This window comes from Aedes albopictus, chromosome 2 (assembly GCF_035046485.1).
Source record: "Aedes albopictus strain Foshan chromosome 2, AalbF5, whole genome shotgun sequence".
NCBI lineage: Eukaryota > Metazoa > Arthropoda > Insecta > Diptera > Culicidae > Aedes > Aedes albopictus.
Genome location: NC_085137.1, coordinates 290,378,689 through 290,450,777, shown reverse-complemented (window position 1 = coordinate 290,450,777; position 72,089 = coordinate 290,378,689). Strand labels below are relative to the sequence as shown.

General features: G+C 40.2%; 2 protein-coding genes across 2 annotated transcripts; one reads left to right on the top strand and one right to left on the bottom strand.

Moving 5' to 3' along the window:
- Positions 1-17,502: 17,502 nt before the first annotated feature.
- LOC115266539 (acetylcholinesterase-like) lies at positions 17,503-37,358 on the top strand. The gene is made up of 5 exons (XM_062852061.1): positions 17,503-19,117; positions 19,174-19,301; positions 19,359-19,495; positions 36,342-36,939; positions 36,996-37,358. The coding sequence occupies exons 1-5, from the start codon at positions 18,530-18,532 to the stop codon at positions 37,282-37,284; spliced, it is 1,740 nt and encodes a 579-aa protein (XP_062708045.1). The 5' UTR covers positions 17,503-18,529; the 3' UTR covers positions 37,285-37,358.
- Positions 37,359-57,025: 19,667 nt separating this feature from the next.
- LOC109411169 (juvenile hormone esterase) lies at positions 57,026-67,655 on the bottom strand. The gene is made up of 4 exons (XM_019684646.3): positions 66,899-67,655; positions 66,702-66,829; positions 66,502-66,638; positions 57,026-58,218 (listed from the first exon to the last, which is right to left on the bottom strand). The coding sequence occupies exons 1-4, from the start codon at positions 67,472-67,474 to the stop codon at positions 57,344-57,346; spliced, it is 1,716 nt and encodes a 571-aa protein (XP_019540191.3). The 5' UTR covers positions 67,475-67,655; the 3' UTR covers positions 57,026-57,343.
- Positions 67,656-72,089: the final 4,434 nt, after the last annotated feature.

Below are 72,089 nucleotides of genomic sequence, written 5' to 3'. Positions count from 1 at the left end.
TCGATAATATTTAGGTTCCTGGTATGCGTGAACTGGTACAGAGTACCTTTGATTGGCACACATCTTAATAAAGTAATATAAACTCATTTTCTACAATTTCCTTTAGCTTCTATAACTTTTGTGTAAATAGTTTTCCTAAGGTAGCGCCATGACTGGTACAGACACCCTACTTCGATAGTATTTTGTTCTCTGTTACTAGTTTCAATGATGGAACAATTCTAGGGAAGTCTTGCACTATAAGGAAACTAGATGGATTATTAATTGATGTGACTCAGTTCGATTTACCGACAACTAAGCTTGAACTGCACGCCACATCAGATTCAATTGTTGGGTAACTAGCTGAACACAAAGATGGAAGCTGATAACTACCTATCAGCTACGCGATCGGATGCTGTGACAACAAATAGTGCGGTGGGCATTACTAGATTAGCAGATGTTATCATATTCGAGAAGTAGGCAGCCTATGTGTGAATGACGCTACTTTACTCTAATTTGTGACCTAGCTCTAACGGGTTTGAGAGTTACCTAGTGGCACCACATACAGAGGATGGCCAAAATGTTTGGGATAGGCAACTTTTCTTTCTCTCACAAAAAAATCATCATGCTGTATCTTTTCATAGAGTGCATCAAAAATTCTCAAATTTTAAATGTTTGTAAACCTATTATATGTGCATCCTTGGTACAAATTTGAGCTCGATTGGTTAATCTTTCGTAAAGCTAGAACCGTTCTCGTAAAACACTATTTTTTCGACAACTAATTTTAAGACTGTTATATCTTGAACATCAGTGGACCGAATTGAATGAAATTGAAAACGTTTATCAACAACATATTAAAAAGTAAAAAGAAAATCGTGTTAAGTACTGTTCCTTTGAATTCCACTAAGAATTTGCATCCTTTGACAGATACGTATTTCGACATCAACTGTAAGGTCGTCTTCAGTATCTTGTACTTGACTCGACTAACAAGCCCAGGTTAATCATCAACAAATTATTGCTTGAAAAGTCTTTAAAACGTAGGTACTTTTTGAACGTTGAAAAAAGGAATGATGGGTTGACACTTTTTGGATCTTTCTCGAAAAAATGTAATTTTGCTACATCAATGTCATTAAATTTTAGTTTTGATATTCAAAGATTTTCTACTGCTGTTCTCAAGATATCTATATCAAGATATATTAGAGCCTATTTGGATTAAAGGAAGAACACATCTAGTATGTTTTGTGTGATATTCAGTCATTCCATAGAGAAACGGTATAGTGCAACTCCGATTCAAGGTTGCAACCATTCATTTGCAAAGATTTACATTCATTTGCCATTATCTCAGTTCAGAAGCATGCTACCGAAAAACAATGTATGGATGAATTTAACATTGTAGTTTTATCTGAAAGTTTGCCGAATAACATTGGGGTCGCAAACGTATACCAAAGTCGTGAGCGAGCTGTGAAGGCAACTCTCCACGCGGTGAATGTAAATTTCATTCACGCTGTGGAAAGTTGCCTTCACAGCTCGCTCACGACTTTGGAATGCATGTGGGACCCCAATGTTATTCGGCAAACTTTCAGATAAAACTACAAGGTTAAATTCATCCATACATTGTTTTTTGATAGCTTGCTTCTGAACTGAGATAATAGCAAATGAATGTAAATCTTTGCAAATGAATGGTTGCAACCTTGCTCCGATTGTCGTGAAACTTGGTGGGTTTGTAGTTCATCGAAAAAATGAGAGCCGTATTTCTTTTATTTCGTCATACTTGTATATTTTTTGCACCTAAACACAATTTGGTCTCTTTATTTTTTTTTTCAAAACTACAATTCAATAGCTTTCAAACAAAAAAAAAAGAAATTTTAAATCGGTCAACTGGTTCAAAAATAATGATTTTTTGAAATATTTTAGTTTTTAAAAACCTTGATTTTTAGAACCATCCTATCGGTAAATTGGATAGTCCAGTGGTGCTCAGGTTGGAGGATATACCGCGGGCCAAATTGGCGATTCGGGATCAACCTGTGGGCCGCATAAAACATCGATGCACAAATACAACAAAAAGGACAATTCTAAAGCATATTTATTAAAAATCTGAACTGTTCAGAACTTGTATATGGGCCAAACTTTATGATTTATTGCCCTTCGTGGAGTTCAATTTAGATTCATAAGCTTGGTTGAGAAAAACGTTTGAGCTTCAAATTGAAATTCAAACAAACAATTTAGAAGTTGCCCCTAGAATTGCCTTGAAGCCACTTCAAGAACTGGTCAAGCAGCTTTTACAATAATTTCTTTTGAATCGCTCCAAAAAGGTTTGCTGGATTTTCTCCTGAAATTTCTTGTTGAGTTGCTCCAGAAGGTTTTCGAGAAATTCCGTGAAGTTTATTTTAGTTTTTCTAGAATTCTCTTGAAACACCTCCAAGAACTCATCTTAGATTTACCTTACTAAGTTACTTAAGGAATTCCTCATTAATCGTTTCCAAGAATTTCTCCTAGAATAGCTTCCGGATTTTTCCGAAAATTTTCCAGGATTTGAAGATTTTAATAAATTCTTTCCACAAGTCTCTTCTAAAGTTGATGAAGTACTTCATCATTAAATTTCTTCAAAAATTAGATTTTTAACAATTGTTTCCGGAAGTTTCTTTAACATTATCTTCTAAAGTTGCATAAGTTGCTTCAAATTTATTGTTCAAATTTTCTTCAGGCGTTCTAAGCATCTTTTGTATTTTGATGCAGTTGGTCATGGAATCTTGTTTGTAGTTACTCCTGAAAATTCTCTTTTTGTTGCTCGGGGAATTTATTCTAAAGTTGTTTAAGAAATTTCTGTTAGAGTGGCACCAGAACATTTTTCTAGGTGATGCTTCTATAACAGTATCGCCACAAATTTCTCATTGAGTTTCTTCAGGTTTATTTTCTCCAGGATGATTTGAGTTTCTCCATATATTTCGCTTAGAGTTACTTAAATTTTTTCTCCAATAATGTTTCCTGGAGTTTCTGCAGAAATATATCCAAAAGTTTCTCCAAAAGGGCACAGGAGACGCTTTATGAATCTCACCTGAGATTATTTTCTACAAGTTCGTTCAGGAGTTTTACTTAAACAATTCAAATTGGATTCGTAAGTTTTGTTTCGAAAAATGTGTGAGTCTTGTACAGTAGACGCTCGGTGCAAACGCTTTAACTGCAATGCTTTATAACTGCAAGTCCGCTAAGCGCAACAATTTTGCAGTTATCGCACCGCAATCTGTCAAAATGAAATGTCAACAGCGATGCGATGTTTTTCGCAAGCACTATTGTTGCAATGCGATGTTTTTCGTATGCACATTGGTTGGATTCTGCAGCAACTGACAGCTCTTTGACGCCTGTCAGTTGTTGCAGTTATCGAGTTTCATTTGGTAAGTGAACATGTTGCACTTATCGAACGTCTACTGTAATAGAAATTCAAACAAGCAGTGAAAATTAAACAATATTGGCAACCAAGTTGAGATTTGTTGAGAATTTTGTCAAAAACTTCGTGCTATGTGTTTTTATGTACTTCGGAAAGGCGAAATGTGAAATATTTGCTCAGCGTTGCATTGATTGCGCTTTAAAACTGAAACTATTTTTTAAATGATAAAAGATTACATTTTTAACAAACTTTCATTTGATTCGTACCAGTTATAAATAACTATAAGCTGGTTTCGTGACTTAGCTGAAATGCCGAAATATTTGAGAGTTGCGATTTCGAATCTTACCAGAACGGATTGTTCTTTCTGTTCCTTATTTTTAATTGAGCGATAATATAGCTGCCTCATTTAATTTGTGTTCAATACTATGAAAACTGATCAGATTTTTTTTTTTTTTGAGTTAATAATTTAATAAATAAATTAATAAATAAATTTAACGAGTTATTTCAAATAATCGTTCAAAAATTTCGATTCTCTACTCCGAAGTACTCCGCGGGCCGCATCTTAAGGCTTGTGGGGCCGCATGCGGTCGGCGGGCCGCAGGATGAGCACCACTGGGTTAGCCTAATGACAAAATAAAAAAAAAAAATACGGGTCTAATTATTTTCGATAAACTACAAACCCACCAGGTTTCACGACAGTCGGAGTTGCACTATATCGTTTTTCTATGGAATGGCTGGTTGTAAATTTGACATGTTTTTCTACGGGTCTAATTATTTTCGATAAACTACAAACCCACCAGGTTTCACGACAGTCGGAGTTGCACTATATCGTTTTTCTATGGAATGGCTGGTTGTAAATTTGACATGTTTTTCTCTATATGGGTGAAAATGTCAAACCGGTATATTCGTCGGGAGAAAATATTATATCTAATTACGTCGTATCAAATATCAATATCTTGTTGATAAACGTTCAAAATTTCATTTAATTCGGTTTACTGGTTTCCGAGATATGACAGTTCAAAAATTAGTTGTCTAAAAAATAGTGCTATACGAGAACGATTTTAGCTTCACGACGGATTATTCAATCGAGCTCAAATATGTACCAATGATGCACAATAATAGATTGACGAATAGTCAAAATCTGAGAAATTTTGACGCACTTTATAAAAAGTTACAGCATGTTAAACTTTTTTGTGAGAGGAAAAACATTACCTATCCCAAACAATTTAGCCACCCCTTGTATATGAACCGACAATGGAATCGAGCATCACAAACGTGTTCGAGTACAAAAAGACTGCGGCACTAGCGTCAAAACGATCACGCTGCAAAAGGTCAAGACATTGTACATTTCAAATTTTGAAAAAAAAAAACGCTTAAGAACGGCAAATGAAGTAATAAAAAATAATTGTATAAAGCCTAGAAAATATGGGGCACGTTAAAATTTATAGAAAATACAGGGTGTTAGGTTCATGAATGCAAAATTTTTAAAAGGTGACAGAGGACCATAAATGGTGAAAAAACTTGTTCTACGCATATGGTCAAATCTCAACCGTTACGTAGTTATTGAGCTCCCCATATTTTTGACTCATATTGCCTTAACTGGCTATAACTTTAAAATGGTCAAACTTATCGCAGTTTTTTTACTCTTATTCGAAAGATTATTGAATTTTCTATCAAATGGCATCTTTGAATCGATTGGTTTAGTTAAATAACTTAGTTTTCTCGAACGAAATAGCTAAAAATAGTGTGTTTTTATTTGTTTATGCCAATTATCTTTGAAACATGCGTAATAAATTAAAATTCTTTATTTGGCAAAGTTGTGGCCTCTGTTCCACTCTACAATTTGTTCTTTGACGCCAAACTTCTAACTCTTATCGTTTTCTTTCTATTTTGATTTAAATGTGCGGCACAGTGCGCAAAAAAGTGCTTACCATGACGATTGCAAATTTATGATATGAAATGCGTCGTTTAAATCGCAATTGCAAGAAAACGATAAGAGATAGAAGTTTGATGTCAAAGAACGAATTGTAGAGTGGAACAGGGGCCACAACTTTGCGAAAGAAAGAATTTGAAATTATTACGCATTTTTCAACGGTAATTGACAAAAAAAAATTAAAACACACAACTTTTAAGCTATTTGCTCTAGAAAACTTAGTTATTTAACTAAACCAATCGGTTCAAAGATGACATTTGATAGAAAATTCAACAATCTTTCGAATAAGGGTGAAAAAACCGCGATAAGTTTGACCATTTTAAAGTTATAGCCAGTTAAGGCAATAGGAGTCAAAAACATGGGGAGTTCAATAACTACGTAACGGTTGAGATTTGACCAGTTGCGTAGAACATTTTTTTTCACCACTTATGGTCCTCTATCACCCTTTAAAAAAATTGCACTCAGGAACCTAAAATCCTGTATATTGTTCCTTGAAATTCGGATGCTACCGTTATCATTCCAGCTTGCTGAATGAGTTGTGTTATGCATTGTCTGTAAAAGGTTGATTGAGCTTTATGCTCCATAACTATGAGTGACTCATTCAGATTTTCTATTTTTATTTTATTTTATGCTTTTCTCCAATACATTCATAGCAATAAAGCACCATACAAAAGATTGAAGCACTGTTTGTTTTGTTTCTCATTTTTGTATTTTTTGTTGGAAGTGAGCACCCATTAAAACAAAAAGAACGGAATCAATTGGTGCCGTAGTCACTGGTTTTCGAATAGGATAAATATGGGAGCGTGTGATTACTGATGGCACTCGTACCCTATCACAGTGTTATTCGACATCAAATTTGTGATGGCATTTTTCTGATTGTCTTTTTCCAAGAAATTTATTTAGAACAATCAATAAAATTTTTAAATTTATCATCAGATAAAATGACCTCGAAATGCATCATTACAATGAAATATTATTCATCTGGGCGTTCCATTTGATCCCATTGATAAACTTACCTCCTGTTTTTGGTACCATAGCGTTGTCGGTGATTGTTCACTGTTATCTGCTTATCGAATCTTTAGCACTTCAACTTCACATTCAAAAGTAAACAAAACGTATTGTTACACGTTTCACCAGTTCAAATGTTGTTCCATTCAGATTAGAATAGTTGGAATTGCTGCTTCGTCGTCGTCGCAATAAGTGAATGTAACTAATTGTTCGCATGATGCTTGATAGAATGTAGCTTGTAAGGAATAGTTATTCAGGAAATAATAGCTTAATTAATTTGTGCATTGAATTTTCAAAGCTGCTACAACTAGCCTAGAAAACATTTGTTAATAAACTAATAGCCGTTTTCGATTCCATCCAAACAGAATGTCTCAACAAAAACACATTTAACCTTTCAGCGCGCGCGCCGTTGTAAAAAGTACAACACTACCAAAAAACCTCGTTTGTCGTATACAGCGCGAGCGCGGTGCAGTTTCAGCTACTTGACGCACAGTGGCCGGAAGCCGGACAAAACCTCAAAAATCGACTTCAATTTTTTATATTTCTAATATTTTTCTTCCATTATAGATACTTCAACTAAGAAAACCTTAAATTTTCAAGTCATTTGGTAAAAAATTGAGTCTTGTAGATTTTTTCAAAGTTGAGGTTTTGTGTGGTACTTTACTAGTGTTATTTGTCTTTATTTTATGAGCTTTCTTCATGAGCTCGATGTAAAACTCAGGAAGATTTGGATAATGTGACAATATAATTGGTGTTTTTGGGTATAAATAACCATTACATTTCAGGGTTTGTTTGGAATCTAATCACAAAACTATTATGTTTTTACAACATGCAAAAATATTGACTTTAATGAAATTTTTAAGAAAAACTTCGTATTAAAGAGATCCAGTACTTGTTTAGGAAACATCAGAAAACGACGCCGTATCCCGGATCTGACGTGCAATTTTGTCTAGTTTTTGGCTATATAGGTCACTGTTTGCGCATTTTTGCGCTAAGCTCGAAAAAATATTTTTTTTCTATCAGGTCACAATGGAGCCGCATGGTTGCGGAGGAAGTGATATTGTTTGAAGTTTATATTTTATCTTCACATAATTCAAATTGACTTCAGGTAATCCTCATTCTAGTATTCTAGTAAGAGGCCTTCACTAAGGCACATGGTGATAGGGGGAGGGGAGCGAAATATGGGGGGGGGGGGGTTTGATTTATAACGTGATGGTCACAGTCTGGCATTTTTTATTATATTTTTTTTCAATATTATTTTATTTTTTGACAGAAAATCGCAACAAGATGGGTGTTTCAGTTAAAAAACATTGAGCTAGAGGAGAGGGGATTGATGACTAAGAATGATTGAGCCTACATTTACTCAGACACTATCTACATCTCGATTGTTAAAGATGGTGTTGCTTTACCAAATACAACTAACTCTTTTAGCCATATAAATAAAGACAAAAAAAATAATTCTGAAAAACTCTCAAACTGGTCGTTTCTTCGATTCATCTGAATCGTTTGAATTGCTCAAAAAGCTTGGAAGCAATCTATTCACGAATTTTTATCGTAGTTTCAATATATAGTGACATAAATTCATCGACATCTACGCGTTTCGCATTTACACGCACATCGCTACAGTTCAAAGCAACTGTCATCTATAAAATATAAAAAGAATTCACTGAACGGCGTAAATCGCCACGTTAAATATTTTTCGCGGTAACAACACGATAACCAAGGCAATCTTTGGTTATTTTAATCGCAATTTTATGAAACGAACATTTTACGCTCTTGAGTGAAACCCCTTATATATTTTTTCAAAAACTTATGTTTTGTTGTATGTTATTCATGTGATTTCGAAGACCACATTTCTACTTAACGACACACAGAGTTATAAAAGATGATTTCCTATCTCTGATGATCGTTTTCAACAACTCCATTCAATATTGCGAATATGTATTGCCATTCCTTTATAGATAGGATTGTTTTGGTTGCTTCGACAAGTGACGAGCATATATGAAGTCGTTGAAACGAGATTGATAAAAAGAAGTTCGAATTTTACGCAGTTCACTATATGAGATTATCTGACCCTATTTGGAATCGTTACCTCACCGCTGTGTACCCATCGTAAAACGTCACGTGATCTATGGACGGTCCCTGAGAATAGACCACCTCTTGTCAGCCAACATTGGTGTGTATCTGAATTGATCCATTGAAAGAAAACGTAGGCAATTGAATTTTTCTAATGATTTATGTAGTTAAAAAGATTTTGGACCACCCTAACAGCAATTATAGTTAACTTCAATACCAGTGCATGATTTCAGAACTCCCAAATTAAAAAAATTAATCAAAATCTACGTTCAAAAAACACATCGTGATAGCTTATTATCGATTACTTTTTACATGTTTCCATAATCAGCAGATTTAAAAATTTTGAACCACCCTAGTATAGTAAAATCAAAACGTATGAAAAGTTCCATATCAGAAATAGATTTAGGGCACTGAAATCATCAAAACCTGTGAATTTAAGCCATTTTGGTTAGCATTTGAGGTTTTGTCCGACCTTTGTATGAAGGCCCGCCACTGTGTGACGGCGCGCGTCCTGAAAGGTTAAAAAAGTTTCTCCTGAAAATCGACGCTTTATATCATTGATTACTTGAGAATTAAGCCAGAGTCAATGCTAGTTTCACATGTTTTGCTCACGCATTTACTCTTACTTACCTTACCGGTCAGACTAAGGCCTGAGTGGCCTCTGCTGTACGTATAGTCGTCTCCGTTCTACTCGGTCCATGGCTGTGTATGTCCATTTCCATACTCTGCGAACTTCGCAGTGCGAAGTGTCCGCAGATCGTCCTCCACTTCATCGACCCACCTAGCTCGTTGCGCATCACGTCTTCTTGTAGGTAGGATGACTCTCGTGAACCATTTTAGTCGGGTTGCTATCCGACATCCTGATGACGTGACCTGACTACCGTAGCCCCCCGATTTTCACGGTGTGGACGATGGTTGGTTCTTGGTTATCTCAGCAGCTGATGCAGTTCGTGGTTCATTCGCCTTCTCCACTTCTCGTCTTCCATCTGCACTTCCAAAACTCCAAGGGCACGTTGGTCATCGTAGAACGTCATTAATCGTAGAACGCTTATCTCTCGTCATCAGGTCGCACTCGTTGTGGGCAGTGCATCTTGATGATGCTGTACTGCCGTTCATCTGCAAAGTGACGTTGGCACCATTTCAAATTTCGACGTCTTTTGGTATATATCTGGTGAAACAATACCACTGTGGTATGTCTGCTATATCAGGATGCAAGATCTAGTGCTAATCTTGCATCTATGGAAGTAAACATAGTGAACGATCAAGAGTTTGATGAATAATAACCAAAAATGGTCAATGTCGCTCACGTCACTTTGCAGAACAACGGCAGTGTAATTGAAGAAACGGCCCTTAATTCTCAACATGCACATCCTTGGGTTGATCGGCTACCCCCCGATCACATGTTGTCGACCATTTCACAACACTATAAGTCCTGTTCCCAGTTCATTGGTGGTGCCACAGCTTTTGTAGAAGGTAGCCGCTCGATGCCCGCTATTCCATAATTTCTGTCTAGTCCAACAAAGTTCTTGACGAGACATATTTTCTCCTATGTTATTGGAATTTTTACGGGTGGCTTATTGGGCCTACGCCAGCACTCCTGTCTCGCCGGAGGGCCATCGTGACAGTTTTGTTTAACGTCCCAACTAACACTGGGACGACTGATGGGTCTACCTTGGATAAGATCCAAGGCTGGGCGTGGTGCAACATTTCTTACTCAGCCGCTGGATGCTAGAACAGACGCTGTTTGAGCCGCACCTCCTTGGTGAACAGACGCTCGGGTCGAACCTCTTAAATAAAGATGAAGCTACACTAGCAGCTAAGCACACTACTCTTAGCTGGTGGTCTTTGTCATCGCTTGATCCTTGGAAGCATGAGGTAGGAACTTGTGAGGACCAGAGCTATGTTGGACGCTCTCCTTATCGATTCACCGTTTTGCGGCCCAACGTATTTTATCTTGGTAATGTTTAATTAGTAATTGTCATGCACATCCTAGTGCACATTCCAGATCTCTAAGATCTGTACGGTTCCTGCTAATAACAAGATTAAAATGTTGGATAGTTGGAATATTCACAATTTTCTAATGTGAAGGGCCAAAAGGGAGTGTTGACTCATAAGTACTTTGACAACTGCGCCATCCACTTCAAGGGAAGATAATCTTCTTCCAACAAAATGTTCCTTATTACAGACTTATTACAGACTGTTGGAAGACATCATCTACTATAACCAATATTCAAGACTATTGACCATAGAGCGATCACCTACGTAACTTGACGCCACCATGCGCCACGACTCCCATATCCAATCTGCAATAAGATGAATCCCTGTTCCCCCTAATTGAAATAAAAAAACCCTAATTAATCCACCTAGCGGTGATGGTGCCTTTCTCGTGCTTTAAAATATCCTTTCAACAAAACTCGAGCGACATGTTGATGACATTGACATAAATACAAATTGAAAACTGCTTGCTAAATCTACTCATTATGGATACATTTAACCCTAAAAGGGATACCTGGGATCCATTGGACCCCAGGCGCCTTCCAGAGCTCGTCTTTGATGGAACACACTCAGCAAAGTGACGAAACTGAGGCCATGAAGGTATCCCTTTTAGGGTTAATATTAGCATAACACCCAATATTCAGAAAATATAAGACAACGATCCAAAACTCAAACCAAACAAGTGTCATGAAGCCGCAAAATTTTGAAACGTCATTTTAGATTTTCCGGTCATCATTTTATGACTCCGAATATCTACCCCAACTAAACTAACCGCCATCTTGAACATTGAGACACCATCTTGGATGTTCTGGTATTCATTTTTGGACTCTGCACCTAAAATTATATAAAATAGTCGCCGTATTGAATTTTGGCATGTCGTTTATGATTTTCTGGTTACCAGTTTTGGACGAAGAACGGAATTCTTCCCCATTCAAACTATAGTCATATTGCAGACTTTGTGAAACAGCGCACAGCTTGGGTATTCTGATTACAAATTTTGAATTCTGGACATATTTTCATACAAAATATGCCCATAATGCAAGAATTAAAAATTCTATAAAATAGGCACTAACTTGAATACTGGGCCATTATCTTGGACTTTGGACCGCTATTTTTGATACTCTGGTGGACTCCAAACAAATTTCCCATACCAAATACACTTATTTTATATAGTTTTAGAGCTCAAAATTCCTTAAAACAGACACCATCTTCTGTTTACGCGATCAAATTCTTATTTTTACATTCAACGTTGACCAATTTTGCTATAACTTTACACCTTAGGAATCTGAAATGGTACGATTTGATGAGATCGCTTTAGTTTTGTCTATATTTTGTTCTCATATATGAGAACTTAGACCTATTCGTCACTGTTGTTCATACCTAATGTTTATCAGGCCATTAAACAAAGCCACGATTTAATTTTTCACATGAACGTTGGTTCTGCTACACAACAGCTAGTCTCTAATGTGATCTAAGGCTATTTTCTTGCTAACCGTTTATTATATTATCAAAAAATCTGCGATCTGATGTGTCGTATCTATGGGTTTGGTACATTTTTATACTTGGTTATTTCCGGTGGGATAGCCGGATCTGATTCCATGAGTCATGGACCATGACACTACCGGTTGTCCTAATTATGGTCTGACAATATTTTATTGCTATTCACCTTTACCTAATCACCGCGATTTGATATATCGCATGAATGGGTTTACTTCACTTTTACTTCTAGCCACTTTCGAAGCCACAGCTGAACCCGCAACACTACCGGGAATCTAATGTGGTCTGACCCTATTTTTCCATCAGGTTGTCGATAAGTCGTGATCAGTCTTCGTTCTACTGCTCGTGTTGTGTGTAGGTAAGAGGTAATGATAGCGCACGAATGTAACAAAGCCGACTGACACCCGACTGCGGCAACGAAATGAAGGTAGTAAAAAGTGTCGAATGTTTACAAGACTCGTCGTGATTTGATGTACCGCATCCATGGGTTTGGTTAAGTTTTACATTTAACTACCCGGATCTGATTCCGGGTAACTACCGGCTGAACCAAATATGGTCTAACATTATTGTCTTGTTAACTGCTCATTGGTTAACCAAAAACGCCGCAAATTGAAGGTGTCACATGCAGGGTTTGACAATTTCGACGGGACTCTCGGAACCAATTCCGGACCACTACCAGTGACGTAAGGCTATTTTCTAGCTAACTGTTCATCAGGTTATCGCAAAAGCCACGATTTTGATGTGGCACATGCCTGAATTCGGTTCACCTTTACATTTGGCCACTCAAAACCGATTCCGAAACATTTGCTGACCGTTCATTAGGTAATCTAAAAAGCCGCTATTTGATGTGACGCATGTACGGGTTTGTTTCTCTTTCAGATTTACCCACTTCGGCGGGAACCCCGGGACGGGTTCCGGAACACTACTGGTTCAGATATGGTCTGAGATGGTTTTCCTGCTCATTGTCCATCAGGTCATCGAAAATGCCGTGGTTTGATGTGTCGCATGTATGGGTTTGGTTCTATTGTATATTTGGCCACTTCCAGCGGGACGCCTAGAACTGGTTCCGGAACACTACCGGTTCAGGTGTGGTCTGAGATGATTTTCCTGGTCATTATCCATCAGGTCATCGAAAATGCCGTGGTTTGATGTGCCGCATGCATGGGTTTGGTTCAATTGTATATTTGGCCACTTCCAGCGGGACGCCTAGAACCGGTTCCGGAACACTACCGGTTCAGATATGGTCTTAGACTATTTTTCTGCTTACCGCTCATCAGGTTATTGAAAATGCCGTGGTTTGATGTGTCGCACGCATAGGTTTGATGCATTTTCATATCTGGTCCCTTCCTGGGGTACCGTTCCGGAACACCTAAATGGCCATATCTCCGGAACGGCTGAACCAATCCGAACCATTTTCAATAGGAAACAATGGGACCAGATTCCGCGTCGAATGAAACGTCGGTCATTGAAATCGGATGAAGTTTACTGCCAAAAAGTGATGTGAGTTTTTTTGTACACACACATACACACACACAGACATCACCTCAATTCGTCGAGCTGAGTCGATTGGTATATAAGACTTGACCCCTCCGGAGGCTCTATCAAATTTTCGTTTTTGGAGTGAACATATAGCCTTTCGGTACACCTTGGTGTACGAGAAAGGCAAAACTTCTGAAAGACTCTAATTTCCCTTTGAAATTGATAAATCTATTGGTTTATTTATTTGTGCTTTTCTTCAAGATGTTGAATCCCGACCAAAATTTCCAAGGGGGGACCCCTCTGGACTTAAGAGAAAATCAAATTTTGTGTCAGCCATATTCAGAAAAGCAAGAATTTTATCAAAGCCATAATTGAATTTGGAAACTTATTGATGGCTCATATTCCGACGCTATGTTAAACATATAGGCCGAGCTGAAAAATATCAAATCTCTCAGTTGACTGCTTGACCACCTTCACTAGCACTGGATGCCGATCATTATCAAGACATTTCGGCAATTTTTTTTTCTGCGCACTTTAGCCTATATTTTATTATCATTAGTTATAAGATTCATGTAAAATTGGACAAAAAAAAGTGCAAGCAATCGAAATTTCCCCCATTAAAGCCCATTCAAATTTCACCCGTGTTACAGAGCGCGAGGACTCAACCAGTTGCATCAAAATTGTTCGCTGTAATTTTAGACGCAGAAGGGGATTGGTGCAATAAAATTTAAATTTTTCCATACAACGTTGATCCATCCTACTGTAAAATGACGCCTCAGGAATCTAAAATGATGTAATTTGACAAGATCGCTTAAATTATTTTCAAGATTTTGTTCTTTTACACATATTAATCGCTTGCATCGATTTTGTTCACCTGCGTAATTTCAGCAATGGATCCAACCCTGATTCTGCAACACTGCCGGTAATCTTAAGTGTGGACAGAGACTATTTTCTTGCTGCCCGTATATCTGGTTAACGAACATTTTTGATGGTTTGATGTTTCGCACGCATGGGTTTGGTTTTGTTTTTTAATTGGTCACTTCCGACGGGACACCTGGAACCGGTTACGGAACACAACCGATTTAGTTGCGGTATGAAACTGTTTTCTTGCTTACCGTTCATCTGGTTATCGAAAAACCCCGCTCTTCCATGTGTCACATGCATGGGCTTGGCTCACTTTTTTAATTGACCACTTCCAGCGGGACAGCTGGAACCGGTTCCGGAACACAACCGGTTCAGATATAGTCTGAAACTATTTTCCTGCTTACCGTTCATCTGGTTATCGAAAAGGCCGCTCTTTGATGTGTCGCATGCCTGGGTTTGGATCACTTTTTTAATTGGCCACTTCCGGCAGGACATCCGGAACCGGTTCCGGAATACTACCGGTTCAAACATGGTCTGAAACTATTTTCCTGCTTACCGTTCATTTGGTTATCGAAAAAGCCGCTGTTTGATGCGTTGCATGCCTGGGTTTGGTTCACTTTTTTAATTTCCCAATTCTGGCAGGACATCCGGAACCGGTTCCGGAACACTACCGATTCAAACGAGGTTTGAAACTATTTTCCTGCTTACCGTTCATCTGGTTATCGAAAAAGCCGCTCTTTGATGTGTCGCATGCCTGGGTTTGGTACACATTTTTAATTGGCCACTTCCGGCAGGACATCCAGAACCGGTTCCGGAATACTACCGGTTCAAACATGGTCTGAAACTATTTTCCTGCTTACCATTCAACAGGTTATCGAAAAATCCGCTATTTGACGTGTCGCATGCATGGGTTATGTTCACTTTCTTATTTGGCCACTTCCGGCGGGACACCCGGAACCGGTTCTGGAACACTACCGGTTCAGATATAGTCAGAGACTATTTTCCTTCATCCCGTTCATCAGATAATCTAAAATGCCGTGGTTTGATGGGTCGCATGCATGGGTTTGTTGCATTTTCATATCTGGCCCCTTCCTGGGGTACCGGTCCGAAACACCTAAATGGCCATAACTCCGGAACGGCTGGACCGATCTGAACCATTTTCAATAGGAAACAATGGGACAATGTACCCCGTCGAATGAACCATCGGTCGTTGAAATCGGTTTATATTTACTATCTAAAAATGAGGTGACCTTTTTGTACACACACACACATACACACGCACACACATACATACACACACACATACATACACACAGACATCATCTCAACTCGTCGAGCTGAGTCGATTGGTATATAACACTTGACCCCTCCGGGGGCTCTATCAAATTTTCGTTTTTGGAGTGAACATATAGCCTTTCGGTACACCTTGGTGTACGAGAAAGGCAAAACGTGACAATATTAAATGTGTCAACGTGTTTATTTTCTTACCATACCATCCTGTCTATCTCTAGCCAGCAGTATGCAGTTTGCCGGGGCCCGTGGCGCAATTGGTCACACGTTTGCTTCATAAGCAGATGGTTATTGATTCGATCCCAGTCCCGGCACTTTCGTCAGTTGCTCTTTTTCCCTGCGAGCAGCTGACACTGATCCTCTTCTAAGCCCATGGCTCAAATGGACCCGGATACTTGGATATCGGCGAACGGCAACCCATAATGGACTCCCAATCGGACTGGAAACAGGAACAACCAACAGCCACACATCAACATCCACGTGCTCGTCATTCTACCATGATAGGCTGAAAGCAGCGCAACGGCAACCAGTTGCAAACTCTCAGTTAGCAACATTAAGCATTACCAGAACTAGGCCCTAACCGTGGAATAATTTATTTTTTGTTATAAGTATGCAGTTATCCACTCTTTATAATTGGGACAACTTGAACAAGTACAATTTCATGCGTAAACTCTTTTATTTTCCTGTCTAGCCTTATTTCAAGCATGTATTCGTTCATTGGTTCATTTACATTTCAGTTTACAGTCTCATCTATTCCATCTATGTCTGTTTATTCATACTTTAACTAATAATACCGATTATCTTTTTAATTGTCAAAATTCAAAATTTGGCTTTTATGGCATATTTTTGTTTTATAACCAAACAATAATAATTTATCAGACAGTGCTGTCTGCTCAGCATTCAAAAAATCAAACAAATCGACAAAAAATAAAAACTGGATAATTGTCATATCTCTACAAATTTACAAAATAAAACAAAAGCCGTGAACTTCTGTCAACGACCAAAATTTAAAGTTGATTTCGAAACAGACCTTCAAAAAATTTTAAGTAGAACAGTCTTCGAGTCTTAGCTCAATATCGAGTTTTACTTTACAACTTTTTAATATATGATATTTACTTAAATTCAAATATCTTGCGTTTTGTTCAACCAGTTTTTAATCTTTTTTTTCTAAAAATTTAAAGCTGAATGTAATACCATTCGATCATCACCTGCATTCAGGGTTGGCGTCAGATTGATGAAATACAAGATATTGGCAAGTTTTAGGGAATTTTAGGAAAATCTCCAAAAATATATGAAGAAATGTTTTTTTTTTTTTCAATAAGAAAAAAAAAACAATTTAAAAATTCTTTCTCACTGTTTATTTGGCATTTCATATGTAGCTCAATGGGAGCATTGATTACGGAGAATGAGATGTTTGAAGTGAGCGACATTGCTTAAAAATAGAACAAATATCAATTTCAAATCATCAACCTTGTATGGAAAGTCGAAAAAAATTTCGTTCTACTGTAATTTTTTTCTTTCGCATTTTCGAATTCTACACCAAAAATGATCATCAGCTTACCGAGCTCAAAAATACTGTAAACTAGTGTAATTAAGCAAGTGATATCATAAAATATTCACATGGGAAAGTAAGAGAAAGGATAAATAAATAAATAAACAAATAAATAAAATGATCGATTTAATAACTCATGAGCATGAGCATGATTGACCGCCCGCAGTTGCTCCTCTGTTATTGCAAGGACAACTGCATTTAGAAAATGATCGATTTAATAATTCAATCAAAAAAGTAAAAATAAATCATATTAACAAATAAATCATTTCATATTTCCATTTACTCTATTTTATCCTATGTCATCTGTACTTAATTTTTATCTTTTCCTTTAAATTATCATCCTCCTCATCATTTGAAAATTTACTTTTCTTCTGTTTGTAAATATCTTCTGCTTTTTTTTTACATTTAATTTCATATGCTTGTCCTTGGCTAGAGACTTCCATAATCCAATATTTATATGTTGGTACCTGCTTAAATCTTGATTTAACGAAACATTCCACGTGTAGTTGGGCCTTCCCTCTTTTTTGTTGGTTTTGTTGACATCTTTGTTAAAGTTTTACCATTGTTTAAAGTTTACCATTGAACGCTTTCCTTATATTCAGCTCAATCCTTTTTTTCTTGTCCACAGTCCAAAGACTTTGACTATCATTTTTTTTTCATATTTTGCCAATTGATTTCTGCTTCTTTTATTAAGCGTTGAAACTTTTATACCCTATAATATAGCCGGTGCAATTACAGTATTATAGGTATGTATATCAGTTAACCTATTTACCAAGAAGGTTTAAATTGTTTGCAAACATTAACTGCAATTTTTGATACTTTAACTACGTTAACACATCTTTGTTTCACTGTCACAAGGCTATTCAAAGATTCCGTTAGGATTATTCTCAAACATTTGAGCGTTCCCCCTGCCTAGAGAACTAAGTTTCACGTCATTCATAAAATAAGCACTTTTTCTTGGAGTCAAGCCATTTCGTTGACCCAAAATGATAAGCCAATTGATTAAAATGTGTTTCGGCTTTTGCGCGCAAAATATTGACCCTGCTAAAAAAAGTTAGTCGCAAACTTGAATTCACCTACTCGCCACCGCCCTTTTTCCATAAAAGCCCTAAAGATCACGTTTCCTCTCTATGGTGCCGTCATAAATAGTCACTCTGTAAGTTTTACACTTCACCGCACATCAGTTAGACGGAGCCCGACATCAGCTTATGATAGCGCTGGAAACCGTTGCTGGCTGGCTGCCATCGGAGGCGAATGAGACGAGAAGTTAGAAATGTAACCTTGATAATGATGCTTGAACGATCGCCACACGACCCTCACGGTTTCATAGGAATTTGAAACCCACGTTGGGCATCAGTTTATCATCAGCCCTTGCACGTGTGCGGAGTGTTATCTAGTGTTGAATGGTTTTATTGTTAAGTTCATTAATTTAACTTTAATTTTTAGAACATCGTGCAAAAGCTTGTTATTTGAAATGATCGAGTTCATAGTCGGAGTTTATCGATTGGTGATCGGGACAATAAAATACTTTCTGCATAATCGTTTCATCAAAATATTTACTCGTTCGCCGAGACCGACCGTGGAAGTGCGACAAGGAAAACTACGAGGCATATCAACGAGCCTTCCAAATGGATCCACATATCACTATTTCAAAGGGATCCCCTATGCCAAGCCTCCAGTTGGTGACCTCAGATTCAAACCACCTGTGCCGTTGGAGAAATTTGACACGGCTCTCGTTGATTGTGCGGTCGATAGAAGCGAGTTCATTCAACAAAACATGTACATCCCATTCATTATAAAGGGATCGGAAAAGCAACTTCATCTGAATGTGTACACACCGCAGCTTCCAGAGCTTCTCGGTTGGAATCCCAATCTACCGGTGATGGTCTTCATTCATGGCGGTGGTTACGTCCATGGGTCTGCATGGACTTTTTTGCACGACCCGAAACATCTTGTGCAGGAAGGGGTCGTCGTAGTTGTAATCAGTTATCGACTTGGTCCATTAGGATTCCTGAGTTTTCCCAGTATGGGAATTGCTGGCAACGCTGGATTGAAAGATCAGGTTGGAAATCCATCAGACGTACTTCAGTGTAACTATTGAAAATATGTTGATTCCAGGTTATGGCATTCAGATGGGTGAAGGAAAACATTAATCAATTTGGAGGCAATCCAGAAAATGTAACTGTTTTTGGTGAGAGTGCAGGAAGTTGGTCAACATACTTGCATTATCTTTCTCCAAATTCCAGGTATGAGCAATGTACATGTTTCAGTTCCAGCAGATGTTGATCGTATGAGCATTTCAGAAAATATTTCAAAAGAGCTATCTGTCAGAGTGGAGTGGTGTGTACGGATTCCTTCTTTCAAGTTGACCCGGAGAAGAAAGCAAGAAAGTTGGCTAAATTGCTGGGATACAAGGGATGCTCAGACGACGGAGTTTACGGTAAGATCTTCTTCCAGAAAATTTAGTAAAATCTGCGTCTATCTTGTGAGATTATTTTGCACCCAGAGTTCACAGCAATCCAAAAAATAAATGTGAAATGGTCATCAAATCTTTTTAGTTGTACATCAATCGCGTCGTAAAGGTGGTGTACAAATTATAAATTACAAATATTGGAACGAATGAGTACACTGCGCTTCAGATTTTGAGACACACACGATAATTCTCCTCTATGTTGCCGAATTAGAAGGTTGGCGATCTGCTGAAACTGGATCTGCCAATCTTATTTAGGGTACGGGTGCCCTAAATAATTTCACGCTCCCGAATTCAACCTATTCGAAAACAAACGATTACGGCACGGATTGAATCCATTATTTTTGTTTTCATGCGTGCTCACTTTCAACAAAAAATACAACAAATAAAAAACAAAACAAACAGCGCTGCAATTCTTTGTTTTTAGTAGGATTAAAATTGAAAGCCACATGCTTAATAAGGGAATCAATACCCTATGATATGTATGTATGGATTTTTTGTCATCTAACGCTTGCATTTAGTGTTTACATAAATGATGCAGTAATTGTTGAAAAGCGACGTAACACCAAATAAGATAGCATTCATTAATTTAGTGTTGCATCAAATTCAAGATAAAACTGAATTAAGAATAATTCTCCATAATACACGGTTTGTGGCCGCCATTCTCCATCCTCGGTCACGCCCGATGCTCGCCAAGTCACGCTCCACCTGATCTACCCATCGTGCTCTCTGCGCTCCACGTCTTCTTGTGCCAACCGGATCTGTCGCGAACACCAACTTTGCAGGGTTGTTGTCCGGTATTCTTGCAACATGCCCTGCCCATCGTATCCTTCCGGCTTCGGCCGCCTTTTGGATGTCACCGTAAGGTGCAGCGAACTCGTGGTTCATCCTTCTTCGCAGCACACTGTTCTCCTGCACACCGTCGAAGATCGTCCTTAGCACGTGTCGCTCATAAGCTCCGAGTGCTTGCAGATCTTCTTCGAGCATGGTCCATGTCTCGTGTCCGTATAGGACCGCTGGTCTTATTAGCGTTTTGTACATGGTTCATTGTTGTCAGCCGTCAGTAAGCATCCGAGGTAGACGAATTCCTCAACCACCTCAAAAGTATAACCGTCTGTCGTAACATTACTACCTAGACGGATTCGGTCGTGTTCGGTTTCGTCTACCAGCATGTACTTTGTTTTTGAGGCATTCACCACCAGTCCGACCTTTGCTGCTTCGCGTTTCAGGCGGGTGTACAGCTCTGCCACCGTTTCAAATGTTCTGGCGATAATGTCCACGTCGTCCGCAGTGCACACAAATTGTCCGGCTTTTGTGAAAATCGTTCCCCGGCTGTTGAGCCCGGCTCGTCGCATCACACCTTCCACAGCGATGTTGAAGAGTAGGCATGAGAGTCCGTCAACTTGTCGCAGTCCCCGTCGAGATTCGAATGAACTGGATAGTTCACCCGAAACCCTTACGCAGTTTTGCACACCGTCCACCGTTGCTTTAATCAGTCTAGTCAGCTTCCCAGGAAAGCCGTTTTCGTCCATGATTCTCCATAGCTCTGCGCGATCGATACTGTCGTATGCCGCTTTGAAGTCGATGAACAGGTGATGTGTTGGGACCTGGTATTCACGGCATTTCTGAAGGATTTGCCGTACGGTGAAGATCTGGTCCGTTGTCGACCGGCCGTCGATGAAGTCAGATGACGGAAGATGATCTGAGATAGAACTTTGTAGGCAGCATTCGAAATAGTGATCGCTCTGAAGTTCTCACATTCCAAATGGTCGCCTTTCTTTTGAATGGGGCAGATTACCCCTTCCTTCCACTTCTCCGGTAGCTGTTCGGTTTCCCAGATCTAGGCTATCAGCCGGTGCAGACAGGTGGTCAACTTTTCTGGGCCCATCTTGATGAGTTCAGCTGCGATACTATCCTTACCAGCTTCTTCATGGTTTTGAGCTGATGAATGACACCCTTAACTTCCCTCAGCGTGGGAGTTGGATCATTTCCGTCCTCCGCTGCACTGGTATCGTCGTTTCCTCCGTTGCCGTGGTCTCCCGTGCCTACGTTCTCCACGCCATTTAGGTGCTGCTATCACCTTTCGATCACCTCACGTTCGTCCGTCAAGAGGCCTCCGTCCTTATCCCTGCACATTTCGGCTCGCGGCACGAAGCCGTTGCGGGATGCGTTGAAGTTATGATAGAACTTCCGTGTTTCTTGTGACTGGGAAATAGCAGTTCCATTTGTTCGCACTCTGCTTCTTCCAGGCGGCGCTTTTTCTCCCGGAAGAGGCAGGTATGCTGTTTCCGCGTTCTCCTGAGTCCCGTGCCGCAGCATGACCGCCCTTGCTGCGTTCTTATCTTCCAAAATCTCTCTGCACTCGTCATCAAACCAATCGTTCCTCCGGCTCCGTTCCACACACCCAAAGTGGGTATTCATCAAGCTCACCATCGTCCGGCAACGCTGTCTCGAGAATCTGCGCGTGTGCGGTGACGACATCCGATTACTTCAGTCGTTCCAGATCATACCGACCGAGGTGGCCGTCGGTATCGAATGTTGTTAATCACAGAGAGGTTTAAGCGCATTTTTACCATCACCAGACTCGATGTTACAGGGGATGGCCAAAATGTTTAGGATAGGCAACTTTTTTTCTTCCACAAAAAAATTCAGCATGCTGTAAATTTTCATAGAGTGCATCAAAAAATCTCAAATTTTGACGGCTTGTCAACCTATTATATGTGCATCATTGGTACAAATTTGGGCTCGATTGATTAATTTTTCGCGAAGTTAGAACCGTTCGGGTAAAACACTATTATTCAGACAACTAATTTTTGAAGTGTCATATCTCGGAAACCAGTGAACCGAATTGAATGATTTTTTTAACGTTTATCAACAATATATTGGTACTTAATACGACGTTATAAAATGTAATGTTTTCTCACGGCGAATTAAGTTATACCGGGTGGAAATTTTTACCCATAGAGAGGAAAATAAGTAAAATTTACAATATCACACAAAAATTACTAAATGTGTTCTTCCTTCAATCTAAATAGGCTCTAATATATCTGATTACAGATAACTTGAGAACAGAAGTTGAAAATCTTTGGATATCAACACTAAAATGTATTGATATTGTTGTAAAAAAATACGTTTTTTCGAGAAAAATCCAAAAAGTGTCAATCCATGATAACTTTTATCAACGTGTAAAAAGTACCTATGTTTTAATAGTTTGTGAAGCATTTACATATTGTTAGTGTACTTCAAAATTTCATTCAATTCGGTTCACTCGTTTCCGAGATATGATAGCTCTAAAATGAGTTGTCTAAAAAATAGTGTTTTACCTGAACGGTTCTAACTTTACGAAACATTATATCGAGCCCAAATTTGTACCAATGATGCACATATAATAGGTTGACAAGCAGTCAAAATTTGAGATTTTTTGATGCACTCAATGAAAAGTTATATCATGTTGAACATGTTTTTGAGAGAAAAAAATGTTGCCTATCCCAAACATTTTGGCCATCCCCTGTAGGTCCTGACGTCGATAATGCCAGAAAAGTGCCTTCAGGACGTGGTCGATTTGGGATTCTGTCTGCTGTTTTTTTTTTTTTTTTTTTCCTTCTAAACCATAGGGGGATAAATCTGCTCATCAGACACCCTAACAGGAAGGTTAGGGTAGTGTGGGGATGAGGCCGTCTTCTACAATGCCGGTAGAAGCCAGGACTACTCTCTCCTCGACCCACTAAAACACATTCCTATGGTCGCCAAACCCTACGTCTCTCCGGAACCACCAAAAAGGTATTGCTTCAGAGAGGGGCTAGTGCATATCGCACCCTCAAGGTTAGCTGCCGTAGCCTAGCAGCAACGAACATCGATGACTCGCTCTGGAGAGTCCATCACGATAGCATGCTGGCGCTTAGCCAGTTTCCCGAGTGGTCCTCGCCACTCCCTTTGTCCTCGGAAGGCGGGCAGGGTCAACCCCGCCCGCGCCCTACTGCTGAGCGGACATCAAGAACTGATGCCCACGTGCAACCCGATCTGACCTGCCCGCAAAGGAAGGGTATCACTACCCTTCAGGCCCTATCAGATGCACCCGTAGGTTGCAGACAGCAGGGTCTCACCTACCCCGACCCTTGCCGGGGACCCCTTTCCAACCGCGGGCTCAGATCCAACCCAGTAGACCGACGCCACGACAGCACCGCTACCGGGACTTCCTCTCCGCGGCCACTTAATCGCTGTAAGGGTCGATTTCGACCGCAGGGCACCGGTATGACCTACGAAGCCGACTTCGAACCCCTGGACCACCTCTTGTACTGCATCTGGACTAGCCATTCTCCGAGTCCACGCGCCACCTCCTCTGTAGCTCCCAGACGATATGGGTGATTGCCGTTGAAACGGCATTCCAGCTAATCTCATCCCTACACATTCTCTGAACCAAGTTGTCCGGAGTTGTGTCCTCCCCGCATGTGGCAAGCATGCGGTCACGCATTGTGCGAAAACGCGGGCACACGAACAACACGTGTTCCGCCGTTTCCTCTAAACCATTGCACACTGGGCATTCGGGAGAATCCGCATGCCCGAAACGGTGTAGATACTGTCGGAAGCAACCATGACCTGTAAGGACCTGTGTCAGGTGGAATGAAACTTCCCCATGGTGCCTATTAATCCAACTATCTACCCTCGGTATCAACCTATGGGTCCACCTTCCTTTGGTGGAACTGTCCCACGCGCGCTGCCATTTGACCATAGAGGCCATCCTGACAGTTTTGCGTATGCCTCTTGTGCCGCGCATTTCGAAGCACTCCATGTCCTCACTGATAAGAATGCTGATAGGCACCATACCAGTAATGACACAGAGAGCGTCGTGTGACACGGTACGGTACGCGCTTGCAACCCTCAGACACATAAGCCTGTAAGTACTTTCCAGCTTCCGTCGGTAGCATTCAGTACTTAGCGCGGTACCCCACGCCGGGCCGCCATACCTAAGTATGGACGTAGCAACACTAGCCAGAAGCTTGCGCTTACTGGCGTACACCGCTGAGCTATTGGACATCATCCGGGACAGTGCCGCAATAGCTGTGGAGGCTCTTTTACAGGCATAATCGACGTGGCTACCGAAGGTAAGCTTATCGTCGATCATCACGCCCAAGTGCTTGACAGAGCGCTTCGACAGGATAGTGCATTCTCCTACACTGATCTCCGTCTGCTGCGCCGATTGCATGTTGTTAACAACCGTCACCTCTGTCTTGTGGTGAGCCAGCTCCAGTTTTCTGGACCGCATCCACGCCTCCACAACCTTGATCGAGTGGTCGGTAGTCAACTTCACCTCCTCGATCGTTTCACCGTAGACTTCGAGCGTAATATCGTCGGCAAATCCGACAATCACCACTCCCACTGGGTACTCTAACCTCAACACCTCGTCGTACATGACATTCCATAACACCGGACCCAGGATGGAACCTTGCGGGACTCCTGAGGTTATGTGAAAGCACTTCCGACCCACCTCCGTGTCGTATACTAGTACGCGATTCTGGAAGTAGCTTCCGAGAATCTTGTACAAGTACTCCGGTATCCCCAGACGCAAGAGCGCATCGGCAATAGCAGCCCAACTGGCGCTATTAAATGCATTCCTTACATCCAGAGTCACTACCCCGCAGAAGCGAATTCCCCTCCTCTTAGGCTCGAGTGCTTTCTCGGCGGTTTTTGTAACCGACAAGATAGCGTCTACGGTGGACCTCCCCTTCCGGAAGCCATACTGGTTGCTCGAGAGACCATTTACGCCCTCAGTGAACTTCAACATTCTATTGAGGATGATCTTTTCGAGCACCTTCCCCGCCGTGTCAATCAAGCATATTGGTCTATATGCCGACGGGTCTCCGGGTGGTTTCCCCGCCTTTGGCAATAGTACCAGGCTCTGCCTCTTCCAAGCTTCTGGGAAAACTCCCTCGTCCAGGTATTTCTGCATAGCAGACCTGAACATCTCAGGAGCTTCTGCAATAGCTACTTTTAAGGCCAGGTTCGGAACTCCGTCCGGACCTGGGGCCTTACCTACGCTAAGGGACTTAGCTATCCCCGCAAGTTCCACATCGGTGACCCTCTCCTCATCGCCAGCCCCAGTCCCCGGCTGTCCTACGAAAGGAGGCCAAGGACTAGGATCATGACGCGGAAAAAGTCCTCCAATGATCCCCTCCAACATCTCTGGAGATTGCTCTGTAGGAGCCATCACACCTCTCGTCTTGGCCATAACGATCCTGTAGGCATCACCCCACGGGTTCGTATTGGCACTCTGACAGAGACCCTCAAAGCAGGCCTTCTTGCTTGCTCTTATCTCGGTCTTGAGCGCGGCTTTTGCAGCGGCGAACACCACCCGCCGTTCGTTTCGCTCTTCCTCTGATCGTGCTCGCTGCATCCGCCGCCTAGCCCGTAGGCAGGCGCGGCGCAGGTCCGCAATCGCGTCGGTCCACCAGTAAGCCGGTGGCCTCCCATTTCTAGGGTGGACTCTCCTAGGCATGGTCGCATCACACGCACGTGAGAGCACCGCTACCAGCTCGTCGCCGTCTAAACCGAGTAAGTTTCGCTCACGGCGGAGCGCTTCCCTAAATACCTCTTCGTCGAAGTATGATGTCTTCCACCTACGAGGGCTTGGCCTTGGCCTAGCCGCCTCTTCTTCTATCCGCTGTCTGCTGTTGTTGTAGTCGTCGATACTGTAGCGAACCGCCAGGTGATCGCTGTGAGTGTAGCCATCATCTACTCTCCAGTTCGAACTACTTGTTAGGCCAGGATTACAAAAGGTCACGTCAATAATTGACTCCGCTCCGTTTCGACTATAGGTACTCTTGGTACCGACGTTAGCCAAGTCGACATCTAAGATGGCCAGTGTTTCTAGCAGGATCTGACCCCGCTGGTTCGTGAAACGGCTTCCCCATTCCACAGCCCAGGCATTAAAGTCACCCGCTATTACCACCGGCCTTCGCCCTGTTAGCACGGTCGTTAAGCGGTCCAGCATTTGCGTGAACCGCTCGATCGGCCACCGCGGAGGCGCGTAACAGCTACAGAAGAAGACCCCGTTTACTTTGGCGACCACGAAGCCCTCATAGGTAGTAGACACCAACTCCTGCACGGGGTATTTACCCGTCGTCCATATCGCCGCCATTTTCCTGGTCCCATCCGAGGCCCAGTTGCCGTTGCCGGCGGGTACTCGGTATGGGTCCGAAATGATGGCGATATCCGTCTCCCACTCAGAAACCGCCTGACAAAGCAGTTGCTGAGCCGCATCACAGTGGTTCAGGTTCAGCTGCGTTACCTGCACTGTGATTTGTTGCTCACTGCGGCTTTCTTAAAGGCCGGGCACCCTGGACCACCCATCGCATGTCTGTTTTTCGAGGTTTTCCCGGTACAGATCATGCAGATGGGCGGACTCGTGCAGCTTTGGGCCTTATGGCCTTCAGCGCCGCATCGCCTACACAGTTTGCGCCTGTCGGGGCCTTTGCAGTCCCACGACTTGTGTCCTGGTTCCAGACACCTGAAGCAAACCTCAGGTGGCTCGTGGAATGTCAGGTGACAAACACACCAGCCCACCTTAATACTCCCTACTTTAACGGACTTTTTAACATCCGCCACAGGTAGCTGAACCAGAGCTATCTGTGTCCCTGCTGGCCCCTTCCACAGCCTGACGGCTGTGGCGGCCACCTGAACATCGCACTGTTGCCGCAGTGCCGTGACGAGCTCTTCCGCTTCGGTGATCTCGTCTAGGTCTTTGACCTTCAGAGTCGCCTCATGCGTAAGAGCCCTCACCTCCACTCCATCTCCAAGGACCTCTTCTGCCAGCCTCTTGTAGGCGGCGCCCTTGTGATCCTTCTGGCGCTTAAGCTCCAGGATCATTTCGCCCGTACGAGTACGTCTGATACTGCGTACGTCGGCTCCAAGACCCTCGAGCTTGGCGTCGCACCTCATCGCCTTCAAGACGTCCGAGTATTTCGACTGTTCGGTCTTGATGACGATAGCGTCACCTTTTTCGCGCCTGGCACCTGCCTTCCTACGCCTTGGCTTGGCGTCCTTCGCTTCTACCTGCGGATTCACCTTCTTCTTCTTCTTCCGCTCTACCTTTGTCCATGGAGGGTCTTCTCCTTGGACCGCCCTGCTCTGTGGCTGCTGAGGGCCCACCATTGGTCGCAACCCCTTGTTCCCATCAATCCGGGACGGGCCGGCCTTTTCAGGCCCACCCTTCCCAGTTTTCCGGGAACCCTGGCTGGGGTCCGACTTTCCGGCATAACCACCGGCTTTCGGGGTTATTATGCGCCTGGCCTTGCGGGCACCGCCAGACAGCTCCTCACCTGACGGCTGCCTCGCCCGCTTCTGCGAATGCTTGTCACGTTTGTCACGAGCATTCGCTTCCACACTCTTCGGACTACCCGCGAAAGAGAAGGCCTCCGTTTGCGTAAACTTAGACGCTTTCTCCTTTGCGGGTTCCGCCGCTGCCACAGCCAGCACCGCGACCGCGTGCTCCTGCTTGGCCTCATCGACTGACGCTCTAAGCCGAAGCAAGGCCGTTTTCAGGTCCTTACTTATATTCGACTTAGTTGTCGCGAAGTCAATAATTTTGCCAAGCTGCTGCTCAGCTACCTCCAATGCGGGCCGTCCTTTCCCTGCTACTTGGCTGATGGCCCTCAGCAACCACGCTCCGTCCATAACCTCCGCCGGCTGGCTTGCCGTGGAGTGGACAGGAGCTCCCACGCTTGAGCTGCGTAAGCAGCTTCCAGCACCTGACTCCTCGCTTCTCCTTGTTGGAGACCGCATCAACCCGCTTCTTGCGAAGGGGTTGATCGCACCACTACTACCTGTTGCACTTGTTTTAGAATTTTGTTTACTCATATTTGATTCCCACGAGTCGCACGAGAAATAATGTCCACCACGCCAGAGCTCTGCATTAACGCGGTAAGGGACAGCTTACTGTGGGGGGTGCCCAGGTGCCCCACAGGCTCCGTTAAAGATCGAGCATCTTTTTCACCCCCTCGATCACTCATTCCTCGGCACGGGTCGCTTGACACCTTGAATTGGGGTTAGTAGTCCTATTCTTAGCCGGCAACTACGCGGCTGACTCGCAAGCGGGGGGGTGCGTCAGGCCCCAGGACATCCGTCCCTGCTGCCCCATCCGTCTGTCTGCTGTGGTGATCTCCAAGTGTAATGATAGCGGAGACTGTGTTGGAAAAAGGTGCTACGTATGGCCATGTATTTGGAGGTGGTGAAATTGAAGAGTCGTTGGCCGTTTTCGATCGCCAGTTAGTGGGCGCTGAACTTTCCAAACACCGATCTGAATTTCTCCTCCTGGCCTATCTGAGCGTTTAGGTCTCCTATGATGATCTTGACATCGTCTCTTGGACAATTATCGTACTCGCGTTCGAGTTGCGCGTATACTGCATCCTTGTTATTATCACTGCTTCCGGAGTGAGGGTTGTGCACGTTGATTATGCTGCAGTTGAAGAACCGGCCCTTGACCCTTAACTTGCACATTCTTTGGTTGATCGGCATCAACCGATCACACGCCTTTGCATTCGCCCGTCACTATAAAAGCTGTGCTCAGCTCGCGTGTGTTCCCGCAGATATGGTATATGGTATGATTACTGCTTAAGGTTCGCACCAGTTGATCCTGTCCAACACACCTCCTGCAGCACTACAATGCCGAACTAACGGTGTTTTAGTAGATACATCGGCGAGTTTGTTTATTTATTTATTTATTTATCGTAGTAAATCAATCGTAGACCAATTGTGGGTGCTCTCGAAGAAGTTGAGAGATCTGCAATTCCACGTACCGTACCGAGTTTCAAATCACAACCCAAGTAACCATGACGCTGTATATAGAGCATTAATTTCGCTTTATAGTGTATTATATGACATGCGATATAAAGTTGTTTTGTCATATAGGCACCATTAAAGTAGGTTTAAAGTCGAAAGTGGCGCTACTATTGTTGATTTAAAGCAAGCTTTACTGTGGTGATTGCTAAAGCATATAAAATGCTTGTACCTTATAGCTAATGCAATCAAATCGTATGGAATGCATACTTAATGCATCATGTCAAAAAAGAAAAAAAAGTATGTTTTTCATTTTTCTATCTATTTTTATCTTCCGATACTCTCACTTTGATGTTTTTTATTGTATTTCGGGAATTGAACCTAGACTGCTGAAACTGAACCACGATGAAACTCGGACGCGCTAACGCTGTGTGCTACGATACCATGTATTTTGCACCTAGAAAAATGTGCAACATAAAGTAAAGTATACTAAGCTCGTGCCTTGGTGAGTTCTGTTTTCGGCAACTCTAAAAATGTGCTGGGGTCTGAATGATATTAGTTATGTTACTCTCGAATATAAATTCGTCTGTGTTGATTCTGTTTTTTCTTTGTTTTCATACGTGCTAACTTCTACCTAAAATACAATAAATAACAAACAATACAAACAGCGCTTTAATCCTTACTTTTATGAAATCGGGGCTTTATGCTAAATAAGGAAACCGATACCTCACATAATTTTTGTTCCCTCAGCATCTGATTGTTTTCATGTCCCAACCAGAAACCCAAAAAACCATACATAATATAAATTCAAACAGCAATATCTGAGCATGATAATCTGAGTGCTCCGCAGCAATCCATGAAAATTTTGGTTTGTTTTTCTTTTATTTAGAATGGTTCTGTTTCTAAAAGTGTTTTACACTTTTTTTTTTCGGAATGCGCGATTTTTTTCTGTTTACAACGATGGAAGCTTTAGTAAAGGCATATATAAAGTAATAAATGCTTGCATTATTGATTGCTATAAAGCTTTTAACATGGTAATGCAATGAAGCATTTAACAACGGCTCTATAGAACTATACAGAACTGTCAAAATCTCGTAATGCTTCAATGCTTTCATAATGTATGTTAAACGCTTCATTACTTGACAGATGTAAAATAAAAGTTATGTTGCATTAGCTAAGCTATAATACGATTGAATTAATGTTATGATATAATGCTTGTGGTTATTTGGGAAGTCCTTTTTATTCGCTGGGGTCGTTGCCCTTGGTCTCGGTGCGTATTCTCTTTTTCATCATTCGTTCATCGTGTATTATTGCGACATTTGCACCCATTTAGACTCGGCCGAAATTCATTATCATCACAGTCGAGTTTCGCACACGACTTCGCAGCGGCTGGCATGCACAAGTTCGGTTGAGTTCAAGACAGGGGCGTCGGATGCACAACAGGTAAACAAAATAAGTTTGATTAGTGTGAAATTTCGCTGGGAAATGATGATTCAGTGTATTCTCAAATTATCACAGTAGTCTAAACATTAATGAGAAACCCAATATCGTCCAACTCGTTTAACGATCGTCCCTTCATTTCAATATCGGCTTAACCCATATCCGCCCAGCGTCCTATAAATAGAACAGTCCTTTTAATGTGAATATCTCCAGAATTATGCAAAAATTTAGAATACTTTCTTCAGAGAAGATGGTCTCCACACCCATACCTTGCTCATTGTGGACAATATAGTTTGTGACTGGTTCACTAGGTGGAGTAAACGATGCTGCAAAGATTACATATTTTCACGATCTATGAGTTTCATTTCCAATGTAAAAAAAAAAAATTCCATAGAGTCTCGATAATGGTCAATAATATATAGTTCCTTCCTTCGACAGAGTTCTTAATCAATACATACAAAAGTCAATGTATGTATGTATGATTGAATGTTTATATGCTCGTATGTTTATATGTTTGTATGTTTGTCTCTTTGTATGTTGATATTGAAATTTGGCATACACATTCCTTAGGATGTGGAGGTGGTAGTAGGGGTATTGGAATTCAAGATGGCGGCTTAGGTTCTAAGATGGCGGACAAAACTCCAGAATATATGCTTTGTAACGACAATGCTGCTTCGGATACTATGCAATATGGGTATCTATCGATCGGGCTCCATAAGTAGAACTAAAAAATGAATATCCGATGCCATTTTGAAATTTAATATGGCGGACCATATCCAAGATGGCAGCCATGGTCTGTAATTCCATGCAATATGGGTATCTATCGATCGGGCTTGATAAATAGAAGTCAAAAATCGATATTTAACGCCATTTTGAAATCCAAGGTGGTGGATTATATCCTAGATGGCGGCCACGGAATGGTAGTTTGAGCAACGATACCATGCAATATGGGTATCTATCGATCGGGTTTCATAAGTAAAAGACAAAAATCAACAATGGTAATATTTGACTCTATTTCAAAATCCAAGATGGCGGGCCATATTCAAGATGGCGGCCACGGAATGAGAGTTTGAGCTGATACCATGCAATATGAGTATCTATCGATCGAGCTTCATGAGTAGAACTCAAAAATAATATTCGACGCAATTTTAGAATTCAAGATGGCAGACCATATCAAAGATGGCGGGCACAGTATGGTAATTTGAGCTACGATACAATGCAATACGGGTATCTATTGATCGGGCTTTATGAGTAAAAGGGCAGAGGGTCATGGTAGATGGTAGGATAGCGGGTAGGGTAAGCGGTGGTCTGGTAGAGGGTTTGGGTGAAGGATAGAGTAGAGGGAGTGGAGTGGAGTAGAAGGTTAGGGTAGAGCAGAGCTGCCTAACGTACGGCCCGCGGGCCGGATCCGGCCCGCGAGGACATTTTGTGCGGCCCGCGGCACGATTGGACAAAAATGATATAATTTAGCCCGAGATATTATTATTCTGAATATTTTCATTTTTCTATGCAAATGTATTTTAGTAATTTTAAAAAATAAAATGACTTTTTAGAGTATATTTTGTATAATTTTTAAAAGATTTAAAAATATGCAAGCATTTGGTTTGATTGTCCTACAGAATTGAAGTAAAAGATTCTTAACAATAAAATAATGTGTAATGTGAAAATTCGCTTGATAAGATTGTAAAACAAAATAGAAAGATTACGTCATAAACCTTATTTAGGAAAAACATGAAAAATTTAATCACAATTTCTGAAGCTTTCAGAGATTTTTTGTGCCATTAAATAGCTCTGTCTGGTACTACATTGAAACATGTTATTGGAACTTCCTAAATATTTTGTCAAGCTCCAATATCCTGCAAGAAATCAAAAAAAAACCTTTCAAATTTCATTAGAAACATTAAACTGCAAAAAAGTTTTTTTCTATTATATAGCCATGCTCAGAAAAGATAAAAAAATGTATTATTAACGAATTTTTATTTCTACCCGTCGACTGGTATGCAGTTTCACCAGTGGCCCACGGCCGAAAAAGGTTAGGCAGGCCTGGGGTAGAGGATAGGGTCGACGATAGGGAAGAGGGTAGGATAGAGAGTAGGGTAGAGCGTGGGAGGTTAGGGTAGAGACTATGGTAGACGGTACGATTAAGCACAATAAAGACTAGATGGTACGGTAAAGGATAGGGCAGTTGTCATGGTAGAGTATAGGGTAGAGGGTAGGGCAGATGGTAGGGTTGAAAGTTATGATAGAGCGTAGGATAGAGGGTTGGAATAGAGGGCAAAGAAGAGTTAGGTAGAGGCTAGAGAGTGGGGTGAAGAATTGAGATGAGATTAGATTAGCTGAGGTTTTTTCGAGATACCTTCAGGAATTCTTTCCAGGATTTCTTCAGGCATTCCTTTCGAGAATCTTCCTAGGTTTATTACCGGGATTCCTCCAGATATTGCTTCTAAGATTGCTGTCCGGATTGCGAGTTCTCTTCAGGTATTTTTGCAGGGGTTGCTTTGGAAAATCCTGAAAGGATTCTTTTAGTTAATCTTTTCTGCATTCCTTCAGGAATTTGTGCTGGAATTTCTTTAGAGATTCCTTCCAGGATTCTTGCTGTGACTCTTTAAAGGATTCCTCCCGAAAAAAAATATGAAAATATATAGATTTCTTCCGAATTTTTTTTCAGGCAATCCTAGATCATAGAAACATCTTCTATGGTTCTTAGAGCAATACCTGCTCGCTCAGCTTCTGACCGGCAGAACCAGAAGTCATCTGGAATCATGATCATGATCTCTCGAGGGATTCCATCAGGTATTGCTTTAGAAAATCCTGAAAGGATTCTTTCAGAAATTTTAACAACCATTCTTTCATGGATTTCTGCTGCAAATACTTCATAGATTCATTTTAGTATACTTTCAAAGTGTTCTGTCGAAACATATCCAGAGAATCCTAATGGAATTTTTTCTACGAGCCGGGATCCTCGCTAGGGATTTATACTGCAATTCTTCCCGGGATTTCTTCTGTGATTATTTCAGGGATTCCTATCACGCTTTCAGCTGAGATTCCCTCAGAATTCTACCAGATATGCCTCTCAGAATTCCGCCAGTAAATCCTCCCGGGATTCCTTCAGGAATTTCTACCGGGAATGTTCTTCCCCCGCAGCGTTATGTTTATCAGACTTTTGTACGTTATTCTAAATTGCAATTGGTAGATCGCATAAAATTGAATTTTTGGGTGGTTTATCATTTTCCATGTAGCCGAAAATACATTATCTTTTCGATGTATCTTTGAAAGTGCTCAGAATAATACCATAAAATCCACATATTGTTCACGAATAGAAAATCATGGAGTAGTACGAACATAAGTGGAGAAGCCATGTAGAGTATATCTGATTGAAATTTTATATCAAAATATGGAATGATAATGAACCTGAGCGTGTTAGTGGAATACCTGTAAGTACGAGACACTGAAGACGACCTTATATTTGAGGTCGAATTACGTATCTGTCAAAGGATACAAATTAAAAGGAACAGCACTTAACACGAATTTCTTTTTAAAACATGCAACATTTCTGAAAAGTTTACGTATGGTGAGTACGTAAAGAGAGTTCGTGGGGTACTGAAGGAAAAACTCAATTACTTTATTTGAAACCATTATCTGTGTAAAATTTAACTTCTTCAGTATTTTAACGTTTGGTTATGCTACACATAGTGAGCATTATTTGATTTGTTTTAACAAATAAATTGAGTAATGTTGAACACTGCAGTCGAAACTACATGAAATTACAAGGACCATGCATTGCATACTTTTAGGCGTTTATCGGGTTATGTTTCTGCCCCAATTTATAGTCCCATTTCTATTCTCTTGAGTGGTTATCATCTCTCTCACTTGCTTAGAGCTGTATTGTATCTGTACGAATCAGAATATAACGATAGCGTAGAAGATGTGCTAAAATAGAACTCGAGAAAATTATCAGATATTGAGAACCTACAATGAAGATTTTTTTTTTCGATATCGCATATGACAGTGCAATGTTTTGGTTTTCATCGGCAACATCCAATGATCGGAACTTTTGCAGCCGAAAAAGAATCTCGGTCGTTTATTTAGGAGATTTCTTCCGATATTCACGATTTATGCGTGGAGCACCAGTAGAAGGATGATTTAATGGGTAGGTGTGGTGAAAGCTCGGCGGAAACATTCCTGGGCAGCAGAAACAACAGTAGTTATGCCAGCCAGCTCTCCATGTTATGCTGTCCCGATGCGAATGAATTTTGCGAGAATATCGTCAGAATCAGCATTTTGAATCGCGACTTTATGGCGAATACATCAGTGAAAACAGTTTTGGCCAGCGGACTAGCAGTTATTTGAGCAGCAGATGTGCTGCCAAGTTTTTCTGATACTTTTTAAAACTGTGATTGCATGATTGTTTGATTCTTGATTGCTTTGGGCGTCAAGGATCTGTACAACAGCGTGTGGTTTAGTAAGTAAGGCGCTAGTAGAACATCCGGAAGCTCTCGTAATTGTAAGTTCAATTCTCATTATAAAAAATGTAAGCAAAAAAACCATAAGGGCGGCGGGTGGTGAATGAGAGATGGATGCTATTTTTAGCTCCATGGCAAATTTTTTGGTGGGTCGATAAAATAGAACCCACTATTTTAGTATCGATATATCTTCGTAAATCTGTTTCAATCTTTAACGATGAGACTTTGTATTTATTTGAAAACCTTTATGAAACGGTGTCGATCGCTATCGATTTTTATTAAGAACGTCTTTAAAGATCTTAATAAAGAATTGTAAAGATGTTTAAAGAAATGGTTGACCGGGATGCATTAAACCTTTACTATGAGGGATTCGAAATCGAAAATTATTTTACGCTGTCAAAAGTTATTAGCTAACTAATGTTTAAAAAAATAAAATTGATAGAATTTTGAGGTTGTTTTATAAATTGTGTCCGATTTCGCGGCATTTCGCGGGATTTCCTTAATAACGCGACCATTGCCCTATTCCGCGGATTTCTCAGCTTTCGCGAAATCGCGAATTTCCATTGTCCCTAATCATGACTATATAACCGATTCGGTTGATGCGCTGCGCAACTGGTTACAAGATTATGCAGAGAATTTCAGCGTACACAATGTTTGCGTAGTCGAAATTTCCTTGACTTTCCTATGCATACAGTATCTTTGGGCCAAATCACGTTCTGTCCTTGTTAGAATGTCACTTAACTAGAAAAGCTATATTTACCTTGATTGTGATTCATAAAGATAATAATCAAATACATTTTCGGGGATTCACCAAACATCATAAACCGTTGGGATAAATATTTTCCTAATTAAACATTGTGAATGCCAAGGCAATTCCGTTTGCAATATAATGAAACATTTAAAAAAGCAGAAAAGTTTTAAACTATTTAAAATTAATTATAACTCAGTCAATTTTTAACCGACTTTTATGAAATTTTGTTCACATGTAGACACGGTTAGTACTATCAGTGTACAACATTTCATGAGAATCGGTTAAAAAATGACTGAGTTATAGCAAAAACCAGACCCGTGCAAAAAAACAATCGGGTGTAAATGCAAACATTAACATATTTCATTCAACTAAATTATGTCCATACTTGTAGAAACTCTAATGAAAGCACCAGCACACCTAATCGTCAAATATCAGCATGATGTGGCCGATGATGATGAGAAAAAGCTTCCGATGAATTTCCTGTTCCGGCCGGTAATTGAGCAGATAGAATCAGAAGACAGCATAATCACTGCCAGTCCTCAACAAATCCTCAAGCAAACCGACACAATAGATATGCCATTGATCACCGGATGTACCAACGGAGAGGGAATATTGGCTTATTTCTACATGAGACGGAAAAATCAAATTGATGCATTTGTTACGGAACCGGAAAGACTAGTGCCATGCTATCTACGGGAAAACTCCTCACTAAACCTGGAAGATGTTGGCATACAGATCAAACGGTTCTTTTTCGGATCCAAGAAAATTAGAAAAAGCAACAATCAACACATGCGTGATCTTTTGTCGGACAATACATTCGTCACGACGACCATGATCAACGCAGAATTGTTGGCGAAATATCAACCCAAAGTGCAACATTTCCACTATCGATTCACCTTTCACGGGCGGTTCAGCCTGTTTAAGCGGCTTCAAAGAACTGGACAATTTCAGGGAGCATGCCATGGCGATGATCAGTTCTACATTTTTGAGTAAGTGACGGTTCATATCTTCCTGCACAACTTCTATTAATTTCTTACCTCCACAGTTCACCGATGTTGCCAAACCTACCGTCTGATAGTGATGAAGTCAAAGTTCGGAACCACTTTGTGCGGTTGTGGACAAATTTCGCAAAGTACGGGCATCCAACGCCAACGGAGCGTGACCAGCCGGCATGGCCAGTAGCGGTGAGGCAGCCGTGCGCGGATTCGAAAGACTTCAATTTAACCTATCTCGACATCAACACCGAGGTACGCGTTGAGCAAAACCCAGACAAGCAGCGGCATGACTTTTGGAGGAATATGATAGCATTGTACAAGTCGGACTTACTGTCGTAGAGATATATTACTTATAAGTTAAGGATAACATTGTAAATTTTGTCGAAATAAATATTCTTGTTAGTAACCTACGAAGGTACCAGAACATTTAACCCTAGCATAGGGCACTGCACGCCGCGGTTGCTAGGGAAAATTTTTCTAAGTCCTTGACGTTTCGTGGCCTTGTTGTTTACGATTTGGACTTAGAAAAATTTTGCTGGTTTTACTGAGGTGCACCCAGGTGGGCAGGGTGGCTTTGATTGAAATTATCAACGCGTGGTTCGTGGGTGGCGGAATGCGCGCGTTCGGGCTCCTACTTGCAAGATTATGAAACCTGACTTGACTACAGTTATGAAGTTCAGCAATTTGTAAGGCATGATTAGCTGATGTCAGGATGAATCATTGACCACATGGTCACCACTGGCCACTCCGGGAACTTCCGGGATGACCCGAAACAACCTGGAGAACCGGTGATAGGGGTCAATTACGTTTATTTAGCAAAACATGATGAAAAACACCACGGCTCTTTTTTTATGATTTTTCGTCAATTCACTTGTGACTGCATAGCAATACTGGCCATGGTTCCCATGTGCCACTTCCGAAACTTCCGGGATGCCCTGAAGAACCGACATTAGAGGATAATCATATTCTAACAGAAAAATGTGTCATGCGACGGATCTTCCTTCATGAATTTTCATAGATATGTTGTTATATATATATATATATATATATATATATATATATATATATATATATATATATATATATATATATATATATATATATATATATATATATATATATATATATATATATATATATATATATATATATATATGAGGTTGTATCGATGCTAGACATGGCCCCCATTATTGGCCACTTCTGGAACATCCAGGTACCCCGACGGAAACGACAACAAAAGCTAATTACGATCATACAACAAAACATGTAATGTGACCATCATGATTTTTAATTCCTATGTATGTGGTCGTATCAAAAGTGGCCACACTCTTGGTTGACCATTTCTGAAACTTTCTGGGGCGCCCTGAGGGAACCGATGGCCAGAATCAATTTGGTTCATTCAGCGACGGTTTCATCATGTTTTTCGAGAATATGCTTGTGGTTACTGCTAAAACTTAGAGAATGCCCTCAAGAGACTGATGGCATATTGAACAAACGCGTTCATATGACAAAATGTGGTGTGTAACGCATCTTGGCTAGGTCCAGAGAAATATCTGACAGGATAAAATAATGCCTGATGGAACTTCCGAAGGATTCCCTGGCGTAATTCCTGAAGGAATCCCTTTCAAAATGTTTGAAGGCATCCTCAACGGAATTTCTTGAGAAACGTCCATCTGGGAATTCCTCCAGGTTCTCCTCCTCCAATTCCTCCAGGAGTTTCTCTAAGAGTTCATCCTAAATTTTTTCCTTAAGTAAGTATGAGAGTTTCTTCCAAAACATCTCCGGGAACTTCTTCTGTAATTCCGCACAAAGTCCTTCCTGGAACTCCTCTGGCAGTTTCTTCTTAAGTTCCTCTGGAATTCCCCCCGGCAGTCCCTTTTAAATTACACCAGGAGTTTCACGTAGAATTTCACTGTGAGTTTGTCATAATTTCCCCCGAGAGTTTATGCTGAAATTCTTCCACAGGCAGTTTCTCATGAAATTCCTCCGGGAATTTTCCCAAGAATTCCTACGGAAGATGCTTGTAGAATTTCTTTAGTTCATTCTAGAATATCTCTGGAAGTTCCTTCTGAAATTCCTCCGAGAGTTCATCCTGGAATTCTTCCGGGAGTTCACTCTGAAGTTCACGCGGAAACTCCAACGATAGTTCGACCTAGAATTTATCTGTGAGTTCGCCATAGTATTCCTTCAGAGTACCATCCGGGAGTTTCCTCCTAGAATTCCTCTTGAAATTCCTCATGGAACTTCCTGGATCCCAAAAATGCTTCAGGAGTTTATCACAGAATTGCTCGGATGTTCCTCTTGAAAAACGTCCGGGAGTTCCTTCAGGAAATCTTCCGGAAGTTCCTCTGGAAGTTCGTCCTGCAATTTCTCCTAAAGTTGTTTCTGGAATTCTTTCTGGAAATTCTTCTGGAATCCTTCTAGGAGTATCTCTGGAGTTAATCTGAGAATTCCTCCCAAAATTCCTCCTTTCTTACCGAAATTTCTCTGAAGGGTCACTTTGAAACACCTTCTGAAATTCCCACAGGAGTTGCTCGTGAAATTTCACATTAAATTTCACAGGGGACTCTACTTTTATTTCTTAGGGGGGTTTGCCTTAGAATATCTCTAGGAGTTTCTCCTAAAACTCTGGGACTTCCTATTGAAATTCCTTCTGGAGTTCCTCCTCCTCTGAGAGTTCACGCTGGAGCCCCTACGAGAGTTCATCCTGAAATCCTCCGGGAGTAAGTCATAGTATTACTTCGGATTCTCCACTTGAATACTCTCCACGAGTATCCTCCTGGTACCTCTATGAGAGTTCCTCGTAGATCCTGGAATTCCTCTATGAGTTCGTTTCGGATGTTCCTCTTGAATACCCTCCTGGAATTCCTTCGAGAGTTCCTCATGAAATGTTACCAGGAGTCCCTTCTGAAATTTCTCTAGGAATTCCTTCTGGCAGATCCTCCTAGAAATCATCAGATAGTTCCTCCTAGAATTCCTGCGGAAATCCTTTCGGTAGTTCCTCCTGAAACTACTTCGTGAGTTCATCCTAGAATTTCACAGGGAGTTTCTCATGATATTCCTGCGAGAGTTTATGCTGGAATTTCTTCGGGAGTTCCTTCTTAAGTTTCTTAGGTTATCCTTTTGAAATTCCTTCATTCCTTTGAAATGCCTGACGGAACTTCCGGAGGATTCCCTGGCATAATTCCTGGAGGAATCCCTTTCAAAATGTTTGAAGGCATCCTCAACGGAATTTCTTGAGAAACGTCTGGCAAAATGTTTGAGAAATCTCTGACTAATATATTGAGGAAATCTCTGTTGGAATTGTTGAATAAATATCTGGCAGAGATAATCCAGATGCAGTGCATTGCCCTTGCGGAACTCCTAGATGAATCTCTTTAAAATAAACCCAGATGGAATTCAAGAGCAGTAATTTGCGTAAATTTTAGAGGAGTCCTTAGCGGAGTTCCTGTATGAATTTCTTAGCGGAGTTCCTGTATGGCGGAATTTCTAAAGAATTTTTGAGAGGAATTGCAGCAGTAATCACCTGCAGTACTCTTTTTTTTACCCCCGCTGTTGGGGGAATGAAGCAGCACTCTAAGAGCAACCCCTGATGGATTTCCAGGAAAAATCCCTGATAAACACCACGAAGAATACCCTCCGGAACTGTTGGAGAAATTTCTGGAAGAACTTCTAGCTGAACTTCTGGAGCAGTCAGTGGTGGAATTCAAGATAAATTACTAGTGAATCTTCAGAAAAATCCCTGGTGAAACACTACGCACAATCCTTTACGAAACTCATGGAATGATACATGGTGGAGCTTCTGGAAAAATAACTGGCACAGCATCTGTCAGAAATCACTAGCGCCAAAAATTATTTTTAACGACTTTTGATAGGGATTTCTCCAGGAACAAGACCAGGGAATCTCCCAGAAGTTCCTTAACTTTGGTGTAGCTAGAGCGGCCACCAGGATCCGAACAATCAGAGGAACATTTGAAGAAATACTCTTACGAACTCTCGATGGTATTACAGGAAGGACTACCGAAGGAATTCTAGGAGAAATCGCCATAAGAATTTTGGGAGGAAATCCCAGGGGAACTTCTACGGAAGTTCCAGGTCAAACTCCCGTGGGAATTTCAGGAGAAACTTCCGTTGACTTTCTAGGAGAAATTCCACGAGCAGCTCCCGCAGGAATTCCTCGAGGAAATCCTGAAGGAATTTCAAAAAAATAACCTAAGAAACTCAAGAAGGAACTTCCGAAGAAATTCCAGCATGAACTCTCGCAGGAATATCATGAGAAACTCCCTGTGAAATTCTAGGATGAACTCACGAAGTAGTTTCAGGAGGAACTACCGAAAGGATTTCCGCAGGAATTCTTGGAGGAACTATCTGATGATTTCCAGGAGGATCTGCCAGAAGGAATTCCTAGAGAAATTTCAGAAGGGACTCCTGGTAACATTTCATGAGGAACTCTCGAAGGAATTCCAGGAGGGTATTCAAGAGGAACATCCGAAACGAACTCATAGAGGAATTCCAGGATCTACGAGGAACTCTCATAGAGGTACCAGGAGGATACTCGTGGAGAGTATTCAAGTGGAGAATCCGAAGTAATACTATGACTTACTCCCGGAGGATTTCAGGATGAACTCTCGTAGGGGCTCCAGCGTGAACTCTCAGAGGAGGAGGAACTCCAGAAGGAATTTCAATAGGAAGTCCCAGAGTTTTAGGAGAAACTCCTAGAGATATTCTAAGGCAAACCCCCCTAAGAAATAAAAGTAGAGTCCCCTGTGAAATTTAATGTGAAATTTCACGAGCAACTCCTGTGGGAATTTCAGAAGGTGTTTCAAAGTGACCCTTCAGAGAAATTTCGGTAAGAAAGGAGGAATTTTGGGAGGAATTCTCAGATTAACTCCAGAGATACTCCTAGAAGGATTCCAGAAGAATTTCCAGAAAGAATTCCAGAAACAACTTTAGGAGAAATTGCAGGACGAACTTCCAGAGGAACTTCCGGAAGATTTCCTGAAGGAACTCCCGGACGTTTTTCAAGAGGAACATCCGAGCAATTCTGTGATAAACTCCTGAAGCATTTTTGGGATCCAGGAAGTTCCATGAGGAATTTCAAGAGGAATTCTAGGAGGAAACTCCCGGATGGTACTCTGAAGGAATACTATGGCGAACTCACAGATAAATTCTAGGTCGAACTATCGTTGGAGTTTCCGCGTGAACTTCAGAGTGAACTCCCGGAAGAATTCCAGGATGAACTCTCGGAGGAATTTCAGAAGGAACTTCCAGAGATATTCTAGAATGAACTAAAGAAATTCTACAAGCATCTTCCGTAGGAATTCTTGGGAAAATTCCCGGAGGAATTTCATGAGAAACTGCCTGTGGAAGAATTTCAGCATAAACTCTCGGGGGAAATTATGACAAACTCACAGTGAAATTCTACGTGAAACTCCTGGTGTAATTTAAAAGGGACTGCCGGGGGGAATTCCAGAGGAACTTAAGAAGAAACTGCCAGAGGAGTTCCAGGAAGGACTTTGTGCGGAATTACAGAAGAAGTTCCCGGAGATGTTTTGGAAGAAACTCTCATACTTACTTAAGGAAAAAATTTAGGATGAACTCTTAGAGAAACTCCTGGAGGAATTGGAGGAGGAGAACCTGGAGGAATTCCCAGATGGACGTTTCTCAAGAAATTCCGTTGAGGATGCCTTCAAACATTTTGAAAGGGATTCCTTCAGGAATTACGCCAGGGAATCCTTCGGAAGTTCCATCAGGCATTATTTTATCCTGTCAGATATTTCTCTGGACCTAGCCAAGATGCGTTACACACCACATTTTGTCATATGAACGCGTTTGTTCAATATGCCATCAGTCTCTTGAGGGCATTCTCTAAGTTTTAGCAGTAACCACAAGCATATTCTCGAAAAACATGATGAAACCGTCGCTGAATGAACCAAATTGATTCTGGCCATCGGTTCCCTCAGGGCGCCCCAGAAAGTTTCAGAAATGGTCAACCAAGAGTGTGGCCACTTTTGATACGACCACATACATAGGAATTAAAAATCATGATGGTCACATTACATGTTTTGTTGTATGATCGTAATTAGCTTTTGTTGTCGTTTCCGTCGGGGTACCTGGATGTTCCAGAAGTGGCCAATAATGGGGGCCATGTCTAGCATCGATACAACCTCATATATATATATATATATATATATATATATATATATATATATATATATATATATATATATATATATATATATAACAACATATCTATGAAAATTCATGAAGGAAGATCCGTCGCATGACACATTTTTCTGTTAGAATATGATTATCCTCTAATGTCGGTTCTTCAGGGCATCCCGGAGGTTTCGGAAGTGGCACATGGGAACCATGGCCAGTATTGCTATGCAGTCACAAGTGAATTGACGAAAAATCATAAAAAAAGAGCCGTGGTGTTTTTCATCATGTTTTGCTAAATAAACGTAATTGACCCCTATCACCGGTTCTCCAGGTTGTTTCGGGTCATCCCGGAAGTTCCCGGAGTGGCCAGTGGTGACCATGTGGTCAATGATTCATCCTGACATCAGCTAATCATGCCTTACAAATTGCTGAACTTCATAACTGTAGTCAAGTCAGGTTTCATAATCTTGCAAGTAGGAGCCCGAACGCGCGCATTCCGCCACCCACGAACCACGCGTTGATAATTTCAATCAAAGCCACCCTGCCCACCTGGGTGCACCTCAGTAAAACCAGCAAAATTTTTCTAAGTCCAAATCGTAAACAACAAGGCCACGAAACGTCAAGGACTTAGAAAAATTTTCCCTAGCAACCGCGGCGTGCAGTGCCCTATTGGGGTCATTATGACACAGACCAGTGGCGTAGCCAGAAATTGCCTCTGGGAGGGGTTTTCAACGGTCAATGATATCTTTCTAGATTTGACACTTACATTTTGTAAACAGTAATGAGTAATTGCATTCGTAGTTTTTTCGTCGCAAAGCGCTTTACACTGAAAATTTGTTCCATAAATTTTGGCACCCCCCCCCCCTCCGTGGCTACGCCAGTGACACAGACAGGCATAGTAAAGCCTGGAATACATAGCGTCCGTTCCGTCGAGGTTTGCGTTTTTTTTTTGACAGTTTTCCCATGGCAAATGTGTCAAACTACTGTCACGCACACGCAAACGTATGCATTGTGTGGGCACTTAAGCGTGTACTACGTCAGCGGGGTGAACGTCAGCTAATGCACGAAGATGGTAAGACATAAAGCATAAGACTGCGGAGTAGGCCGTCCCTTATTTTGCAAAAATTGGAAATGTTATAAGTTTGTTAGTGGAAATTGATCGTTTCAGCTAAAAAATGATCGTGTCAAAATTTGAAGTCTGTATCTCAAGGCTAAGTGGTCCCTCAAAGGGCCCAAAGTTGTCAAAAAAGGTATGGGACCAGAAAAACATGAAATTTTTTTCGACAGAAAAATACGCTGTTTTACTAAAACCAATGATTTTAGGACCCTTAAGGGCCAAAAATGTGCTTAGATTTGCGATATCTCCACTCGTTTCTGAGATATTAGAGGGATTCACTTAACAGCGTAAACTGATTAAACTGATTAAACGTCGCGATCACCAAGGCAATCTTTGATTATTTCATTTGCAAAATCATGAAACATTTCAAATAAGCGGAAAATCATGGCTTACGCAGCAATTTAATCTGTTTAGTGAGTACCCCTATTGACAAAAAAAACATCCGAAAAATCAGCATTTTTGAACATTTTTTTAGATCCCGAAGGAATCCTACCCTATTTTGTTCAATAACTCGAAAATGAGTAGAGATATCGCAATTCTAAGCACATTTTTGGCCCTTATGGGTCCTGAAATCACCGGTTTTAGTAGAATAGCGTATTTCTTTCGTCGAAAAAAATTTCATGTTTTGTTGGTCCCATACCTTTTTTGACAACTTTAGGCCCCTTGAGGAACCACTTAGCCTTGAGATACGGTCTTCAAATTTTGACACGATCATTTCTTAGCTAAAACGATCATTTTCCACAAACGAACTTATAACATTTCCAATTTTTGCAAAATAAGGGACGGCCTACTGCGGAGCCGTTGACCAATAGGCATTGAAACTTTATTTTTTTTTTCAATCAATGCTATTCCAACCCATTTTGTTCAACCCGTTCGTCTTACCTCTAAATGGAATTGGAAGTCCTGAGTTCAAGTCTCACCGGAGTAATTTCTTCTCATTATTCAAATCTCAATTTGTTCATCGAGCCAGGCCCGTGCTCAGAAAAGGCGACAAGGGAGAGGTTTTTCCTAATTTTGGCAAAGGGCGGAGGGGCGCCTAGTGTATGGATCATCGGCAATAGGAGAGGTTTAACCCCCAAAACTCCTCCCTTGCGCACGGACTTGCATCGAGCACATGTTTCTGTTGTACACATGGATGTCAAAGCATTTTCAACAGTGTAAATTCCACATGGCTTGGTCAGCCAAAGCAAAATTAAAAAATTTACATTTTTTGTTTTGATCCAGTCGTACAAAAATATGTATGAGTGAAAAATCCTTTGTCTTTTCGTAAGTTACTCATTCGCTGTGCACTTTCGTTTAATGGTGTATTAGGCGCTCCATCTCTTATAAGCGCGCAGCACGTGCAACCCCAGGATCCCATGGGACTCCATTAGAATAAGAATGGCGTATTATTTGGAAGTGCTATTAAACAGGACCCGACGTGGTAACGTAGAATATTTAACAGATTGATTTATAATCCTATTTAAATTTATTTGCTAATATGTGTAACTGTATTGTACGTTACGATTGGATAAACTTCCGCTGAAATGCTCATTCGCAGTTCTGTTTCTCTCCTAAATAATGCATGTCAAAAAAATAATCAAATGGAGACAACAACATTTTGCAAGTTCAGTCTTAATCTCAACATTTCGTGAAACTGTACAAAGTTTGTCCAGTCTAATGTTTCGACTTTTTTTATTCTTCAACCACTTAACCTAATTTACAGCTCTTTTGCACACTAGGGCACTGCTTAAGCAGTGGTATCAGGTGCGTTACATGGGGTCCGAGGCGTTACAGATGCGTTTTCGGGAGGTTTCAAGGGTTTCCGGAGCAATAGAGGATTTTAGTGGATTTCAGAGGCGTATTGCGGGAGTCCGGAAAGTCTCACCCAAGTAACCACGGTGCTGAAGCCTTATTGCATGCAGATATACGGTATATTCATAGCAATCATTACTTTACATGCAAACTTAAGATTGATTTAAAGTGGAAATGGGCAATTATAGAATCAATTTACACGTTACACGTACGATCTTGGATAATCTTGGTTCAGTTGCATAATTGCCATTTCCACTTTAAATCAACCTTAAATGTTCATGCAAAGTAATGAGTTGTTCTAAATACACCGTATATCTGCATGCAATAAGGCTTCAGCACCGTGGTTATTTGGGCAAAGACGTTACAGGGGGTTTTGTGAGAGTTTAAGGGAGCCTATTGTTTGTGAAAATATATTCTAAATCACTACTGCTCTCAGGGGAGCTTCATGGGGATTTCTGATTCTATTTAAAACTACACACATAAAACTGATTCTCGAGCTCGGCAGAAAAAATTGCCGATTCCAAACGGCAAGTCAAGATTTTGCTGATTTATCAGCAAACAAATCGTTTTTGTCGAGATTGTTCGAAAGAGTTTGCCGAAACATCAGCAAATTGATTGAAAGCTTCGAAAACTGACAGCATTTTTTTCTGAACCCATCGGTATTCAAAGATTTTACCGAAATCAGTTAATCAGATTACCGAGATATCAATTATGTCATCCATTGCCGAATTTCGGCAATACAACTGTCACTTTTGCAGTCGCCATGCCTCAGTGAAAAAGCAAAACAAATCAATCTTACATTTTGCTGAAGGTGCTTGAAGTGTTTTCTCAAAGGTAAATAACTATTGTATGCAAAAATATAATACTTCCGTAAGTAAATGATTGCTTATAACAGCTTATAACGCATCCCATTCTATTTTCTAGTAACCACGCTAATTTGATGCTGTTTTCCGAGGAGCTAATTTGATGCTGTTCCCGTTACAGGAGCTTTTATTTTGGGTGGTCTTGAAGTGAAAAAAGAAAAGAACACCGCCGGCAACAAACTAAATATTTTTATTAATTAATTGTAAAAACAAACAATATACAATTTACGAATTATGACTTCTTTATTGTGTTACCATGCGTGCGCAAAGTTCTTGATTTTAGGGTATCGCGCCACTTGGGCGGTGGCTTCTATTATTTTTTTTACTTATTCGTTTATTTGGAAGGCTCGGGCGCCTCATGGGCATAACTGAGCCGAAATCATTTGTTGTTTTTTTTCAATATTTACTGCCTTAATGCTATTGGTTCAATGCAATGCTATTAATGCAATTGGTTCAAATTTGACTGAGTTATAGTGGAAAACATACGAATATAGAAGCCACCGCCCAAGTGGCGCGATTCCCTATTTCAAATATTTTTCTCATCCCAAAACCAAAATAAAACAAATTGCCGAGATTCAGCAAATTCATTTTCGCTGGAAAAGTATTTTGCTGAGCATTCAGCAAATATTTTTGCTGAGAATCTCGGCAAAATATCGTTAGCTGTCATTTCTGTGATTCGGCGAAAAAAACTTAGTGTGTATCTCACTACGTTTTTACCCTAACCAACATTATCCCTAATCAAAAGCATCCCAACTGTTCTGACCACAGTTAAATTCCATTTAGGTTAAATTACCCAAAGGAAGGTACCAAATTGATTTTATCTGAATACAGGGGATAGACAAAATGATCGGGACAGGCAAAATTTTTACTTTTCAAAAAATGTTCGACTAGCTGTAACTTCTCGAAAAGTGCATCGAATATTCTCAAATTTATACAGTAGGTTCACCAACTAGTTGCGTATCAGTGGTCCAAATTTGGGAAAGATCGGCCCATTTTCAACGAAGTTATAAAGATTCTTGAAAAAGATAAAATTATCCGATAGCCAACTTTGAGCTGATACATCTCCGGTTTCAATTAACCGATTGCAATGAAATTTTGACTCAGGTATCAGGTATCAGAGCATTGGCTCAGGCGGCACGTTCCCCTTCACTTTGGGGGATTTGTGCCTCGCAAAAATAGAAGCCTTTTTCATCATTTACCTGATGCGAAAAGTATCGATTGACACCTCAAGGGCATAGTAGATTACTAGCTCATTGCTTTGGCATAACTTCCGTTATTTACGAGTTATTTATATGGTTTTCAACACCATTTCGTGTAAATATTACACGATTGCATTTTAGCATTCAACGTGGAATTTAAGATGTTTATTTTTGTTATTAGAAGTTGCAAAACCTGCAAATTGTTTTCAATTGTAATGCATTACATTTCAAGAATTGAGGTCGTTATAAATCAGTGGCACACCTCGATTCTCTCATGAGCACAACCCTAAAAGAATCAAGCGTTCCACCGAATTGCAACGATCGATACGTTAGCTCTGGCAACTGACCAATTGGTCAGATTTTTAGTGCGAAAATAATTTCTCAAACCTGTATTCCCTGTTCTGTAGAGAGAACAAAAAAAAATCACTTACCTTAAAAGATGTAGGATGTCTATCGCGTAAATCCTGGAACATCCGTTTACTTGCATTCTGCATCACTGCGCAATTGTTTTGCTTGCTATTGTTTGCTTGCATTTTGCATCACTACTATAGGATTACTTGTATTTGCTTTTCCAGTGTTCCTCTGCAACAATATAATTATTATATTGAAGAGATGAAGACTGGAGTAAGCTGATAACTGGTATATTTATCCTGTCACTTCAGAAATAAAAGCAGTTTTCGAAATTTCGATAAAAATCATCATTAAAATGTTATTAACGATTGCATATACAGCATTTATTCGAATTCAGTTACACATAATATATGATTCTTGTCTTTCATTTTCAAACTTTAGGATACACTTTTACATAGAGTTGAGTGAATGAATAGAAGATACGGTTCCTTTGTTGTGCAAGCAAATTAACCGAATCCTCATCATAACAATGGTATGCTTTCCATTTACGGGTGGACAAATGCGAGATACTTTCCAGAATTTGATATCCAAATTGGAGTTCAATTTGGCGATCATGTTTAGCACAACTTTGTGAGCATTTCTATCAAGCTTTGGTATCAAAGGTGCTGAAAAATAATTTTTCTCAGCGGCTGAATTGGCACAAAAGACTGGATATCAAATTCTGGAAGAATCTTTTTGTCAGCTATAAGCTGGAGAGAATTCACTAGCTACTCTTTGCTATGGACATTGCTCGCCGTAAACCAGGCCGTTCCTTGGGAATATCCTGAACCGGTGAAAGTTGGCAGGATTGAACCACCCGCATGTTTTTGTTGAATAGTGAAAAGCTGACTCATCAGGTCATTGAAAAATTGTTCATCGACGAAACCCTCAGAAAGCCTAACCAACAGTTTTAAGCTGGCGAATTGGCGACACGCTTGCTGGACTGCCCAGGGTCCGCCGCACTGGTTTGGGTGGCCTTTTCACTCGCAGTGAACATCAGAAGATCATCTTCCGAATCCATCTCTGCAGAATTGTCAAATATATGTTAGATCAAACTTAATAATTAAAAAGAAAAAGAAAATAAACACTTACTTCAAAGATTTATACAATCACAAGCAAATGTTCACGTTCAAAAGAACTGCAAAAATGCAAGCTAAACCGCTGACTGAAACTAAACCTGATTACTTGCACGACAATAGAACAATGAAGGCACAAATGGCAACTACAAAGCACGTACAAACAATGCTACGTTTCTATCAGAGACGATAGGGAATTGCGCAGTGCATCTGTGTTGTACATATCTGTTTTAGATTTTATAGCAGAGGATCCCATCTCTACTTGAAGCCAGTAAGCTTTCCGTTACCGGTAACTCACTTTATGATTGAGTTGTCAACTTGCGTTGAGACTCATACACATTTGTATTAGGTAAAATGCAATGGCTTACCTTTATTGGATTGCTATACTAACCAAAATCTGCTGTGTAGATAGCACTGAACTAATAAACCATACAAGTCGTATACTTTTTCGAACAATTGATCTATTAGTCTTCACGTAGGATGGTCACTTATATTAAACTAAGCGAATTACACATGAAATTTCACAATGTTATTGGGACAAACAAAAATCCCATTCCACTTGGGTACCACCACTCACTCTCTCTAGCTGTAACTTCTCGAAAAGTGCATCGAATATTCTCAAATTTTTACAGTAGGTTCACCAACTAGTTGTGTATCAGTGGTCCAAATTTGGGAAAGATCGGCCCATTTTCAACGAAGTTATAAAGATTCTTGAAAAGGGTAAAATTATTCGATAGCCAACTTTGAGCTGATACATCTCCGGTTTCAATTAACCGATTGCAATGAAATTATGACCATTGTTGACTTATATAATGAACTCTGAAAAACATTTAACTAAACTTGAAATTATTAACAAGAGAAAAAGTTATAGCGATTTAATTTTGTTCACGATTTTTTAGCAAATTGGTCTTTTTTTAATATGTGTTCCATTACTTTTTCAATTTATTGGCGGCTATGTTGATACTTTCCTTCAAAACACATTTACATATAAGTCAATAAGAGGGAAATTAAATGAACTATAATTTGCATTTTGAATTTTGAAACGATTTTGAAGTTTTGGATAATTTGGTGTTTCATTAGAAAAATAATCTAATCATTTTAATTTTCTTTCGTGTTGAGAATTTTATGTTGCGTCAACGGTTTTTCATAGCTCATTATACAAGTCATAAATGGTCTAAATTCCATTGCATTCGGTTCATTGAATCTGGATATATAACAGCTCAAAGTTGGCTATGGAATAATTTTACCTTTTCCAAGAATCTTTATAACTTCGTGAAAAATGGCCCGATCTTTTCCAAATTTGGACCACTGATACACAACTAGTTGATGAACTTATAGTAAAAATATACAGAGAATATTTGATGCAGTTTTCGAAAAGTTACAGCTAGTTGAACATTTTTTGAAAAGTGAAAATTTTGCCTGTCCCGATCATTTTGTCTATCCCCTGTAGATTCCAGTGTACAGCAATTTTCCATAAATTCGGAACAACTTTTGTACAGTTTTGTTCAAAGCGTTTCTATTAGGGTGTTGGCAACACTGGCAACACCGCCTTCGTCTTCTTCTTCTTTTTATTTTTCTTCTCCGTGACTCTACGTTCCCACTGGAACATGGCTTGCTTCTCTTCAACATAGAGTTCTTTGAGTACTTCCACAGTTATGAATTGTGAAGGGCTTCCTTTAACATAATCCATATCGTCTATACATGCAAGTCGAAAAGATAGGGAAATGTCAGAAAAGATCAGATTTGCATCGTCATCATCAATGAGCCTAAAGTTTCTTCTTATATTTATAGTATTTTAAGGAAAATTCAAGTGCATTATGGAATTCTATCGTTTAGAGATCTTTATTTTTTTTTGTATCTGTATCAACGAGATTTTTAGCCCTCGGCTAGTTCATCTCGGGACCCACGCTTTACTTCCCTTCCGAAGGAAGAACTCACATTTTGCGAGTTTGTTGGGAGTGGGATTCGATCCCAGGTCCTCGGCGTGATAGTCAAGTGTTCTAACCATCACACCAGGTCCGCTCCACTAGATCATTATTGTAAGTAACCGATAATAGTGTTCTTCGTTTTATTAAATTCAGCGAAATCACAACCATTTAGGTATATTCAGCTTGCACAATTATCCGTTCCAACAGCTTCTCGACAGTATTGTGCCTTGCAAGATAAATCCGCGAAACGCGTTTGTCTTCTTCTTTTCCATCAAGTTGCAAAAATATGACCGCACCACTATGAGCGACCTGGTGGTCAGAAAATCTGCATGCGGCGCTTATATCAAATCCACATCAGGCTGCGGCGATATAGCCGCGAGGAGATGCACGCGATACAGACGCAATGTGGAAATGGAAAAGATGAAGCTGCATCCCCCTGCAGCATCACTAAATAACATCCCGATTATTAAACACAAAGCCGACGAGGTGATGCGTATGCGTATAGTGAACCAATGTCGCGATAAATATTATTACGATTTCTGGCCACCTGAGTTGACATTGTGTTAACTTTTGTTTTGATATGAACGGCTTGAAGGCTGCTGCGATGCTGCTGGGTGGGTGACATTGCGTCTGTATCGCGGGAATCTCCTCGCGGGCATATCGCCGCCGCCCAATGCGCCGCAATATCCAGAAGGCAGATAAGTCTGTATGCCTACGGGTCGCTAGATTATTTTCCGAGTTTGGGCAGTAGAACCAATCTTTGCCATTTCCACCTCTCCGGAAATTCGCCTCTGTCCAGGAACATCTGTATAGCCAACAAGTCAGGGCTAGCCTCGATGGCCGTCGGCTACTGTCCGGATACCACCCGGACCCGGAGCCTTGTTCAACTTAAGCGACTTCGCTTTTGCGATGAGCTCGTCGTTTGTCACCGGGGCGACCTCGCTTTGGCTTTGTATCGTGGCGCGGTAACAGAGTTCTCAGGCGTGTATTCTGTGAATGCTAACGCGTCCTTCGTTTTGGCCATGACTACTCTATAGGCAATAGAGTGGGTCATCGTTTATATGGAAAAATGAAAAATTCAATGGTATCCCATCAGATCAAAGCTTTTTTCATCCCATTTCAGGACCCAAATAAGTATGCAAAATTTGGGCACGATCGGTTATGTCTACGTTTTGCGCATCGCGTTTGAAGTTTGTATGAGGTTTTACATGGGAAAACACACTTTTTTGCATTTCTCTCATAACAAGCTCGAATTATTCTAAAGCCATGTAACCGATAAAGTGAAAACATAGCCTAGGGTGTCCTGAAAAACTTTGTCGAAGACCGCGAAGTGATCTGATGCTTAAGAAAAAAGTTGTATCGTTGGCATTGCTTGGCGAAACAGCATGATTTTGTTGCTATTGTTATTCCTTTACATGTTAAAACATAAACACATGCATGCGGTTCGTTGGTTATAATTATTTTCACAAGTATCAGATCGCTTTGCGGGCTTCACCAAAGTTTTTCAGAACATGTAGGCTATCATTTTACAGTATTGGTTGAAAAGTTTCAGACAAACTTTTTCAACTTATGACAAAAATGCAAAAAAGTATGTTTTTCCATACAAAATGCCATACAAATTTCAATTGCAATGCGCAAAGTGTAGACGCAACCGATCGTGCTCAAATTTTGCACAGATACTCAGGAACCGAAACGGAATCAAAAAAGCTTTGATCTGAGAAAACAGTTCCGATGACCACACCAAGGCATCACCCCAAAGGGTCATTATGGCTTTGCGATTTCTGAACACCACCAGTAAACCGGTTTGCTTCCATTTCTGGGTAGGGATCGCCTTGGCATTGCGGCGTCACATGCACGACCTAGGGTTTTGACGAGATCATCGCTGGATAGATCGTCGGTGTTTACCTTCATAAGCAATTGCTCGGCAAATGCCAGCTTATCGAAGCGCGAGGTCAGCCAACCCCATGACGGTCGATGACCTTCGGCTGTGGCTGTCAATGATGGCACCGTTCCTACTGTAGGTTTTTCTGTCGGCTGCGTTTGCGACGTCCACGTTAAGTCTAGCCATAGCTTTGAGTAGAGCCCAGCCTCTCGCGTTAGTCAAGCGGCTACCCCACTCAATCGCCCAGGCGTTAAAGTCTCCACCGATGACCATGGGGCTCAATCCCACAAGTGTGCTTGATAGCTGATCCAGCATAGACGAGAACCCGGACAACCAGTGTTGATACTGGCAGCACGGACGGCCGCATGACAAGGTGTACGATAGACGGTGGCGATCTAGATCACCCTTCGACCGTATGCGATGTAGGAGATCAACAGAGCAGCGATAGGGCAAACGTCAAATGAGATGACGAGGAGAAATTGAATGTGATTTGAGATTCGATTACGAGGTTGATTGCGAGTATAACTTAGTTTATTTTGGATTGATTTCTACTTATATTTACGTTAATTTGTATCCTACTGTAAGTAAAGTTGAATTCGATTATTTCCTAAAAATGTAAACCTAATTTCTTACAGCTAATAGTACGGAAATCAAAATTGTAGTACGGCATAGAAGATTTTCATTTGCATTTGAAGCACTTATACGAATTTCTAAGGTAACTGAATATTTAGTAACATGCAATCAGTGAATAATAATACTTAACTTAGGTCCGAACTACAGAAGGTCGCAGGCAAAGATTGTAGTGGATAGCGAGGGGAATTAAATAACCAGTAGTCACCGAAACTGTAAGTAACAGTTACCTCTACTGAAACATGCAAATAGGTAACACTTGTTTATTTGTAGCTTAAAAGCAACATCTAAAATAAAAGGCACTGTTCGCTGAAGAGACGTTGATGAATTTCTTTCCCCGTCGGCCACAACCAGTAATCGTATAAGATGTTGCATAAGATGATAAAGTGGATGCCTCCATTTAGGCGCATGAAAAATGTACGCGTATCGTCTTCACTTTAGCATCTTATAAGGACTGTATCGGAAATTAACTATAAACGTTCACAATTGCCTGAAAAATAATGTGTTCGAAATAAACATAACTTTATTTTTGGAGATACTATATAAATCTCTTAAATAAAGAATGGCAGTTCTGATTTTCAAAAAATAATCATTTAATTTGGACTTTTATCTCAAAGATTGCACACATGTTTTTAAAATTTTGGACACCTCCTAAAAATTTAAAATTGCGAAAACTGTGGGAAAATATTTAATTTTTTCACTTATTTTTGCGCAAATATATTCTTTTCCAGAATGCTCATGATATAGGAAAATTATTTTTATCAAGAAAAATTTCCTCCGCAGTTTAGGGCAATTCTTAAAAATGAAAAAAGGCCATTTTTCGAGGAACTCTTTTTTTATGCGTCTTCAAAGAACGATTACGCAAATAAAAAATACATAAAGTTGAAAAATTTGCATATTTTTCGATTGGGTATGTATTTAAATCTATTGAAGAGGTAGTTTTGCCAGAGAACGGAATTTTATAACCTCTAAAGATATTTAAAACAGAGCGTCAAAGTTCGACCAAAAAGTAGGTATTTATTTGGGATAGACCATTCTCAATGTTGAAGGTTTTTCTATCCAAGATAAAAATTTTAAAAGTCGGTTTTGAGTGATATGTTATGTGTACATAACTGCTAGTAATAATCATTATTTTCCAGATTTTTTTCCGCACAAATTTTTTTCGCTAGAGATGTTTGAAACGTTAAAAAATTAAAATTAAAATGCTGTGTGTACAGATTGTTATTTTGTGTGGTATACTCATAGAGCCATATTTTCAATAATACTAAACATTTCCCAAATTTCTTCAAGCTGTTCTAAACTTAACTATATTGTGAAGATTTCATAGAAGAACCGGAATGAAAAGATCAACCGTGCGTCGAGATAGAGCATTTTGAATGTTTATAGTTAATTTCCGATACAGTCCTTACAACATCTTATACGATCGCTTGTTGACTGGGAAGTAGTCCATCGGCCACCAGGGGGGCATAACACCCTGTAGATTTTCGCTTTTGTGATGTCCTGTTTCGATGTGGAAATTATTTCCTGAACCGGAAAACCAGAAAACGGTAGTACATATCACCACTAGCTTGGCCTTATTCCCTACCCCGTTCCCATGTGGCGAGTCCAAAAACAACAATTCTTATGCATAACCCGATAATCTCCATCCAAACAAAGCATTTTTATGGTGTTTCACAAAACCAAAACAACTGGAAACTTTTTGTTTGATATTTTTTCTCACCATTATAGAGTTGTTTTTTTTAACATGGAAATGGTGATATTCATAAATAAAAAATAAATCACTCAAATAAGTTGTTGGTTTAATGAATCAGCCAGAAATTACACATACAGGGGAACAGATTTCTTTCAAGTAAAGTACAATACACTTTCCAATGTGGCATCGTCTGATTAAAAAAAAAATAACATACTTATAATATCATATTTATTCCATCACCCCCGAAGTAGGAGTAGAATAATAGCTAAACAAACCAGAGTGTCTGAAAACTCATGTATACATGAATGAGACAGTGTGCCATGCGCTGGTTTGAAATGCGTCTCAAGAAAATGTGTGAGACTTGAGATCGTAGCATGCTCATGAAAAATCTAGTGTATGTACCTCAATGAGACGTCTCGTGAGACTCGTCTCATTGAGATGTACGAGCTAGCGTTCGTCAGTTAAAACAAATTGCAACAACATTATTTTCGAGGCCCATGATAAAAATTTTTTGAAACTGCCCCCACTACCGAATTAAGGCAGAAATTTTGACAGAAATACCAGAAGTCAAATCTATGGAAATACCAAACGGTACAAGCGAGTGGTTCGGGTTTTGACGTTTCTTGAGGCAACCTCGAAGCGGATCGGTTCCCCTGCTCAATCCTTCGCCAACCGTTCGGTGGCGCTAATGGATTCATATCCTCACAAAACGTCATAGTCACAGAGGACACCTCAAAACTATTCTCGCTCCTAGTCGCTACGGGCTCCACTTCCCACACCGGTGACGGTATTTGTAATGTGAGAAAAGAATGAGCCTTTGTTGAAGCATCCGTTTCCGCTCATTTGAGCTAATTTATCATCGATTGATTTCGGATAGAACACGCCAAGAAAATCATTAATTATTGGAATCACACGACCAAACGAGCACCAACAGTACATTTATTTGACACTTACGCACTCTCCCAAAATATTTTGGATATTCTCACGTCACTTGGAAAGTAGCCACTACCAGAATTGTTCCTCTTATCACCTTTACCGTCGTAAACCAACCTCTGGCTGCATTCCATATACCCCCAGCGTACGTATGACCCAAAACTCCCTCGAAAAGCTAAACATCATCTGTAAATGTCATCCTAGTGATGGATTCAGGAGTGTATCAAACCGGTATCGGGTAATAACAAGCCGTACTGGGAGCTTGTCTCATTGAGATGTCTCATTGAGACTCGCAATGCTAATGTGATGTGCACCAACATCGCGAGTCTCAAGCTCAAGGGATTTTCATGTGCTCACAGCCAACTTTTCTCAATCTCGTATTGAGATATGTGCGTACAGATACTCTGAAACAAACTAAAACTTTGAACGAACTTACCATGATATATGTACATAATTTTAACAATAGTGATGGATTTCACACGTCATAACAAACTGTCTTGAATGGAGAATGACTAGAACCAATAAGTTCGCACTAATTTTTGTAAGAGTACATTTTTAGCTGATCATCGCCATGAAATGTTTTAAAGTGCTAAACTTATACTTATAAGCTTTCCATAATTTTCCTAAGTATTTCCTGTAAGTGTTACTGCTAAATAATCTGCAAGCCCACTTAGCCCCTTATGTCATGATATGGTTACAACGACCGTCTTCCACACGTACCCACAAATATTCTACAAATAATTTGTATACTTTTTGATCATTCCCCTCCAAAACTCTTTACGCTCCTGAAACGGATTCTGTATCATTCTGGGCACTGAAGTGATATCCAAACAATCTAAATCAAAAGATGCTGAACTGGGATGAACTTTCTTGACTGGCTTCCATCTAAAACCCAGATTGTCTCCATCAGGCGTAGGATTCCCGTACTTTGCAAAATTAGTCCACAGCCGTACGATTTGTTGCCTGACTTGTTGTTCCTCACAGTTTGCTGGTAGCTTTGGTAGAAACGCCGCGTTGAATAAATATAAGCAATCGTCGCCGTGAGACGCTCCTTGTAGAGCAGTACCACCGTATAACGCTTTGGCAAAGTTGAATCTTCCGCAGTACGAAAACACATAATGGTACTGTTCAGCGTTGGGTTGATACTTGGCCAACCATTCAGCACTCAAATTTGATGTGGTAACAAAAGTGTGGTCCGAAAATAAATCGGTAACTTGGTTGCTTGTTTCGAGTCCAATCGGTTTGTTTCCAAAGTAAAACTGCTTGATTTGATCCCCCACTACAGTCCTGTTCAAACCAGCTGGATGGCCCATCAGCTCCGGGACCAGCCACTTCGGATTCTCGTTATACTTCTTCAATCGATGTTTGTTCCGTGTCAATCCTAGGATTCCTTCATTGCTTGTATATCCACTGATCAAAGGCATTCGAATGGTGTCTACCGATTTTAGTAGCTTCTCTGGTGTCTGGGTTAGGACGGCATCCTCACTGCATGAATGTTCTACCACAGGCCTGAACGGAAATCTCAATGGGAATGATCTTTCCTGCTCGCTATTACACAATGTTTGATATTTGGTTAACAAACTAGCAGGGGCTTTCCTGAGAACATCTGAAAGAAAAATAATATGAATATAACATTTTAGAACACATCAATTCCAAATCTTACAAAATCTTATGAATGATATATTTTTCAATAGCCAAGCCGAAATAATGTTACCTTGTTTTAAGGTACTTTTATTTTTTTTATCCTATGTATGTCTGTGCATTCACAGAGCTGTGGAAAATCATGGACGAGAACAGCTTTCCCGGGAAGCTTACCAGACTGATAAGAGCAACGATGGACGGTGTGCAGAACAGCGTAAGGATTTCGGGTGAACTATCCAGTTCATTCGAATCTCGACGGGGACTACGACAAGGTGATGGACTTTCCTGCCTACTATTCAACATCGCCCTGGAAGGTGTTATGCGACGAGCCTGGCTCAAAAGCCGGGGTACGATCTTCACGAAATCCGGCCAATTTGTCTGTTTTGCGGATGACATGGATATTATTGCTAGAACATTTGGAACGGTGGCAGAACTATACACCCGCCTGACACGTGATGCAGCAAAGGTCGGACTGGTGGTGAATGCGGCTAAGACAAAGTACATGCTGATAGGTGGGACTGAGCGAGACAGGACAAGCCTTGGCTGCAATGTTACGATAGACGGGGATACTTTCGAGGTGGTAGAAGAATTCGTCTACCTCGGTTCCTTGCTAACAGCTGACAATAACGTGAGCCGTGAAATACGAAGGCGCATCATCAGTGGAAGTCGTGCCTACTACGGGGTCCAGAAGAAACTGCGGTCAAAAAAGATTCACCCGCACCAAATGTACCATATACAAGACGCTAATAAGACCGGTGGTTCTCTACGGACACGAGCCATGGACGATGCTCGAGGAGAACCTGCAAGCACTCGGAGTTTTCGAGCGACGCGTGCTAAGGACGATCTTCGGTGGCGTGCAGGAGAACGGTGTGTGGCGGAGAAGGATGAACCACGAGCTCGCTGCACTTTACGGTGAACCCAACATCCTGAAAGTGGCTAAAGCTGAACGGATACGGTGGGCAGGGCATGTTGCAAGAATGCCGGACAACAACCCTGAAAGTTGGTGTTTGCTAACCATCCGGTTGGTACAAGAAGGCGTGGAGGCACGATGGGCGGACCAGGTGGAGCGTTATCTGGCGAGCGTTGGGCGTGACCGACGTTGGAGAGCTGCAGCTGCAAATCGAGTGTTATGGCGGCAAATTGTTGATTCAGTGTTATCATGAATTTGATGTTGAACTAAATAAATGAATAAATGAAATGTCTGAGCATTCACACAAGCCAAAAATTGCGTAGTTACCAGCGAAAAATCACGATTGAACGAGCAAAAATACGAAGAGCCAAAGCCGCAAAGTTTTGGAGCTAAATATTCGGTTCTACTGAAGGAAGTGAAACTCTCATGTAGACGAGACAATCAAGCGTGGGCGAGCCGAAGAAGGTAAGAAAACCGTAAACAATATCAAAATTTGTCGCTTTAACGATATCTCAAATGACATGGTCAAAACCCATTTCAAATGCAATTGCAACAGTAATTCAGCAACCAAAAAAACTAAATTACTATCAACAATAACAGATAATTTTGGAAATTTTGCTCTAAATCATCGCCATGCGCCACCCGGTTAATGCCAATGCAGACTATTATTTTTTTTTTGAAAATTTTAAACTTGTACGCATCGTATCTAGCTACACCGAAGAGGGTTCCATTTAATTGATTAGTTCTGTCAAGGATTACTTCTGGCTGCTTCTTGAAAAAGCCGGATTAAGTCGAGTGCAATTGACAACAAAATGTAAAATAATCATTTCGAGGAGCTGTTAGAAATAGCAGGTATTTTATGCAAATCAAGATGGAATTCGAAACTCGTGAGAAGCCCTTCTCAGCTCTGTCGGTGAACGCACAATTCTAAAGCAATTGATCACTAAATGTATATTTGTTTGTCTTTCCTGGTCATATAGGGGAACTTATGTATTTTCGGCAGTTTTATTCCCTTCGTCCTTGGGGATTTTTTGAAACCTGTTGATCTCAGAGTTGGCCTCAAATCTTTCCCAACCAAACCGAATTATGTGCCCAAATTTTAGGCAATTTGATCCACAAAAACCTCCTATGATGAAGAGAACAAACCTGCCGATAATAGCTTTCGTTACCCTACTATGAAAACAGAGATCTAACGTAAATCTTTAAATGAACCGTTTTTCTTATAAAAGCGTGTTTCAATTATTTGGCAAAATGCTTTAAAATTTAGAAAGGAGGAAGAGCTTCCAGTTTAACTATTTCGTTTCACCAAAACAATTATTTCGGAAGAAAATTTGTATGAAAATAGTGTCCATAACCAACACTTGACAACAAACAACAAAGAATGCCTCCAGCCTGGAGGTACTTCAATTCCTACTGAAACACTAGTTTATAGCATTTTTTAACTCATTTAACGGATTCTTCTTCTTGTTCTTCTTTTTCTTCTTACCTCCTGAATCAGTTGTTTTGGACTCCCAGAAGCAACGTTCAAAGTTTGAGCAAAATCGATTAAGCCTAAGGGGGCGAACTTTGTTGAAAAACGCAAAGTGATCCAACGTCTGTGTAAAAAGTTATACTCAAGGCAAAGTGAGGCGAAGTACCTATTGAGATTTCATTTTTGATATTATTCCTTTACTGGAAAAACAGCAATAATGTGTTGCCTCACTTTACCTAGGATATAACTTTTTTCACAGACCTGGGATCCTTTTACGGTCTTCGACAAAGTTGTTTGGCATAAAGTCACCTACAATAATACCAAAGGGTTTGATGATTGAACACTTACAGCGCTACCTATCGCAAAATTCGAAAACTGAAGAATTTTGCATACATTTGGCCAAGTTTTCCCATACAAACTTCAAGCTTGTTGAGCGCCCCCTTAGGCTTAATCGTTTTGCTCAAACCCGAGCAGAAGGGAATAACAACAGCATAAGGAGCTGTGTTATTTGGGTAAAATAACTGAATAATAGAATCTATTATTTATAAGTTATTAACATAACATATTATGTTGTAAACTTGTCTGTCATAAGCGGCAAAATAACAAATATCATAACAAAAAAATGTTCTTGGAAAACCATTTTAATAACTTGTTTTGTTAGTTTCAATTACAACTTTATAACAGTGAAATTGGAAAATATTTTAATAACAAATTTTCATATTAATTAGTTATTGATAGTAAATTATGATACGTATTATATAAAATTATTCCCATTATCTCACAAACCCACCAATAACATGATTAACAATACTTTGAATGATCGAAAAATACTATATTCAGTTTTAAATTCATTCTAAGAAAAGGTAAAAGAAAATTCTTCCAGAAATTTATCCGAGAGTTCTTCTACGGAATCATTCACAGATTTTCAAAGACTCCACTAGAAATTCTTCCAGAATTATGAACAGAATTCCTTCAAGGATTTCTTCAGAATTTCCCGTGATTATTTGTCCCGAATTTAATCTTAAAATTTCTCTGAAAATTTCTTTGAGAATTTCACCAGGAGTTTTTTTTTTTGAGGAATTCTCGTGAAGTTTTCAAAAGATTTGGCCAAGAATTCTAATAATTGCTCAGAAGAATTACTTTTGAAATTTCTAGGAAGATTGCGCCAGGAGTTCTTTTGAAGACTTCTCCTGGGTATCGAAGGGTTTCTCCAGAACTTCCAAGTGTTTTTCCGAATATTATTTATGGAATTTTCAGATGATTCATTCAGCAATTTCCTTCCTAACTGAGTACAAAAATGGAACAAAACAAAAGGGCAGATCATTATTATCGAATTGTTGCTTTGATTTCAAAACTTGATATTGTTGTGCTATTATTGATAAGTTGATCAATAGTACAACAATAACAAAACTTATACTTCATCAAAACATGTTATTGAAATGTTATTGAGTGAATGTATATCAAAAACTTGATTTTAACAAAATGAGATTGTCCAACAAAATTTGTTATGGAAAATCAATGCCTTGATAATTAAATAATAACAAAACAAGATATAAAAACAGGTTATGTGATTTGGTAGTTATTATTTTGATGTTCTCCTCTGCTCGGGAATATTGAACGTAGCTTCTGAGAGTACAAAACAACTGATTCGGTAGGTAGGACTTGACATTTTTCGAAATTTTTGTTTTTCATATAAGTGTGGGCCACCCTACTCTACGTTACCACTAGAACTTGGCCAGCCCCTCTTCAACTTAGCGTTCTTTAAGCATTAATTGAAGGTGATATGATAATAAATCGTTTAACGATGAAACCCGAAATTATGTAATTTATTTGTTTAACCCGTATCCGTCTAACAGAAAAAAAAAACAAATGGTCACCATTTTGACAATGTTCAACCGATTTATTTCACTTTAACACATCATTCAAATCGTTGAGATGTCTAGTTTTAGGAAACTTATTGGTTTTTTTTTATTGTCCTGCTATCTGGAGTTATTGCAATGGGTTACTGGGTCAGATCCGGTAAAAATGACGCGAACTTCCTTTTGCGAATAAATATCGTACTAATAATAATAACTTCACCAGATTGCAATAGTATTTTATTTACTACATTATTGACCAATCCAAATGCCTGTGTTATAGCGACTTGTTTTCAGATTCCCTATTTTAAGAATTTTTAAGAACTTTCAAAACCTGCATTTCAAAACCTCCTTCACAACACAGAACATTTTGTTTTTCAAATTCTTATGAAATTTTTAAGTTTTTGCAAATTCTAGAAGAACTTTGGAGTTCGTGTCGATATTGTAAACGTCTGTATTAACGAGATTTTTAGCCCTAGGCTAGTTCATCTCGGGACCCACGCTGTACTTCCCTTCCGAAGGAAGAACTCACATTTTGCGAGTTTGTCGGGAGTGGGATTCGATCCCAGGTCCTCGGCGTAATAGTCAAGTGTTCTAACCATCACACCAGGTCCGCTCCACATAAACGAAGATTCTTATTTTTTGTGTTATCCCAGAATTTGCCAAAATTAATGCTTAAATGATTTCTAAAACACAAGATATTTAACCTTTTGTTCATTTTTTTTTCCTTCCGTTAGAAAAAGTTGAGCCACTGCTTTCAATAAGCTGAACTTTTGTTCAGTTTATTGGACGCAGATGTTTTATTGCCCCCACCAACGTAAGTTTTGAAAATGAGTAGAATTAGGGTGACTGTACCAGCTGTCGCACTACCTAAGAAAATGTATTTCAATAAAAATAGGAAGACCGTCGAATATCATCGATATGTCAAATGATTGTTTAGTTTTCATACTTTACAGGAAAAATATAGAAACGGGTCAAAAACCATTATTATTATTTATTACGACGTGTGCCATTGATAGGAGCCATGTATCAGTTATGGGCACATTTCTCGCGCTTAGTATCATTCGGGCGTATCTACAATGATCGATTTCTCTTCATTGATTTTCTCTTTAGTTAATATTTTGGCAGGCAAATTATTAGCGGTTATTTTTGTTGTTTGAGATGCTAGTCCTAGTCGTCCTCAATCGGAACACACCGAGAGGTCATCCGAATATTGGCCGTATTTCCCAGAATGATCGGAAGAGAAAATCGATGAAGAGATATCGATCATTGTAGATACGCCCGTATGATACTGAACGCGAGATTTGTTAATTTGGGTTCCACTCTGCACTATTTGCATGCATTCCTTATGGGATTAGCCATAACTGGTACACTATGGCGAAATAGGGTGCAAGGAAGCCGAAAAATTAAGCAAAATTATTTATTCAATATAATTTGAGCAAATTGTGAAGTTTGAATGATTGCAATCATCTTTTGTGAACGTTATTGCTTTTTTCACTGAAAATTTTCCTTGCTTCGCTGAACAACATGACGTTTTCTTCCAGCGAAGGCTTACGCGATACAGAAAATCGCTGAATTTCATACTAACACTGCAGAAAATCTGTCAACAATAACTCAATACACATGCAATTTCAGCGAAAAGATCTATTTGCGTGACAACAATCCACTCCCATGACTACCGGGCAGCCGCCGTCAAATATCAGGATTGCCAACTGTCCGGCGACTGCTGTCAGTTTTCTTTGTCGCCGAATCTGGCGCTGGGTCTTCGGCGCGGAAACCCAAAGGTGGGAATAAAATTTTGGGGTTTGCGCGCAATATCTGTTGTTCACAAAAATTTTCTTATTGATTTTCATCATTAAGGGTTGAAATTCGACTATGGCGAATTTAAGTCACTATACTGCCGTAATTCTGCAAAGTGACGTAAGCGACATTGAAAATTTCGATATTTTGTGGTATATTATATTTAATATCTGGTGTAAAAATAACACTATGGTATTCCTGCTGTATTAGAATGCAAGATCTAGTCGTAATCTATCATCTGTGGAAAGAAACTTAGAAGATGAGCAAGAGTTTTATGGATAATAACCAAAAAAATGGGCCAAAACTCTCAATGTCGCTTACGTCACTTTGGGGCTGTCCATTAATTACGTAAGGGTTTATGGAGGGAGGGGGGGTTTGAGAAATCTTACGCTCCATACAAAAATATTTGGGTTCTCATACAAAAAATCTTACAAGGGGGGGTGGGGGTGTCGAAAAATCGTAAAATTTCCCTTACGTAATTAATGGACAGCCCCTTTGCAGAATTACGGCAGTATAGCCATAACTGGTACATTGAGCCTACTCTGAGGTTATGCTGAAATGTTTGTTTTTAAAATTGCAATGCCAGCCATAATTCGCAAGCTTTTTAAAGTTCATTGCAAAAGTTTGATGCCTCTCCCGACCGAATTCTGTAAAAAGCTCAAAATAACTGATTGAAAATCTTTGAAAATATTCTCTTTTTAAATATCAAACTTGTTTTGAAATTATAATTAATTGGAGTGGAACACATTCAAAATTATTGCTCCATCGGCCAAAAGTCTTTTCTTTTTTGCATGCAGCTTTTCAGTTGTGGCAATATGGACTCTTGTCAAAAATATAGGAGCAGTAGGAAACCATTAGTAAATTTTGCGCACCACCTATTTCGGAAGGACCACCAATTACATTGTGATTGGACGGGGTATAGGGCACTGCACTGTTTTGATTTTGTATGGGATTTTGACGTTTCGTGGCCTTGTTGTTTACAAAATTTCTGTAAGAGTGAAAGAGAAGGAGATAATTTCATGCACTGCCCTATGGGAAGTTTAGTAAAGTGTGACGGTTCAGGGGTTTTACAACAAAAAAGTGGTGATTTTTTTTTCGCAGCAGCTGCCAAAAAAGTTAAACACTTTATGAAATTGTTCAAAATAGCAGTGTGAACAAACTGAGTTTATGGTCTACCATGAATAAGGAAAAAATAATTTCGCTCGATATTTGGACAACATCCGTTGAGGTTACAAATTGGAATTTAAAGAAAGAAATAATAAAAATGAAACAACAACAACAAAATGATCAAAAGAGAATAAAAACAAATACACTAAATTCTGTTTTTACGCGATGGATGCGTCCGCGCAAAAAAAAAGATCGAGTAAAAAAAGTTCGCGTAATTTCGAGAAATCGTGCAAAAAAAAACCCAAAGAAAATTTTTTTACGCGATTTGCCCTCCGCCCTCCGTAAAAAAGTCGCATAACTCCGAGAACATCGCCTAAAAAAGTCGTGCAAACTTAAATCGTGTAAAAAAGTCGTGTAAAAACAGGATTGAGTATACAGCTATTTTTTGAGCATATTCACATAATGTTTTACTTTTTTTTTACAGCTGCTCCGAAAAAATCAAATTTTTGCAGTAACAAAATTAGCCATATTTGTAGTTCACTGTCAAATTTTTGTCTAAATCGGTCATAAGAGAACAAAGATACAGAGGGTCAAATTTGACTATGTTGTATTAAGATTGGCTTTCACTGCTATCTTTATAAACACAGTTGTAGCTCTATGTTACAAATGAACGGAAATACACTTAAAATTGAATTCAGTGACAGATACGGTTGTCTTATCACCATATTGGTTGGTGATCAACTTCATTCATGTGTTCAGAAACAACGAGCTACACACTTAGTTAGGGACTACAGCGCTATTATCACGAACGATGCGATAACTAGTCACAATAAAGCATAGAACGTCAACTCTCAAAACAACGTTCAAAAACACTAAACTGAAGGTGGAATTAGCTATCTTTTTTTTTGTAAAACCAAAAACAAAAGTAAGCCACAGAAATGGTACATTTTGAAACTCTCTGAGAATATCGCTTTTGAAGATAACATTACATTCGAAACATTTATGCAACAGAAAAAAAATGTTCAGAAGCAACACGCAAAGTAAACCACACACAACAATTGAAACCCGAACAATAACCAGCAGAACTGAACATGTACAACTTACCGATCACTTCCTGATCTGAACTTCCTCTATATCCCAGCAAATAAGCCAACTTCCGCGCCTTGTTTTCTGGATCAATCTGGAGATTGGATTCAGTGCAAGTATCACCGCTCTGACATATGGCACGATGGAAATATTTTCTAAAAATAATTAATCCGTCTTTACTTCTTTCTTGTCCGTTGTTGCACTTGATTCCTATTTACCTCGAGCTGGGCGACAGATAATGTACATAGGTTGACCAGCTTCCGGCACTTTCACCGAACAGCGTCACATTCTGGGGATCTCCTCCAAACCGGTCAATATTCTCTTGGACCCAGATGAGGGCTTGACGCTGGAAAATAAAAAGTTTCGTCTGTTAAACCGGTGTACCCTCGCGAGTAAATTGTCACAACGAACGCACTTGATCTTTCAATCCAAAGTTTCCATGAACGCCAGCGCTCGGCAAAGACAGAAAGCCAAAGGGACCCAGACGGTAAAACATAGTAACGACAATTACGCCTTGCATCACCAGGTACTGGGGATCATACACGAAGCTGCTAGCCGTGCCATGCTGAAGGCCGCCGCCGTGGATGTAAACCATGACTGGAATTTTTTCCTCCTTCGCAGTTGCAGGCGTATATACATTCAAATACAGAGCATCCTCACTGCCGGTGATTAATTGCTTGAACAGCACGTGAGGCTGAATGAAGTCATTTTTATCAACCAAGCACTTCAATACTGGAACGCCGAAACTCTCCAACGGCACTGGCGGTCTGAAGCGTAACTCCCCAACCGGCGGTTTTGCATATGGAATTCCTTTGAAATAATTGTATGGTTTTCCATTCGGTAACCTCGACGTAACACCTTTAACTCTTCCTTGTCGCACTTGCACTACCGGGCGCTCAATGCCGGGCCAATACCGAACCACCAAACTTCCCAATTCGCTGCTAATTGTTGCAATTAGCAGCCTGATCAAGCAGATTACGAATGGTATCATAATGATTAACTTCGAGCGCCACCGCAGCTCGATCAAAATCTCGTGCGCGCCGATCGACCACCAAATAAAACTGAGAACTTGTTTCAAGCGACCGCGCGCTGGCTGGCAGGCTGACTGGCGCTGGACCGAGTCGTAAGGCACAGCAGAACGATTGCATCGGGCAAACCGCACTCTCTCATAGGCGACGGGCAGCAGCACTTCGTTATCAAATTCCCACATATGCAAGAGATTGTGCGATAGAATTGAGTTACGTGGGATCGATACCATATCAATATTAGTTGTTTTAAATTTCCAGTTTCGAAGAAGCAAACCCCAGTGAGAATTACAAGTCATATGCAATTTAACTGATTTATTCGCACTGATTAAATACATTAACTCGTTGCAACTACATAACGCAAATACATGCCATTAGCTCCGTGCGTAGTTCACACACTAGACAGACCGCTAATCGCACCCGATTGTTTTGAAACCCAATTTGCTTCGAATTCAGCATTCACCTTGAATCGCGTTCCCTTGTGCATATTAATCAAGTCTGAGTCGTTTTCTTTTTTTTTTTTCATTTTTGTAGACAACGAGGAGGGATCTATCGGGTTTGGGACCGATGGTTTAGTTGTTCGAAGCTGTTGACATCTCTGAGAGCATGTATCTATTTGGCATAATATTTCTTATTAACCCATTAACGCCCGAATTATGTCAAATCCATAATAAACATAAACTTATGATGATGATTAACCTGGGCTTGTTAGGGGAATATCTGTAAATAAAAAGAAAATCGCGTTAAGTACTGTTCCTTTGAATTCCACTAAGAATTTGCATCCTTTGACAGATACGTATTTCGACCTCAACTGTAAGGTCGTCTTCAGTGTCTTGTACTTGACTCGACTTCGACTCAACGCGATTTTCTTTTTATTCATAAACTTATGTTTGGTCTTGTCCGATCCGGCTTCCTCCCTCCTTGCTTACGGCGTAGACTTTGTCCAGAAGCCAGAAGTCTACGCAGGTTTTGAATGGTCCCTAAGCAGCCTCGGACTTAAGAGAGGCCAAATAGCGTTAGCGTAGTTACGGTATAATTCGTAGATTGGATACTAACAACATTCATGTACCTTTTGCTAATCTTGCTCGGATTGCTTTTCGGAACAAGGCCGGAGAGTTAACTTTGCTCCAATCCTATGCAAGCATACCAAAAGCACAAATGTCATTATTCCCGGCCACGCCCATCTTTACCGTAACTTGGGATAGGGGAAGGAAATGTTGATGTAGCACTCATTTAAGAGGCCTCCGACTTAGTGACACTCCCATAAGTACTACGGAGTGGGTGGTTGTGAGATGTTATATGTAGGTCAAGGATTCGCCTGAAAAGCTGGCGAAGGACCCTCGGCATTGATTGTTTTCTTGGTTAAAATTTAATCTTTTGAAAGCCGGCAAACAAAAGAGATTTTTTTTTATTTATTGTTTAAATAATTATGTTTCTGCTCAGTGAGAGGCCCAAGCAGAACCGATCCCTCCAGGGTCATCGGAACATTACAATAAATGTTCGAAACGCGTGAAAAAAAATTGGCGATCCGAGAAAAAAAACTCAATTTACATTAAAAAAAATGCGAAAACCAGAAAAAAACATATCATTTGTCAAAATATAAAATCAAATCAAATCAAAAGATATTTTTTTTCTATTTATTGTATAAATAAGTATGTTCCGGCTCAGTGCGGGGCACAAGCAGAACCGATCCCTCCAGGGTCATCGGAGCTTTGCAATACCTAAATGTTTAAAACGCGAAGAAAAAAAATGGTTACTCGAGAAATAACAAAATAAAAGAAAAGAAAAAAAATATCTAAAAATCGCGTTAAATAAAAGAAAAAGAAAAAAAGGTCGCGTAAAACGAGTAAAAAAGTTGACGATCCGAAAAAAAGGCAACATTACGACACTCGGCTCGAAGAAAAACGACGCGAACAACGTGGTCTACCCGCCACCGAATGATATGGCGATCTTGACCCTTCAAAAAATAAGAAGGATAATTCGTAGTCCCGACCGCAGGGTTGCCCGCTTGTACATCTGAAATAGAAAATAGTATTAAATGGTGATAGGCTCACAACAGTTACATAATTTTTGGAGATAAATCTCTCTAGACATAGACAAAAAATACCTGAATCCTCCTGAAACAATTGGTTTATTAGCAATAAAAACCCAGATTAATCCACCTAGTGGTGATAGTGCCTTTCTCGTCGAATAAATACTCATGATCTTTCCGTCGACGTTAGCAAAAATGATCCTGAGTCCTTTATATAGAATAGCAACAATTTTAACAAAGCCACCATCGATTTGGGAAACTTATTGGTGATACATATTTCGATGTTATGTTCAAAAGCAAAACAGAGTTGCAAAATGCATTGGGATCATTATGACCCCATCATATTCACTACGGCAGCGGCGTGAGCGTCAGCTAATGCATAAAGAAGGTTAATTTACAATCACAGATCACTTTGTGATCTTCGACAAAGTTTTTTTTAGCACACTTTAGGCTATATTTTATGCATTATCATTGGTAACACGATCCTTGTGAAATTTGATCTCCTTCCGAGAAAAATGCAGAACATGGAAATTTTCCATTCAAATTTCAATCGCTATGAGAAGAGTGAGGGCTCAACCAGCCGCACCCAAATTGTGAGCTGTAATTTTAGAAGCAAACGAAGTTTGAAGATTAAAAAAAACTTTATTCGGTGTTGATGCGATCAAATTATAATTTTTCCATAAAACGTTGATCCAACCTACTATATATTTACACCGCAGGAATCTGAAATGGTATGATTTGATGAGATCGCTTTGGTCACGATTTTGTTCTCTTGCATATATAAAGACTTTCACCGTTTCTTCACTTATAATCTTACCCAACGTGTATGTATTACTTTGACGTTTATTTTGTTCACTTTTATAATTCCGATATTTGATGTGCAGCTTGCATGGGTTTTGTTCAATTTTACGTTTGAGCACTTCCGGCGGGACCGATTCCGGTCTCAAACATGGTCTGAGACTATGTTCTTGTCAACTGTTCATCGGGTTACCTAAAAAGCCGAATATTAATGTGATCTGAGGCTATTTTCTTGCTAACCGTTCGACAAATTTTTGAAAAAGCCACGATTTTATGTGTCGCATGCATGATTTTGGTTCTCTTCTATTTAATTAGGGTATCGCGCCACTTGAGCGGTGGCTTCTATATTCGTCTGTTTTCCACTATAACTCATTTTTGAACCAATTGACTTGAAATGTTGTACACGGGTAGATACTATACATATCTCACTGCATTCTAAAAATTGCGTCAATTGGTTCAAATTTGACTGAGTTATTGCGGGAAACAGACGAAAATAGAAGCCACCGCCTAAGTGACGCGATTCCCTACTCCCAAAGGAACACCCGCAACCGATCCCGAAATACTATTAGTAGTTCTAGATGTGGCCTGAGACTATTTTCTTGTTGACCGTTCATCAGAGTATCAAAAACGCTGCTCTGGTTTGGTTTCCCTCTATATTTTACCACTTCCGGCGGGTTACTCGTCTAATCACCAGTTCTGGAACACTACCGGTTCTCCCAAATATGGTCTGTGATTATTTGCTGGCCAACCGTTTATCATGTTACTGAATAAGTCAATGATATGTCGCATGTATTGGTTCTCTTTTTCATTTGACCATTTCTGGCGGGACACCCGGAATCGGTTCCGTAACACACTGATATGGCTTGCGTCTATTTTTTTGCAACTGTTCATCATGTTACCTAAAAAACCACGATACCTCAATGTATGGGTTTGGTTTGAGTCTCTTTCCTTGCTAAGTTTATCAAGCTATCAAAAAAGCCGCGCTTTGCTGTTTAGCATGCATGGGTTTGGTTCAAGTTTTTATTTAGCCGCTTTTGAAGGGAAACTTGGAACTAGTTTCGGCACTACTGTCAGTCCCTAATGTGGTCCTAGCCTACTTCCTTGATTAGCGGTCATCAAGTTGTCGAAAAAGTCGTGATTTGATGTGCCGCATGCATAAGTTTTGTTCACTTTTATGTACGGCCACTTCCGGTGGGACACCCGGAACCGGTTCCGAAACACTACCGGTCCAGATATGGTCTGAGTATTTTTTTATGCCAATCTTTCATTATCATAAAAGCCGCGTTTTGATATGTCGCATGCATGGGTTTGGTTTACTTTTATATTTGGCCACTTCCAGCGGGACATCCGAAACCGGTTCCGGAACAATACCGGTTCAGATATGGTCTGAGACTCTTTTCTTGTCAGCTTTCATTAGGTTATGAAAAAGGCCAGCTTAGATATGTTGCATGCATAAATTTGATTTTTTATATTTGGCTACTTCCGGCGGGACACCAGGAACCGTTTCCGGAACACTACCAGTTCAGATATGATCTGAGATTGTTTTCTTACTAACTGTTCATCAAGTTATAGAAAATGCCGCAGTTTGATGTGTCGCTTGCTAAGTTTTAGATCACTTTTATATTTGGCTACTTCCAGTGGGACATCCGGAACCAATTCCGGAACACTACCGGTTCAGATATGGTCTGAGATTGTTTTCTTGCTAACTGTTAATCAGGTAATCGAAAATGCCGCAGTTTGATGTGTCGCAT

Coding starts and splice junctions, on each gene's coding strand:
- LOC115266539 (XM_062852061.1), top strand. CDS start 18,530: ATGATCGAGTTCATAGTCGGAGTTTATCGATTGGTGATCGGGACAATA. Junction 19,118..19,173: donor ACGCTGGATTGAAAGATCAG/GTTGGAAATCCA, acceptor TGTTGATTCCAG/GTTATGGCATTCAGATGGGT. Junction 36,940..36,995: donor GATCAGTTCTACATTTTTGA/GTAAGTGACGGT, acceptor TTACCTCCACAG/TTCACCGATGTTGCCAAACC.
- LOC109411169 (XM_019684646.3), bottom strand. CDS start 67,474: ATGATACCATTCGTAATCTGCTTGATCAGGCTGCTAATTGCAACAATT. Junction 66,639..66,701: donor TATCTGTCGCCCAGCTCGAG/GTAAATAGGAAT, acceptor AATTATTTTTAG/AAAATATTTCCATCGTGCCA. Junction 58,219..66,501: donor TTCAGATCAGGAAGTGATCG/GTAAGTTGTACA, acceptor TTTTTCTTTCAG/ATGTTCTCAGGAAAGCCCCT.